Source organism: Apodemus sylvaticus, chromosome 13 (genome assembly GCF_947179515.1).
Source record: "Apodemus sylvaticus chromosome 13, mApoSyl1.1, whole genome shotgun sequence".
In the NCBI taxonomy this organism is placed as follows: domain Eukaryota; kingdom Metazoa; phylum Chordata; class Mammalia; order Rodentia; family Muridae; genus Apodemus; species Apodemus sylvaticus.
The window spans coordinates 78,406,202-78,478,290 of record NC_067484.1 but is presented as its reverse complement, the minus strand read 5'-3'; positions in this window follow the sequence as shown (position 1 = coordinate 78,478,290).

Sequence of the window (72,089 nt, the reverse complement as noted above, 5' to 3'; positions counted from 1 at the left end):
CCCCAACCCAGGATAACTGTGAGAGTGAAAGAGAAACCCACGCAGTTCTTGGTGAACACAGGGGCTCAACACTTGGTCTTCCAAGCCAAAGACGCTGTTTCCAAGAAAAGATCTTGGGTCCAAGAAGCCACTGGCATCAAACTGTATTCATGGACTACCCGAAGAACAGTGGACCTGGGGGTGGGATGGGTAGCCCATTCATTTAGGGTCACCCCAAACTGTTCCTACTCTCTGTTGGAGTAAGACATACTCTCCAAAATGGGGAGGGGGCAGATATGCCTTTGTCCTGCCTGGAGACCAGCAAAGGGAGAGAATCCCCACAGCCATATTCGCTGCTGGCCTGGGCAGAAGAGCTCCACTAGGTACTGTATCACCCCAAGCTTTAGATCTCTGGGGGTGCAAATCACCAGGGGTCTGCCTGCACCCAAGATCAGAGCACATAGGCAGTTTGTCTGCCAGTGTGCCAAGCTTGGGCCTGTGTCCTGCCTGGAGACCAGCAGAGGGAGAGAATCCCTGCGGCCATATTCGCTGCCTGCCAGAGCAGAAGAGCATCACTAGGTACTGTATCACCCTGAGCTTTAGATCTCTGGGGGTGCAAACTTCCAGAGGTCTGCCTGCACCCAGGACCTGAGCACACAGGTGGTTCATCTCCCAGCTGGTAGGTTGTGGGGCCTGTATTCTTTGCAGAGAACAGCAGAGGGAGCAACTCCCGTGACCATCTTTGTGGCCTGCCAGGGCAGAAAAACATCACTAGGTACTGTATTATCCTGAGCTTAAAATGTCCGGGGATGTAAATCTCCAGGGGTCTGCCTGCGCTCAGGACCAGAGAACATAGGCGGTTTATCTGCAAGCAGGTCAGTCATGGGGCCTGTATCCTACGTGAGAATCAACAGAGGGAGTGACTCTCTACTCACCATCTTTGCTCCATAACAGAACAGTCAGAGAACACCTGGTTCACCTTGACAACCCAAGTATAACATTTCTTGAGGCAAGACTGAGCAGGGCTCCAAAGGCACAAAAGAGGAAGGCAGCATATCAGTAATCTGTGCCAGAGGAAACCCAGTCATCCAGTGTCCGAGAAATAGTCCTAAAGGTCCACAGTAGGTTGTAGCACCAGCCAGTGACAATAAGACCATCTAACACTAATGAGAACTAGTTGGCTAAAGGCAAGCGTAGGAACGTTACTAACAGAAACCAAGGCATTATGGCAGCATCTGAACCCAATTCTCCAACAATAGCAAGTCCTGGATACCCAACACACCAGAAAAACAAGAGTTGGATTTAAAAGCACTGGTAAGAATGCTGTTAGAGGAACACATGAAGGACATAAATAAGTCTCATGAAGAAAATCATGAGAAAAATGATCAAAAGCTAGAAGCACTTACAAGGGAAACACAAAAATCACTTAAAGAAATTCAGGACAATATGGGTCAGAAGTTTGTAGCCAATAAGGAGGAAATGCAAAAATCACTTAAAAAAATACAGGAGACGTTTGATCAACAGGCAGAAGTCATGAAAGAGGAAACACAAAAATCACTCAAAGAATTAGAGGAAAACACACACAAGCAAATGATGGAACAGAGCAAAAACTTCCAGGATCTGAAAACAGAAGTAGAAACAACTAAGAAAGAGAATTTCAGGCCAATTTCCCTTATGAATATTGATGCAAAAATACTCAATAAAATTCTTGCCCACCGAATCCCAGAACACATAAAAACGATCATCTACCAGGATCAAGTAGGCTTCATCCCAGGGATGCAGGGATGGTTCAATATAAGGAAATCCATCAATGCAATCCACTACATAAACCAACTCAAAGAAAAAAAAACACATAATCATTTCATTAGATGCTGAAAAGGCATTTGGCAAAATTCAGCATCATTTCATGCTAAAAGTCTTGGAAAGGACAGGAATTCAAGGCCTATATCTAAACATAGTAAAAGCAATATACAGCAAACCGGTACCCAACATAAAACTAAATGGACAGAAACTTGAAGCAATCCCACTAAAATCAGGGACTAGACAAGGCTGCTCCCTCTCTCTATATCTTTTCAATATAGTTCTTGAAGTCCTATCTAGAGCAATTAGAAAACATAAGGAGGTCAAAGGGATACAAATTGCAAAGGAAGAAGTCAAACTATCACTATTTGCAGATCATATGATAGTATACTTAAGTGGCCCAAAAAACTCTACTAGAGAACTCCTACAGCTGATAAACAACTTCAGCAAAGTGGCTGGCTACAAAATCAACTCAAGCAAATCAGTAGCCTTCATATACTCAAAGGACAAGCAGACTAAGAAAGAAATTAGGGAAATGGCACCCTTCACAATAGCCACAAACAGCATAAAGTATCTTGGGGTGACTCTAACCAAACAAGTGAAAGACCTATATGACAAGAACTTCAGATCTCTGAAGAAGAAAATCGAAGAAGATCTCAGAAAATGGAAAAATCTTCCATGCTCATGGATTGGCAGGATTAATACAGTTAAAATGGCCATATTGCCAAAGGCAATCTACAGATTCAATGAAATCCCCATCAAAATCCCAACCCAGTTCTTCATAGAGCTAGAAAGAGCAATGCTCAAATTCATCTGGAATAACAAAAAAACCCAGGATAGCTAAAACTATTCCCAACATTAAAAGAACTTCAGGGGGATTCAGTGTCCCAGACCTCAAATTTTTCTACAGAGCAATAGTGATAAATACTGCATGGTATTGGTACAATGTCAGGTAAGTGGATCAATGGAATAGGATTGAAGACCCAGAAATGAACCCACACACCTATGGGTGGGTCACTTGAATTTCGACAAAGGAGCTGAAAGCATCCAGTGGAAAAAAGTCTTTTCAACAAATGGTGCTTGTTCAATTGGAGGTCAGCATGCAGAAGAATGTGACTCGATCCATTATTATCTCCTTGTAGTAAGCTCAACTCTGAATGGATCAAGGACTTCCACATAAAACCTGACACACTGAAACTAATAGAAGAGAAATTAGGGAAGACCCTTGAGGACATGGGAACAGGGGAAATGTTCCTGAATAGAACACTAATCGCTTATGTTTTAAGATCAAGAATTGACAAATGGGACCTCATAAAACTACAAAGTTTCTGTAAGGCAAAGGACACTGTCAAAAAGACAAAATGTCAACCAACAGATTGGGAAAGGATCTTCACCAACCCTAAATCTGACAGAGGGCTAATATCTACTATATACGGAACTCAAGAAGGTAGAACCTAGAGAACCAAATAACCCCATTAAAAACTAGGGAATGGAGCTAAACAAAGAATTTTCACATGAAGAACTTCAGAGAGCAGAGAAACACTTTAAGAAATGTTCAACATCATTAATCATTAGGGAAATGCAAATCAAAACAACCCTGAGATTTCACCTCACACCAGTCAGAATGGCTAAGGTCAAAAACTCGGGAGACAGCAGGTGCTGGCGAGGATGTGGAGAATGAGGAACACTCCTCCACTACTGTTGGGGCTGTAAGAGGGTATAACCACTTTGGAAATCAGTCTGGAGGTTCCTCAGAAAAGTGCACATGGCACTTCTGGAGGACCCTACTATACCACTCCTGGGCATATACCCAGAGGATTCCCCAGCATGTAATAAGGACACATGCCCCACTATGTTCATAGCAGCCCTATTTGTAGTAGCCAGAAGCTGGAAAAAACCTAGGTGTCCCTCAATGGAGGAATGGATACAAAAACGTGGTATATTTACACAATGGAGTACTATTCAGCCATTAGAAACAATGAATTAATGAAATTCTTAGACAAATGGATGGAGCTGGAGAACATCATACTAAGTGAGGTAACCCAGTCTCAAAAGAACACTCATGGTATGCAGTCACTGATAAGTGGATATTAACCTAGAAACTTGGAATACCCAAGTAATAATCCACATATTAAATGATGTCCAAAAAGAAAGGAGGAGTGGCCCCTGGTTCTGGAAAGACTCAGTGCAACAGTATAGGGAATACCATTACAGGGAAGTGGGAATGAGTAGATGGAGGAACAGGGGGAGGTAAGAGCGCTTATGAGACTTGGGAAGAGTGGGTCCCAGAAAAGTGGAAATCATTTGATATGCAAATAAATAATACATCGAATAGAAAAAAAGAATATAGAAAAAAGGAAAAAAAATAAAAAAATAAACAGCCACACTTAAAAAAGGACTGAGATTGCTGGCCACCCTACCAACTATTACCAAGAGAAGGTGCACACAAGAAGGGAGAACAATACTTCCCAGAAAGTAAGCCAAAGACTCACTAGGACAAATGCACATATGGACTCATTTAAGGGATTAAAAACCTTGTCCTGGCAGTTAAGGGACCAAACATATGTATTTATGACTCAGGTTTTAGGCTAGAGAGATAATAGAACAGTGTAAGATATGCCAGAAAGTAAATGCTTATGCAGTAAAGAGTAAACAGGGCAAAAGGCCTAGAAGAGAACAGCCTAGAGTATATTAAGAGATTTTATAAAAGCTAAGGCAGGAGAATATGGTTATAAAATATCTTCTAGCATTCATAGATACTTTTCTCTAGATGGGTCGAAGCAGGAAACAGCTGCCAAGGTCAGAAGAAATTTTCCCGAGTTTCAGAGTGCCCAAGGTAATTAGATCAGACAATGGTTCTGTTTTTGTTTCTAAGGTAAGTCAGAAATTGACAGAGATATTGGGGACTAATTGGAAACATTATTGGACGTACTGTCCCCAGGGCTCAAGGCAGGTAGAGAAAATAAACAAAACCCTATGAGAGACCTTAACTAAATTGACCTTGGAGACTGGCTCACACTGGGTGGTGCCTCTCCACTTGTTTCTGAACAGCCCCTACCATTTTAACGTGACCCCCTAGAGCTCCTCTTTGATACCCCAATTCCTTTGGTGTCCACTGGGCCCTCCCAGGAGGTGTCCCACAATATGTGATTTGCCTTAAATGCTCCAGGCATGCCACAAACTCCTCACTGCTTCCAGATTGGTGACTGGATCTGTATAAAAAGGCTTCAGGAATTGTTGCTGAAACCCTGATGAAAGAAACTCTCACCAAATTGACCACAGAGACTGGTGCTAATGATTACAAAGCTCTCCTACCCTTTGTGCTCTTCAGGATTTTGTTCTCTAGGCAAAAGGAACTCGAGTGGGTGAGGCAGTGATCATGGAAGCAGCTCCTGGCGGCATACTCAGGAAAAAGAGACTTGCAAGTCCCACTTCACTTCCAAGTTGGAGATTCGGTCTACATTAGACATCACTGCGCAGAAAACCTTGAGACTGGGTGGACTCTTGACCACCCCGCTTTCTGCTTTGCTGAGACCCTTTGTAATTTTACTCCTTTTGCTTACAATTGGAACCTGTGTGATTAACCACTTAATAGTTTTTATTAGGGAATGTTAGAGCTGTGCAGATTCATACACTACTGTATAAGTGCTGTGCAGATTCATATACTACGCCAACAATATCAGAAATTAGGGCAGGACAATCCAGAATATATAGAGTCAGAGATTTAGTTCTATAGTTCTAAGATTAAAATTATTAACAAGAGGAGTGGGGAATGAGAGACTCCTAAACAACTAGCCCAGCACAGAGTAACTTGTTTTTCTGCTTTCAGCTTGAGAAAGATAGCCCACCAGTTCTAGTTCCAATGTTTAGCTAAATAATGCCCCAAGGATGTTTGTTCCAGATAATCTCTAACCTTCCTTAAGGCATAAACTATTGCTTGACTTCCTCATTCTGTGCTTCCCCATTCCATGCATAATTTGTCCTCTACCCTTGCCTTGTGAATTGTGTCCTCCACCCCTTGTCTTGTGATTTTTCCACTTTAAATACCCCTGACTTCAGTTGCATGGGGTCCCACAGTCCTCTACCCATGTGTGGACCCCAGATCTCTGAAATAAAAGAAATCCTCATGTTATTGTATCAAGACCATTTCTCGTGAGTGATATGGATTTTGCCTTCCAAGGCATGGGGCGTTGGGGCACCCTTGGTTTTTGAGAATCTTACAATAATCTTGTTGGCAATTGGATATTGCTGTATAGATTATTTCTTAGTGTTCTCATCTTCATTTGACTCATACTCAAAATAGAATGACAATTAATGACACGTTTTAATAACACATTTTCAGAGATATATAAGATTATTAGAAAAAGGAAGTAGAGTCCCTTAATGCATAGAAGATGTGTACATATGTTTTTAATCCACACAATTCATCTTGCTCCTTGTTTTGTTTTCTAAAAGAGTCAGCATACTTAGCCTGGTAGTACTTCCAAATGTCAGTGACAGGGAATATTTAACACTTTCAAGCACAGAGGTTATGTTTTATGACAAGAAAATTACACACCTGTAAGTAGCACAAAACACTAGCTACATTCCTTTCTTCTCTGTCTCCCTTCTTTTCCTCCCTGCCTCAATTCCTTCCCTCCTAATTTTTCTTCCTCTCCTATTTTTTCTTCCTCATATACCTATTTCTCTTCCTTTCCTCTTTCATAGCATAGGAACTGATTAGATCAAAATTTTCTCCAATTCTCCTTTTTCTCTAAGTTCTCTAAAGCAGTAATAGATAGTTAGGTTCAAAATACACAGTTTCAGTTATTTTCCTAGTCTTGCTCTTGGTAGTAAGCAAGCAATACGCAATTTTCAAATCATGGTCACACTGGCCCCAGCAGATCAGGAACGTCATATGTTACTATGATTCCTGCTTCACATATTTCAAATGAGGCTATCCTGACAATATGAATCAAGTTTTTACTGAAAAGTGCACATACACATATGGAAGTATGTCTAGCTAAGAATACGGCTAACATATCAGAATAAATTGCACAGATGAAGGAAGAAGAGGAGAACAGAAAAGAGAGCTAAGTGAATTTTCCAGAGGGCCCAGAACAGTACATATGCTGAAGTTAGGCACATCACTAGATCATTACATTTCTCTGCAGAAAGGTAGTCAAAGTTTCCTGTAAATAACCAGACAGTAATTTCTAGGGTTTTGATGGGCAAACAGCCTGTTTTATTTATTATCATAATCAATATTATGATATTGTTTGACATGGAATTCTTTCAGGTGAGTTTTAGGGGGGCTGATGAATTCCAATGTGAGATGGAATTCACTATTATAAAGACTTAATTGATACTATGGGAAGGAGTGGGTGTGTCTTCATTACAGTAAAGCTTTATTTGCAAAAGTAGCATATATGTCTTTATATCACAGCTTTTTTTTCTAATCCATTTTATTATACAAGAAGGTGTCTTACATACTTCCAACTATTCTTTTCCTTTTCCTCCAAGATTTATGAAATGCACTGCCAGTCAAATAGGCTTAGGATAGACAAGAGTCTCTTAGCAGATTCGTATGGAATCTGTGTACTCCAAGGGCACATTTATCAAGATTTTAATTTGCATTTTCAGCTATGCTTCCTATTTTTCTTACATAATTCATTCTTTCCACATGTGGTTATGGAAGAGGGCACTGTCCACTTAAAATGGCCATGTGCCCACTTTGAGGATAAAGCAGACTTGTTCTGCTGTTTTTTTCCCTTGCTTGGGGATAGAGGGAACTTTTCCTGACTTAATATACAAGGTTCAATCTTCTTTTCCTTAGAGAAGTGATTAGCAGGATGGAGATATCCTTCATGCACCTAGTTCAGTTGTCTTTAGACTTTAATGGCAACACCTCTCAGAAAGCAGAAAAAAATCCTTTCAGGTGAGTTTTAGGGGGGCTGATGAATTCCAATGCTTTCCTGCCTTCTCTACTTGAAAGCATCTCGGGAAATGTAGAATGTCTGCACCTTGAAGATGCTGGCCTGGTTGTTCTTTTGGGCTGGACCTTGTACAAGATAATGAAACAAACAAACTGCATATCTTCGGGGCATTTTTGTTTCTCTATAAAGTTGTACAAAGAAAAGAGTGATGAAAAGGCACACTCCAGCAGTAATTAAGCCTTGCAAGAAGTCTCTGGGTTTGCAAAACTTGCTGCAAACATATTAGAGAGGGTGTGAAGCAGAGACAAGTACCAGGCCCTGTAACTTGGGAGCATATGCATTATCTCAGCCTGGGAAATGAAAATAAAAGCAGCAGTATTAATCACAGCTCTAATCAGTGAGCTACACAATAAGGTTGATCTCACCTTATTCAGTTAGAAAAGCTCACATGGAGGCAATATCCAAGCAGTCACCATATTCGTACTGATTATATCAGGAAAAATGAGGGTAATGATTCAGACTTGGCAGCTGTGGTGTTCTCTTGTAAGAGAAACTAATAAAGGGACAGTAAATCTTGATATACTTATCACATTTGGGCTGTCAGGAGTATATAATCTTCTCCAGAGTTTCTTGGAATGTTCAGTACAGCATATTTCATTGTGAAGAGCCCCCTTTCCCCCTTTCTTAGCGAACTGCTTAATGGAACAAACCTTCAGATTTACAAAAGAGCAAGAGATCATTGCTGCAGAAGCACTATATTCATTACTGGGTTTCTAAAAGCACCCACAGGATCACACATCCAGGCCTGCATACACTAATACTCAAACTTAATTGATCTGGAGACAAACAATCATCAGATTTGTGAAAACATGTGCAATACATTTTATAATGTGTACACATGTTTTTTTTAAACTCAAAGTCTGCTACCTACCAACCTTGCAAATTAGACTGAGAGAGTAAGTAGTAAAGGAGTTAAAATTATTCACATTCAAAACCAAGTTCAGAAAAAAGATATGTTTTATATTGTGTGATATGTGTACATGTGTTTTCAGAAAGTTCATACTGAAGGCTGGCATTGTTACAGGTATATAGTTTATCATTTCCCAAAGTCAGAGTTTGGTGAGGAAGCACATATATAATTGTTTCTACCAATAACTTGTGAGTATTTAGTTACTAATTATCTGCTTTCTTAAGGACATCAGTATAATAGAAGCACCAACTATGCTTTTATGTGCATCACTTAATAGTTTCTGGATATCTAAATGCAGACATTAAGCCGTATAGAGCATGAGTTGTTTCTGCACTATTGGAGGTCACCCATAGGGAATTTCCCTGTAGAAACATCTTTTTTTATTTTTTCTGTCTCTGAAGTGCCTACCCAAACCTTCAAGCTTTATCACTGGGGCCCTTTGTGTTATAGTTTCTAAAGTGAGAAGTAAACTATTCAAATATATCTTTCTAGGTAATATATAATAGTATCTTAAGGTGTATGCTGTTCTTATGCTCTTAATTTGTATTGTTTGACATATCTTCTACTTTGAAGAATAAATTAGGCAATATATGTCCTATGTCTGTGGGTTAGCATGTCACAAAAGGAAAGAATTGAAGATGTGGACTAGTAGAACTATCAGGAGTCCTATGAGTATTAGTATAATCTACTGAACAAGAGACATGCAAGGTCTTAGACCAAAAAGTAAAATAAATCTCTGACATAATCAAGTTCACTAATCCTTTAAAAAATAAAGTCAGAAATCAATCTTCTTATGGACAAGTTATTAAAAATAGATGGTGAGGCTGTGTGATACAATTGACTACTTGAAACGTGAAACTAAATGATGAGATGGAATTTCTTCCATGCAATAGGTCATAGAAGTTTGTACTGAGGCTGTAAGCTGGTCTTACTTACCTGTATCCCTGACCCTGTTCCTATTTCAGATGTCCCACTGGGACCACAAAAGTAGTGAGAAGAGTGTCTTTCATTTCTGATACAATATATTCTTACAAATATCTTATTACTTCCTCTCATGTCTATAAAAGGTCTTTCCTGACCACTCTGCCTATTCTGAAGTCCTTTCTCTCTCCTCTTATTCCTTCCACTACTTTTTTAATCTTGACTTTATGCCTAACAATTGACATCTCCTAATTTGTTTTACATTCACCCATTTCTTGTGTTTCTATATCCAGACTTGGATATTTTTAAAAAGGCTGTTTGTCTTTTTTCTACTGTATAATACCCATTCTAGAATATTACATTTTATTTCAAGATATTGAATAAATATTTGTCTCTTGAACTAAATATTTAATGATTCATTTAGACTAGAGTCAGAGTAACTTTTAATGAATATCTAAAATTTAATGTTTGGTGTCCATAGGAAGATAATGAATTATGTATTCAATAGAATTGACAGGCACTGTTTGACTGAATATGTCTCTTTTGCATATACGTAAACTTGGCTTAAAAGCAGAGGTTTGAACCCACTCCTTTAGGAGTCATACATACTGATATATCTGCCATATAGATATTACATTGGTAGAAAGATATTTGTTTTCTCAAGAAATTCAGAAAAATACAGACACATATATTCTATGTGTTAAAAAATCTATGCAAGTTTGTAAAACTATGGACATTTTTTAAAGAAAATATTCAAATACTAATACGGATGATAAGATATTGTTGTCTTAAGGGATGTAAATTTTTCTTATAACTTCTTATTCATGCACATTTCTATTGTTGCCTATACCACTACAGGCATTTCATCAGTTCTAAGAAAGGAGCATACATCGTCCCACTGAAAAGTAAATGGAATCTTGGGAAGTATTTCTGATGTCATCATTAGTGTCGAGTCTCTAATTTTTAGCAAATTATGCTACAATCTTTATGTTCTCCATCAAAGTAAAAGTTAATGATGTTCACTCATTTCAAGAAAATAGAGAAGGTTTCCAGGACATACAGATTGGCAGGTGCTAGGACTGTGTGCATTTCAATACCTTCTGTGTATTTATATTGATTCTGTCAACTATGATGAAAATATTTTCTAGGGTTTATTTAAAAATGGAACCTCCAAATGAAATAAATCTAGTGTTTTGCTAGGTAGATAAAGTCAAGAGTCATGCTTACAATTCTAGGAAGGCAAGTGGCTACATAAGCATGTGTCTATAACTTTTGAGGAATTAACCAAAGATTGGTACAATGCAAGCTTATTGTTTCATTCAAAGCTTCAGATATATATATATACTAGGAAAAAGAGAGCATTACTTTACTTCAAACCATAGATGGCCAAAATGTTAACAAGTATACATGAAGTGTCTCTAAACACATAGTATTTAATATCTATAATCACAGTATATATCTCTAAAAGCAGAGTCCTTTATATGTATAGGATGAAGAATACAAAATCCAATCATAAAATTTACAAGTGAAGTTAGAAACTGGCCACATTTGTGCTGATTCCCTTTCTATACCATTTTAACTTTCTTAATTTCATTCTTTCTCGTGTCATGTTACCACAATACACTTTTTTTTTTTTGCTGAATATAAAGCTATCTTCATTTGATAGTTAAAGCAACATCACTGAGAGATGGGAAAAATATACTAAAACTTGGCAAAAATCAATTCAAATAATAATTATACATTTTCCTACATTTTAAAACCACATTTTTGAGAGTTATAATTCAACTAATTTTGCCAGTATTCTAAGCTAGCCTGCCCAAATTTACAGCATATATTTGAGAAGCCTGTTTCTTTCTTTTATTTTTTCAATCACAGTTTTGTTTTGTTTGATACTTATGTGTTTAATCATCACTGCTGCTGGCTATTGTTGCTTTTCATGTATTTTAATACTTTAATCAATGGGAATTTTATTGGTACGTGTACCCTGAGGCTATTGAAAGTGGAGGGTGCAATTTCATAAATATACAATTGAAATAAAGAAAGCTAAAACAGATGTTCATCAAGACTGCATGGGCCGCAAAGGAAGGGATTCCTTCAAGGTCTGGGCAAAGATGGATACTTCACAGATAAGTGTCTGTAGCATAGTACTGGGTTGAAGTCCATTCAGACTTTGTTCTTTATTCTTTTTCACCTGAATTTTCTCACTTCTGTCTTCAAAAATATCATCTTATAATCCTCCAGAGGTGTTAGTCTAAATAATCATATCCTCTTGTACATCTCTTCACATGTTGCTTTTGCATGCCTATTTTCTAGGTGTTTGCATAATTATATTTAATATAGGACCTCACTTTCTATTGGGTCATATGTTGCTGTGTTCATGACAATAGACAAACTTTGTAGCTTTCGTAGGTTTAAATTTTTAATCTCAAATACCTCAGAAACCCAAGAGCAGATAAAATATCAGCTTATTTTTGATACATCCTTTAAAAGCACATAGCTTTGTTCCTATAACTATATGTAAAAGTCCTTGTGGGATTACCTGAATGCCAAGGAGTCAATGTTTCTAAAGAGTTTAAATTATATTTACTTACCACTGAAATCCCTTTCTTACTCTTTAGCTAATCATGTAAAGTCTGGTATCTCATATTCTTGCTTCAGTAATGCAAACTCCAAGTTCACAACTGGCTACTATCTATGCAAGTTCAGATAATAAGCTCAGGAATATCTGAGAATTAAATAAAAACTTTTCTATATTTGAACAACGTTTGTTCAGTACTTTAATCTTCTTACCTATATTATCCTATATAATATATATGATATATCATCATCATATATATATTTATATATACAGAGATAGGCAGAAAGGGGGACTACAAATTTCCAGGATTTGCACATTTTTACCCCAGCTTCTAGAGAAAAAAAAAGATGTAATGGTATCTCAGGATTTTTTAACAATAGGATTTGAATCACTTTTAATGATCAGGAGTAAGGGTGTGGACTTTTGAACCACTTAACAGAGATGAACTGATGAGGATGGAAGTTTCCATACTCTTCCATTGTGCTGAAACTTGCATTTCTCTTAATGATTCCACTTAAAGCAGCAGGAAGCAAAGTGTTCAGCAGCAGCAGGTACTTAGACTTGAGTATGGGTTGGGTGCCCACGGATCTGTTAAAGTACGGCAATCTCAACAGAGCTTCCTGGAGCTTAAGAGCCCATTGCTGCAGACGCCAGGACCCATCTGCAAATGCAGCAAACCTCCCAGCCCTTGAAAAAGAAGCAACACCAAGAAAACCTACTTAAATAGATGAAAAGACCCCCTAGTATCTAATGAACAATTACTTAAATTCATTCTTTGGAGTTTTAAGCATCTGATAAATGGAGAAACTAAAAAAAAAAAAAAAAACCCACACCAAACAAATAACTGAAATGAATTACATCCACCTTATGGTAAGTGATATTTGGGTTTTATCTTTTCTCAATAGTACTCAGTTTTAACGCAGTAAGAAATAAAAACAAAAACTAAAAAAAACAAAAAAACAAAAAGAGAATGTTAAACAAAAGCAAAACAGCGTATCAACAAAAAACAAAAACACAAAACAAAAAAAAAACCTAATTGTCACATAATATTTGCTATTTTGTCCCTTATTTTCAAGATTTTTAAAGTGTATAAATATTATTAAATGTCATCTTGTTGTTATATACTACATCAATTTGATGCAATTTATTACAATCATGGAATGTGCTCTAAACAGTGTTCAACTAAGTTTAATGATAGTCTGCAATTCCATATCTAGATTGTATCACAAGAAGTCCAGTTCAACACATGAGGAAACTTCACTATACTAACATAAATTTCTAGGGAAAATTCAGGTTTGACAAATTTTGAGATTATTGTTTTGCCTATCATATAGTTCAATATAAGTGTCTAGAAAAGAGAGATATATTGTTACAAATTTATTGCTGTAAATTATTGTGTTTTGTGTTTAAATTATCAATAATTAATTATAATTTTAGGTCATATTTGATAGGTTGTTTCAAATGTCTATGAAAAAATAATAGTCTTACAGATTCTGTCAAGGAATCAATAGCAATTTTAGAGAGAAAATTCAAAAATATCAAGACAAATTCATGAGGGGCATGAGTCACAAGTTCTTTCCACACCAAAAAAATACTGGTCATGAGCTGCCCCAAAGTGTAGAGCAGAGAAACAGAGAAAGTAGTTCAAGTAGTCTCCTACCAAGTCAGGCAGGAGGACTCCATACCTCCATACATCCAGGTATGATAGACTGTGGAATGCAAACCCATTGCTTAAAGGATTTGATTTTTTGAGGGAATAGGACAAGTTGAACATATTAAAAAAAAAAAAAAACCTTGTGTGGGTAACACAAGTAGAGTTGAATTCTCTATTTTGAGCATTATTACTAATAAGATCAAATACAGGGTACTTTCAGAAGCATCACAATAAAAACCCTAAGGACACATTTATTCCCCATCTTCCTCAATATCCGGATCAAGAAATCAGGATCATTCTCTGTCAGAACAATACAGGCAATTAAGAAACAGAAGAACAGACTTATCCCAAAAAAGAAATGGTTGAAATTCCCATGATTTTAACTACGAAACTTCAAGAAGAAAATTCACAAATGTTATAACAGTATGCATTATTTAAAGATCTTAGATTTAAACACTAAAATATCAATTTGTCTCACTGTCAGTCTATTTTCTCAGTGTAAGAATCATTATAAGGAAACCAGATTTGCGCCTAAGATTGTCAGAAGCCACTACTAATATAAAATTGCTCTATTAATCCCTCTTCTCAGTGCCTTCCCAGAGGTTGGTATTGATGGCAGAGCTCCCAATACCCGATATGGGAATGAGCCCTGGAGGACAGTGCCTGTCATTGCGAAGTCACCATCTGTCTTTTTTTGATATCTGCTGTGCCGAAGTCAGCCTCAGCAATTCCCTATCATTTCAATGACAGCTCATGGTAAGATAAACTCACCATGATAAGATAAATGGCAACTTTTTAATGAAAACCACTATGTGTGAACTGCTTGGTTGGCCTACAGTTCTTCAAAGTGCATCTCATACCTTATTCCCTAATATCAAAACCAATGACCTATTCTTCAAAGGATTTTCTTTTCGGTTCTATAGCATACATGATTTAGAAAGCCCTCCCTCTTCATCCTTTAATATCCTTTCAGATGGGAGCTTGACTGACCCAACAACCTCAATAATATAGAACAAATTTGAGGACATTTAAATTACAAGGCCGTTTAATTTACAATTTGTTTAAATTACAAGGCTGTATTTTTTGCACTATCTGAAAAAATATATATTTGAATTTGTTGGCAAAATAAGTGAATAAATAATTTTATTTCCCTGAATTATTTTTCTCCTTGAAGATTAATAAGTCCTCAAAAGCAGTAAACTACTAAGAAGTGAGCATAGTTTCATTGTTTCTAATGAAACAAACATCTCACCAAGTCTCTGTCCCCATCAGTGAAATATGGTATGCAGTCTCTAAGAGATATGTGTTATCAACATTGTGATACTGCAGAGTTGACATAAAGATATCCTATTGAAGTCTATCCTAATTGCTGCTGAAGAGTCTGGATATTTGCATTTGGGAGGTTAAAAATGACCTTGGAGCTAGCCAAAGTAATTGGAGAACACTTACTAATTTGTAAGCATTATATCCTGAGACATTAACAAACATAATTCTGGTAAGTTCCCATTAGAAAATGTTTTTACTTCTAGCCATCAGAAGTTCTCCTTTCTAAATTCCTAATGATCTTTGCTGACTTCAGAAATATCAAGATCATTCAAGATCAAATGTTTTCAGGAATTTCCTAAGGCCTTGGGGTCTTGATTGTGGGCATAGATTTCTGTATTCACAGAAGTGAAGATGGATAAGGTAGATTAAATGACTTGATATTAGCCAAATTTAGCCATGGACTTAATATTTTCAATATTTTACAAGTTTGGGAGTGGATATGAGGAAAAGGAGAAAGTAGTGTGGGCCATGGAGGATGGGGAACCCATGATTAGGATGTATTATATGAAAGAAACATCTATTTTCTTTCTTTATATTTTTTCTTTTTTTCTTTATATTTTATTATATTATATTTATTTTATTTTATTTTATTAATTTACTTTACATCCCATTATCATCCCTTTCTCTCCACCCTATACTCCTCAATGAACTTTCTTCTCCCATTCCATCTTTCCCTTCTCTTTTGAGAAGTTCTCCTTTCTAAATTCCTAATGGGGAATTTAGAATCCCTACACATTACATTGTTGCTGGACAAGGAGCATGTTCTTTTACTGAAGCCAGACACAGCAGTCCACTTAGGGTGTGGGATCCACAGCAAGGCAGGCACCAAGCTCAGGGTCAACCTGTTCTACAGTTGTTGGGTACATGAAGACCAATCTCCTCATCTGCTACATATGTGCAGAGAGCCAAGGTCAAGCCCATGCTAGCTCTCACATTGGTGATTCAGTCTCTGGGAGTCCCCAAGGATCCAGGTTAGTTGCCTCTGTCAGTCTTCATGTGGAGACCTTGTCCTCTTGGAATCCATCAATCCTTATCCCAAGTCTTTCTTAAGACTCACCTATCTGCATATAAGTTTGGATATGAGTTGTTTCATCTCTTTCCATTGGTGCGGCATGGAACATTTTAGGGGAAGTTATGCTAGATTCTTGTCTGCAAGCATAACAGAGTATCATTGATAGTGTCAGGGATTAGTTTTTACCCATGGGATATGTCTCAAATGGAGCCAGTCATTGGTTCTCCATTCCCTCAGACTCTGTTCTATCTTTGGGACTATATATCTTGTAGGCAGGGCACATTTTAGGCTGAAGGTTTTGTGGGTGAATTACACTTATCCCTCTACTGGAAGCCATGCCTACCTATGGGAAGTGACCACTTAAGGATCCATACAAGCCACTGCTAGGAATCTCAGCTGGAATTGTCTCCATAGGACTTTCCCCTTCCCCATTCCAGGTCTCTGGAACATTCTAGAAAATGCCCTCAGGGCTGATCTCCCTTTGCTCTATATAATCTTCCCATTCCCTGCCCCATTTTCCTCCCTATCCTGTCTTTTACTACCAAGTTCGCTTCTTGCATTGACATCTGATATCAATTTGTTTCCCATTCTGAGAAAGATTCAGCCATTCTCCCTTTGGCCTTCCTTGTTATTTGTCATCTTTAGGTCTCTTGGTTGTAGCATGTATCTATTTTCAATAAAAAAATAAAACAAAGAAATTTGTTGTAGAGGTATATGTTGGTTGGTATTATTGATTTTTCTTAAAATCTGGATATTTAAAGATACATAGGGCTATATTTCAACGGACTCCAGATTTGTTTAAGATATGTTTTGACATGGTTAGCTCATTGAGAGGATTCCTTCTATGTTGAGGATATAAACAATAAGAATAATCTCTATAGAACAGTTTGATGAGCATCTATCCAATGTAAGTGGTAATTTGAGTAGGAGAAATTCCAGCATATATATTTTTATGCTGACAACATCTGTCATCAGTATTTGTTGCATTTGTTTCAACAGGGAATGGCAAGAACCTAGGGTTTTCCATTTGATTGTGTTTTAATGTAGCTGATAAACTAAATTGCTAAAGGAATCTTACTGTGAAGATTATCAATGCCTGTGCTTATTATGTTACTTGCTTCAAAATAAAGAGTCTTCAAGCTCTTAAAACTGAAATAGTTGTCTTTCAGGAGTGTAACCCCACTGGAATGGCCAAATAAATCTTTGCCATTAATAGTGTAGTTAATAGAAGACAAACAAAATAAAATATAGCCTCACAAATGGTGAAGGAAACATGGAAAAGCAAAACTCTTTATCTTTCTCTTGAAATAGTATATACCATGTGTTCTTATAATAACAAACACAACAACAATAAAAATTACAAAAGAAGTGGGTAACCCGGGTCTACTGTTACTATTTTTTGATGGTCAGGGCTCTCCTACTATACGTGCATTATCATAGTCATCAAATTTTATATTCTTTGTAGTTGTCCGCTTTTATCAAGTATGCTTCATTGAATCTATTTGGCAAGCAATATTCAAAATTCTCATATCATTGTACTAGAAATATTGAAATGTATTGAAATCGAAAATGTTGCAGGCTAGCCACAATTTTTCACAGATTTTTATTCACTTCTATGCTTACTTTGTTGGTGCTCCTTGAGCAAAAGTCAGTTGCACTTTGCTACTCTTTTTAGTTAGTCATCCCCCCTTTCCAAGACCATAGTAGGAAGTTGAGTTTGACAAAATGAACTTCAAAACCTTTGTGTGGTACTTCCCATGGTGGTCATGTGCCTGTGGTATTATGATCCATGAGAGATGCTCAAGGTAGGAGGCTACACAAACATAGTATCTCAAATCATTCTATGTGGTTTCTAACAAATGCAGATATATGGATTTCTTAGTCTGGAAGACAGACTCATCTAACTTAGTGATTCTAGGAGTAGCATCAGGACATCAGGATTTTATATATTTACAGTATTGTGTTTAATTTGTAACACTTTCATGTGTGTGTGTGTGTGTGTGTGTGTGTGTGTGCGTGTGCATGTGTGTGTGTGTGTGTGTGTGTGTGTGTATGTGTGTGTGTGTTTGTGCACATGCCTGTGCCCAGTTATATGTACATACATATTTGCAAGAACAAGTGCCCACAAAATCAAGAAGAGTATGTTACATTCTTGGAGCAGGAGAGACAGATTGGGTACTACGAATTGAAGGACGTTTACTGAAGAATACCAATATTTCTTCACCTCTGAGCCACCCCTACATCTACCAGGAATATTCATTTTTAACAGTCAATTCAGTGACCTGTTTATCCAAATATGCATGATGTGGGGTCTGCATATTAATATACACTGCTTCACAGGAAAAAAGATATTCAAATTTTGTGAGGGGAAAATAATGAATTTAGCTGTGCTTTAAATAACAATTTTCCATAACTTAGCAATGGATCATACACTAGTAGAGACAACTATTTTATGGGTGCATCTACCAATTTTACAGACAAACACATAAATCAACATGCTTATTAATACATAAATGATAGCACATATTACTTCAATACCCAAATTATGTTTACAATATGCCATCATCTTATTCAATAGTATACATTATAAACCGTCTCAACTCTTGTATATTGAGCAGCAGTAGGCAAAACTCAAAGTAGACCTTTAAAATGGCATTGATAGGACTGGAATGATATTATCAGTAGTTAAGAAAACATACTATTCATTTGAATCATCCAAATTTTCTGTCTAGTACCTAGATGAGGTATGTCACAAACCAGTATAATGCTAGCTCTGGGATATCCAATACCTTTGGCCTACAAGGGACCCTACATGTTATATACATGAACCATTTGCATACAAATAATTAAATGAAATAAATATAAATGTTTAAAAAATAAAATACAAACATTAAAACATGTCCTTTCTTTGTAGGTGACAAATATGTATTGACTACTGTTTTACATGAGTACAGTAAATTATACAAAATAGGTATTTTTAGTGTATTATTTAATTTTATAAGTTGTGTTGAACCACTTACAAATAAAATGGCTCTTAAATATTACCACTATAAGAAGGAGAGCTTTCATGGCATAAATAATTGCAAAGGTGGACTGTGCCATGTTATAGAAGACGATGTCAGCCACAAAAGATTTGAGCTTTTCAATAATGGGATACAGGCAATTCTGCTTCTGATGTTTCTCTTTAGTTGATTTTTTTTTATCTTTCCTTGTTTTTCTTTCCTTCCCTGGCCATTTAATTCCTTTCATTTTAAGGAAATGTCGTTATGCTTACATAGGCTGATCTTTTAACAAAAGTAGCAAGGTGGTTGCAGAATATACTTCACCTGTGACTCTGCTTCCACTCCCAAGCTGTGGTTACCTACAGACTCTCCTGAGATCTAATTCTGTTCTTTTGCCATATAGCTGATTCAGGTTAACCTACCAGACTTAAATGTGGGGATGTTCATGAGAATAAACAAATGCCGACAGCTGTTTCCATAGGGAAATGTGCATAATCCTAAATTACCAACCATGCTCTAGCAGGTACATAGGAATTTCTAGATAGGAAACATGCATTGTTATGACTTCAAAGGATGTGGAAAGAAGCAAAAAAAGGGATGGTCTCGGGAAGATGATGAGAATCAACTTCACAACACTAATTATTAAGACCCAAGATTGCTTTCATAAACCTTAAGATCAGTAAGCACTTGTGCTCACAAGATGGAAGAACAGACTCACAACTTACATTGATTTATGGATCCTGTTGTGCCTTTTCTTGGTCAAGTGTGACTTTGTTCATTTTCCTGAAATAATACAATTGCTGTTTCTGTGTGCATTTGGTAGTTATTCCTGAAGCATGGCAGGATTAGTTTCAATCAATAGAGAGGTCATTCCCCACACCGGCCATCATGTATGCTGTTCCGACCTTTAAGACATTGCTATCTAAAAGTAGTTCTTAGGAGGTCCCTGTTTCACCTTTGTTTAATTAAGCATGATTCAGTCTCAGAATCAAAAGTCAAAGTACTGGATACTGGTATGTGAAATCAGAATGTTAACGCTGAGCTTGTATCTGCTCTTAGAATTTGCTGTGAGATATAAATTTTCTATACTGCCAATATAATCATAGTACATCATAAGAGTTTAATATATGATAATTAATTGTTTAAATTATGCATGAACCTAAAACAAAAGCCAAAGGGAAAGTTAGTTTCTAACCGTAATGTATTTAAATTACCCTAACAACAACAACAAAAAAAACAAAAACAAAAACAAAAAACACGGTAAGTCACATTTAAAACAATGTTTGTGACTGACTTCCATGCCTGTTCCATACAGTAATGGCAACTCTGTCACAGAGTTTGACAAGCATATGGACTCTCTTACCTAGAAAGGCATTGGGCTCCCTTGTTACTCCCTACATTGAGGCAGGGAGACAGTGAAGTCAGAACAGTGAGCTCTAGAAGGAACAATTTCAGTATATCCCAAATATAGGGCTAGCATGGTTTGTAAGACCTGATAATGATTGGATAAATGACTGGGCAGATGGCTCCTTGGGAGAACTGGATATTATTAATTCATCAGAAATTCTCAAGATTGAGACTACTTTTCCTTTGAGGAGAATTTTGGAAGTATATCCAACCCCAACAAATAGTTTTGAAAATGCATGTAACATGCAAAATAAACTAGAAAAGAGGTCATGGGAGACAAAATTATATTTTGTAATTAAAGAGACACTGTTAACTACAGCACCTGTTGAAAAATGATGATAATGATAATAATTAATAATAATAATAAAATATAATAAATAGTCTATAAGACATTTTTCAGGAAAGATTCATAGAGAAAATTAAATATAATGAAGTCATATATATATATATATATATGCATACACACCTATATGCATGCTTAATTTACATACCACACAAAAAGCAAACAGACATTTCTCTGAACTAGCACACAAAGTTTCTCATTTCTTTCAGTCAAAGTTAAAAGTATGGCTGTCCTTCTGTTACAAAATAGCACAGCTTCATTTCAGAGAGAACTGATAATAAAATTAGCCAGTGACACATTGGAGCCTTTATTAGAGCCTCCAGTTGTATATTTCCAGATCACAGTTGAGAAGGAAAACAACCTGTGAACCAATGAGAAGAACACCAAAAGTGCGAGGACAGCACATTTTTTTTCTAGCATCATCTCTTCTGGGAAGCATTACCCTCCTGTGCTCTTCCAGACCATTGATTCCATTCTGAACCCATAAAAAAGAGATTATAAATCAAGGGAAGGAGGTACTGCTAAAATATGGGTGGTTTATAAGTTATTTTGTGAACAAAATTGAGACTATTAGAACTCCTGAACAGCTTTCAACCTCTAATCATTTTCTCCATAACTAAATTTCTGTCTGCTCTAGAGAGTAGAGTGAATTTTATAGCAGCATCATGCACCAGAATTCTAAAACATCATATAGACCTTGCTTGCTTATTGATACCTTGCCATGTTCCTAAGAAACATGTCACTGACTTCCCTCCTTCTGACATTTCCCTAGGGCATGCACTACTGCTGATATCTATAGCAAAGTGGTGCAATATAATAAAAAGTTGCATGAGAATAAAGTTAGTAGTCCTGGATTCCAATCTTACTTAGATATCAATTTATTTTTGTGGCCTAAGGGGGAAATGGCTTAATAGAAATGAGTCTTAGTTTCACTCTAATATCATGGCAAAGGAGAGGCACAGGAGTCTTATAGGATGCTGCAGAGAAACAATAAGATTTTATACATGAAAAACCTTAAGGCTTAAAACTATTTACTTGTGAATGGAAAATCAAAATCTCAGGCTTATCCCCATTTGCTCTTATTATTTTCATATTCATATCATCCAGTTAGGTACTAAATCCCCACTGTCTAATTGTAAATAATATTATATATATATATTTACATATACATACACATACACATATACATATATATACACATATATACATGCATATACATATATGCCATATATAAGTGTGTATATATGATATATAAACATATTTGCACAGATACACAAACACACACACATACTATGTGTTTTCCTATTTATTGTCTGTTTCAAGCATCAGTAGTTTCTACAGCCTAGTAGCCATGCTGTTTTCTGCGAAATAAGTCTTCATTTTCTGTCTGTAACTGTGTCTTTCCATGTCCTTGTCAGTTCTTAAGTCCCTAGAGGTCCTTCCTATCTATATCCATGTGCAGGCCACATTAATGAAATATAAGCTGCTCACTTGCGCAAGTGTTTTTTAAGTTTACAGACTGATTCAGAGTTTGACATATGGTAAAACTTCATCTGACAGTGCTGAGGCTCTGTCTCTGCTTTTTGTCCTGGAAATAAGGGTACCACTTAGAGCTCCTGGGTTCTGTTCTGACTAAGCTCACCATGTGTCTGGTAATAATAAAAAAAATGTAAGTTTTGCCTTCCTGAGATATGAAAATTAGAATTTGATTTTGCAGAGCTGGCATCCAACTTCTACGTTTGGTGTGACATTGTACATTGAGCATGGACATCCCCTTTATAAAATCCAGGGCATTCTGTTTTCCTTTCCCAAATTAGTTTTGAATATGCTCCTTATAATTTAAAAATCTAAATGTAAAAAACTCACGGAACCTACTCATATAACCCATCTCAGCTATGGTTTTACTGCAGTGAGAGAACACTGGCAAAAACAAATTGGTAAAGGAAGGTTTTATTTCATCTTAGAGTGTAGAGCCATTCTTATAGGGAAATCAGAGCAGGAACTCTGGATAGAAACTGAAGCTTAGGACATATTTGGAGCTATGTTCAGTGGATTGCCTCTAGTGGCTTGCTTGGTTTGCTTTGTTATAGTGAGGGGGACATTCTTACCAGTGGTGGCACTACCCACAGTGGACAGGTCTCCTCTATTCACATTAATTAAGAATATATTAAACAAACTAATCTGCAGGCTCATTCACAGGCCAATCTGGTGGGTGCGTATGTTCAACTGAGGTTTCTTCTTCCTACCAACTCTAGGCTGCATCAAAATGCCTGTACATAATGCTTCCAGTTCGATTTTTTTCCCCAATGATTTAAAATGTAGGGTTTGTAGTTGTTCAAAGACAGAACAGTATTGAAGAAAGGACTGTGTCAACCAACCCAAATGCTTAATAATATTTTTTGTGTAATAATGGAATATTTCTTGTGTAATAAGGCCCAATTTCTAAAGCCCATGCAGGTTAAAGGCACAAGAAGAAAACAGAACAAATGTATTTCTGGTATTTCCTTGTATATGTTACAGCAGCTCTGCCCTTGGAATGAAAGCTTCAAAAACAGACCATGGAACGGAGACTAGGCTTACATGCAAAATGAAATTTACACAGTGATCAAAATCTAGAGAACAGAACACTTAGAGATGGCACTGTGTATAACTTATCCTGAAACAACTGAATTTCAAGGTTAGTACTCCCACTAAACTACTTGGCTACTTTCCTAAAACAGCTAGAAGTATTATGCTTATTACAAGGAATACTGTCATACAGTACACAGAGGAATGGATAAAGTTTCATGAACTACTGGTAGTTCTTCACTCCGGCAAGTGGTTGAAACTTGCAAATCAAATGACATATTTGCATTTGTATCTAATGGAACATTATTTCCTATAGATCTGGATTTGCAGGACTTTAAAAATCACCGGAAACTCCAGGTTATTGCATTAAAGCCACTTTCAGAAAAGTTTGGGCACTTATTTTATGGAGAGGACAGAATTGGCAATCATAGCTCAGCTCTCGCGATGCAGTAATAAATGTGTAGCTTAGTTCGCCAGGGTTCACTTCTTTGTTCCCAGGTGACTACATATCATCATTCAAAGGAATAGCTTAAGATAACATTGATGTATGAATTATTTTCCTGGGCCAAAAGAAACTCTTTCCAGTCACTTGGCACTCGGTCTTGAGTGTCTGACTGCCTTGTCATTAAACTATTACAAAATGACATTGAAAGTGGGAAAGGATTTTTTTCTTTATAAATCTTCTGAAGTAACTTTAGTACCTAGATAAAAACATATAGTGACTTCATAAATTTGTAATGGATGCTTAAAAGAAATATTCATTAACCATTTAGAAGAATTTGCAATGTCAAACCTTAACTGCAATCTTCACTACAAAGGGAAGCTCATGATCCTGTTGTGTCGGTTTGGTTTGTCACATTTTATTATAGACCTTCTTGGCTGCTGATTTAGGTAGTGAAGCTTGTGGTATCTACATCTCTTTAATTCAAGACAAGTATACAAAGGAGCCATTGTTACTGTAAAGTTTTTATTTAAAAATCTATGACAAAGTAAGGCAACTGTGCTCTTTGAGGCTCAGTGTGTCGGAATGTTAGAAGAATTCTTTCACTAAGTCTCACTTAGACAAAATAATTATTTCTATGATGAGGAGGCAGTGGATCTAGATGAAGTCTTCAAGAGATAGCTTCCTTCATTCCCAGAAATCAGGGTACCAGTGAGCTCCAGTCATGTTGGCATTAAGGGTGGAAAAGTGCCTAAAGAATCAAATACAACATCATGCCTTGCTGTTGCATATTCATGGAAGAGTCAGTCAGTTGTTAACTGAAAACTTCATCTACATTTTTATTCTGAGACAGGGCTCATGAAGGTTTGCCCCAAATTCCCTATCAACCAAGACTGCCTTGAAATCCAGTCTTTTGTCTCTACCTCCCCAGGGTTGAGAGTACAGGTTTCTCCTAAATTTTGAAGGACAATCTTGGTCGTTATAGAGCTCCAGATTGATTGTATTTGTAGTTACTTTTTTCTTTTTAAAATCCTTTTTTTTATAAATATACTCTAAACATGTACTTTGATTATCTGCTAGTTTATATCACCTGCAATATAAAACTTTTCATAATTCTACTCCTTGGTCATTTTTACACAGTATTTTTCCTCTAGATTCACAGATTTCTTTGTGTGATTTAGCAGATTGGCTTTGATATAACAAAGGCTGATTCCTTAAACTTCAGCCTGCTTCTTGCAGCTTGCTGGTCTCAGAACTCTGTCTATAACTGATTTTAAGAAATCCTTGAATTTTTCAACATTTCCTCCATCTTGCCTTCTCACTAGCGCTAGCCACATCTGTGTTTGGACTTGCATGGTATTGCCCCATAGATGCTGTATTGTCTATTTTCTTTCTTTTCTCATTTGTTTTGATATGAGAAATATAATCCCTCATCTACAAATTCACTGTTTCCTCAAATTACGTCTGCCCCTAATAGGTTCACAGAAGAAACTCTTAATCATTATCATGTTTCTGAATGCATATATTTCACATTGTTTATTACAGTTTTCCATCTCTGCTGTCTTCTCATAATTACTTCTATGATTCTATGTGTTGTGTTCTCGAAGATTTCTATATAAGAATACTGAATCCTTTTTCACATAGCTCTAATAAGTTAGGTTCCTTGAATCAGTGTTGGCATCCTTAGGGCCTTTTGTTTTGTTTTGGTTTCCCTGGCGAATTTTCTATGCCCCCTGAGGTTTGAAAGTAACTCCAGCAATTTTTCAATTGGTTATTTGGTTATTTGGTCATTATTTTGATTGGACAGTCTTCAAAGATTCATCTTTCATGAGTCAATACCTGTGCAGGCATGAGACATGTGATGAGACAGCTTCCACTGAGTCATACGTTCTCCTTTCTTTGAAAAGGTTTTATTCTTTCTCTGTGAATTTCACATCATCTATCCCATCCTCACTCACCTCCACGACCCTTCCTGTCCTCTGCAACATCCCCCTCAAAACAAAACAAGAAGAAAAGCAATAACAACATCTTGTCTTGTCTTGGAAGCTATCCACTGTGCTGTGTCACCCACTAAACCCTTTTACCCAAAACACCTTTACTTGGTAATGTTCATTCCAATGAGTCCTTGCTCTGGTTGGAAGCCTTTGACTTCTGCTACATTGTCAATACTGGATCCTCAGCAGGACTTCTCTTAGATAGAGATAGACTATTTTAGCTCTGTGTCATGAAGATCCTGCATCTTTGTATCTGCAGGATGGGCTGCTTTCATGTACTCTAGCAGTTCTTAGATGGTGTGGATGTTAGGATGGGCCAACTTAGAACTATGGATCTACTTCTGGGTAGAAGATGAATTGGTCAGCCCACCAGCTCTTCTACCCTTCCACTGAGGTGAGGAACAGAGCCAGCTCTCCTGCTCTCCTCTCATTGGGACAGACTCTCCCATGCCTATGGCTCTAGGGCCAGATTTGCTGTGCTGCCCAGATGAGGTACTCAGCTGCTCTTCCAAGTGCTGCAGCTAGTGATGAGTAGGGGCAGCTCTTCCGCTCTTAAGCCCTAGGCACCAACTCACTATCCTATCTATCACCCTATGGAGACTATTAGTTAACTAACATGTCTTAAAACATGTGCTTTAATCTGGGTTGGAATCCCTCTAGGTTAAGTAAAGAATATTTTACATATCCGGATCTCTTATGTAACACTATGCTTTTTTTCTTTGAATCTCTCCCACTAAAATAAACAGATTTCTTAGGTACTTTTCACAAAGACCAGATGCTTTTTTAGGTCACTGGTTGTTACTTTAAATGAATGTTGTCCTGAGTACTTCAGGCTCCTCCTTTCACCTAGTGTTTTATCCTAACTTATAGTTTCAAAACACTCTCCTGTCTTCCAGTGGCTGAATCCTCATCCTGAGAAGAGTTTACTTACTTAACTGTTATTTTCTAAATCTTTATACTCCATATGCATTCATCACAAAATATGGACTCCATTGGATGAACAAAGATCTTTCTTGGACACGATCTTTGCTGCTGCATGTTTTCCAACACTTTCAGCCACTTTCTCCACAAACATCAAATAATGATACATAACAGAAACTACAGGTTCCAAGCTCACAAACAAATAGTCAAAGAAACCTCTACTGAACTTCAAATGACATTTTCTGGAGTGTGGTTTCTCCTCTGGAAATAGAATTTGAAACTCTTATATCTGTTGAAAAGTATTTTTCTATCTACCTGAATCCAAGTAACAGCTAAGCTATGTCTTGATCCAAATCAACTCTGTTCTATCTAGGAATTATACCACATTGCAATCTGACTAAAAGGAAGATACTTAAGGATGGAGCTCTTGCAGTACTCACGTTTGGCTTATGGTTCTAGACACAGACCACTTCCATTTTTTTTCCTGGAAACTAAATAGTTATTCTTCCCAGGAGACTTGGGAAAATTGATATGTGTATTTTAATATGTAAAAGTATCGAATGTCCTTCTGTAGGATTTCAAGGTTGTAGTAAGAAGAAGGCAGAGGTAGCCAGTAGCACTTCATATATTCCATGTCCCCAGCAATGTGGGGCAGTGTAGCTGCCAGTTCTGTTTATGTTCTTATGCGTATGTGGTTCAGACTTTGTGCAGCTTCATGTGTCAATGTTAATCATTTTGCCATTAAATAAAATGAAACACAAATCATGTTTATTCTCATGATATGTCATATTTTTAATGTAATTGTAATTTTAGTTGACTCTTTGGGAATTTCACATCATGTGTCCAATCCCACTTATTTTCTAGTCCTTTACTCTGCCTTCCATCCTTATAACTTCCCCCACTGAAACAGAAAATAAAAATAAATAAATAAATAAACAAAAAATAAATAAAAAATAAATAAAAATTAGAAAAAAAATGAAAAGAAACAAAAAATCAAAACCACCACCTTAACCTCTCTAGACAGCAAAAGGCTTCTCTAAGACCAGCAGTCACATGGGACAATCCTCTCTTCTGTGTTTCTTTACATCTCCGTGCTTCACTGTGCCTTTGGATGTTGTGGCATGTCAGACAGTATACTTTGCCCAAATCGAGCTATTTGAGGATGTTCATTTCAATGAGTCATTAGTTTAGTTCAAGGCCTCTGGCCTCTACTGTACCATCCATACTAGACCCTCATTGACACCTTCAGATAGCCTCTTGTTGTCCCCTGCCATGGAGTTTCTATGGCTATGGATCTAAGATAGGCCCCTTCAAACATTCCGTCAGCTCAAGGATGAGGAAGATATTTGGGTGATCCAGTCCTGGAACTGGGCCTGAGTGGTTGCTGACTTGGTCTGCCTGACAGCTCTCCTGTGTCTGTGCTACGGAAGCTACATCTTTTGCTGGACATGTGAGGGGCAGAGCCAGCTCTCCTGCTATCCCAAATCTTAGGTGATTTCTTCCTCCCTTGGAGAGTGAGTGTCAGAGCCAGCTCAGTATGGCCTGGGATAGCAACATGGTTTTAAACTACAGTACAGTCCATGGGCATCCTCATAGCCTTCAGTGGTAACAGGGCCACAGATATTAGCACAGAGTCTGTCTAGGTTAGAACCATCGACCCAGACATGGCCCTCAGCCATAGCTCCACTGGGACATCTCCACGCCCTCAGACTGGTCCTCATGACAATCAGGTCTCCTGTTTTACCTCTCTTCATGATGCACACGCTGAGATTGGAACCTCAGAGCTTCAGCCATGTCTGCCTGGTCAGGTCAGTTGTCAATATGTCTGATTTCTTTAAAGTGTGGAATTTCCATGATTTTCTATCTTGTGCTTACCAAAAATAAGTCAAAGTGAGATGTTAAGTAATCATTCACATTTCTCTCTTGTTAGTAAGAAAAGGGGTTGCCACAGAATTCCTGCTTCCCCCTGCCCCCACATTAGTAATTAATCCTAAAAGTATACATCTAGCTCCATTCTGACTTACATTTGTCAGATCAACACTAGTAATGTCCTCTAAGATGTAAGTCTATGTAACAAGTATGCTATTGCTAATAATAAATTTTCTTCTATGGTCAGCCCTTAATTTGTTTGAAATTATAACAATAAACTCTGGTGATACTTCTAGCATGCTTGATATGTTTGTTTTTTTTCTTAAGAATTTGGTACAACTTTATTTTTGAATAATCATTACAAAAAGCTGAGTGTCTGTTCATTACTCTAACAATTGTTTTTCTAGAATCAAGCCCATTCTTTGCCTTGAAAACCTTGAGGAATTAGGAAATGTTTATTGTCCTGTGGTTTCACATGACTTTTGTGAGATACCAACAAAGAAACTCAGAGTGTCTTTATATTCAAATTTTTAGTATAAATTATTACTTATGCTATGTTTCTTCTGGGATGTTTGACTTTAGCCGAAAAGTAATTCACACTGATACAAAGCAACACAGAAAAAAAAAAAAGTTTAATTGTCTCTGTTGAATCTATCATAAGATTATTTTGGGCTTAGAATTCTCATTATAAAAGTGTGCCCTTTCTCTCTTTACATGTCTTACCTTTTGGAAAACATAACTAACTATGTATGTATTCATATGTATTTTTTAAAAGTAAGAGGTTCTTACCAGTAAAAACCAAAGAGAAAACACATTCGACTATATTTAATCACTAAAAACACCACCCTAGGGCTACTGTGGTACAAATCTTCAGTTTCATTAGCATCTGGGAGATATGTTTCAGGCCCATCTGAGCTGTGTTTGGCATGCAGTCATTCACAGAGCATGGGTGTGTAAATAATGTAATCACATGTTCAATTTTACATTATATATGAAAATTACTTCTTAAGTAGAAAGTCTATTAGAAAGGAGGTTGGATGTATTTTTAATGCTTCTATTTATTCTCCTGAATCATTCAGCACCTCAAAAACCAACAAGAGCATTCAAAAGAGGCAAATATCTTCCATACCTGCTACATTTTCTGGGAAGTATACAAAAGCCTAGGAATGGAAATCATTATGGACATGTGGGCCAGTGGAGGACTAAGCAGGAGATGCTTCCACTGCAGGAAATAGAGTTGATGAAAGATAGAGAGACACTAAGCTAGAGTACATACAAGCTCGTAATGTCTCCAAATGTTGAATACTTGCCTTAGATTACTACAATTGTGCTGCATAGAGCATTACTACTGAAATTCCCCTAGACCCCCAGAAATGAATCTTAGAGCTGAGAGAAGGAAATGCTTTGTCCCATAAAACAGAATACAGAAGGAGCATTGTGCCCTTATCGGGCTGTATTTTAAGTTCATGTAGAACTCAGAAGATAAACACTTATGTGAAGCAGAGCAAATGTAATTTCAAGAAATTATGAACCCTGCATTTACATATAGAGACATCCATAAAGAAATGCACTGTGACCATTTTCTCCTCTTCATCCTTTTTGTATTTGTATTTGGTAGTTCCAAAGTGAGAGAGGATCAATTTAATTTAAATATGACATTAAAAATGAATAAACACAACAATCTGAAGCTACATTATGGAAAGAAAGATGGGAGAGATTATCAGAAAATGTAGCCATTAAGGACATATATGTATAAAAATAAAATTACCACCATTAATTTTGTATATGAATTTTTTAATTACATGAAGCAACCACAACTATGGAAGAAAAGCAAACACGGAGTCAAAAAATAGCAAGTATGGTGCAAAGAGCCAAGGCTCTGGTCAGGCAGAAAGAAATGTTGTGAAGACAAATCTATAGCACAAGAAAAGAAAATAGAAAGATAAACCAAAGAAAATGCAGGACGAAGTTGCAGAAATGAAGGACCAATGAAAATGATCACTAAGGAAGGAAAATCTATGGGGAAAAGTGAGAAGGAAAAACACAGTAAAGTAGAAGTAGAGAAAACACTGAGGAAAACAGCTGGTTAGAGACAGAAAATGGCCACCACTGAATGCCTGAGGGAAATTAAATAGATCGCTTTTGATCATATTTATAACTATTGTCTTCTGCCCTATACTGTTGTTTGAACTGATAAGGATGGCACATTCAATGCCTTCTTGTAAGGTTATCTGCCTTGGATAGTTAGTATCTTTCCTAATTCCTGTGAATATATTGTTATATTTATTCAAGGAACCTACATTGTTCAAAATGGATAGTGTCAATGTGCAATGAGCCTGTTCTAGAATAAGGACTAAGAAGATTACATAAGATGGGGTAGCAATGTCAATTTAATAGTGCAGTTTTGTTGTTCATTTTGATGAATAAAGAGTTTGCCTCCAATACAAACAATGAGCTATGCATGTTATAGCGGGTAACTCTCAAGCCCTACATGAGAAAAATACCTTTCTAAAACCTATAAATGTTCAAAAATAAAAACAATAATAATAAGACACATCCCATAATGAAATACATAAGCATGCTAAAAACAATACCTATAAAGTCCTTATAGTTACAGTCAAATTAAAAATGAATGTGTCATGTGAGTTATTTATTTCTTTATACAAATGAAAACCCCAACTTTTAGGAAAAATGTGTACATTGAATGAAATTATTAAGAAAATTCAGGTTATAATAAAGATTTTGAAAGCATGGACATAAAAATATTTCGCCAAGTAAATGCAAAGGAAAAGTTGAATTTTTCTTAGCTCAGGTTGAAACATGTAAGAAAATCAGGGAGAACACAACTTCAAATTCCAAACTTATTAAGTTCAGGAACAATATAGCAAAGCAGAGATATTTGAAAAAGAAGGAACAAACAAAAGAAATGAAAACAAAGAAAAATTGTTGCTCTAACTCAAAATATAGACAGTGAAAATTTTAATTAAGAATATAGAAGTATAAAATTCCAAGAGAGTTTATAATTGATTTGGTTAATGTGCCCTTTAAATATAAATCATCACACTAGAGAACTCACATTTTCTTAAAATCCTACTTTAATTTGGGTTATGATATGTATTTAGAAATATATATGTGTATACATATATGTTTGTAACAGAAATTATTGAACAAGAAGACATGAATTTGAAAGGGAATTCAGAGGGGTTCATACGAATGCTTTGGGGAATTGAGGTAGAAATTATGTAATTTGGCTATAATCTCAATATGTAATAAATAATTAAAAATAAAAGTTTCATAGAAAATGATAAAATGGTCATATGAACTATAATAAATGGAATTTAGACAAGAAGGATATATAATGAGAAAAATGCATATACAAGTGTTACTGTGTTTTATAATTAAAAATAACTCACTTGTTACATAAAATTGTCAGTAACTTTTTTAGATGAAGTATCTACATGTATATTATTGCAAAATGAGTAGGGTAAGTTTGTTAGTAATCTATCTACTACCTGATTCTTAATGCTAGATGCTTTGATTAATAAAAATCTATATCATAAAATACTCCATTTCAAGCAGGTATTTTTTAACTGTAGGAGATCAATTCCCAAGGGTTGAGAGGTTAGATGAGCACCTTATTACTTACCTCAGGACAAATAATAAACTCTTGTTATCTGCAATGTATATACATTTCTTTTTGACTTAGGATCTCACTATGTAGTCTAAGCTTCCTTTGAAATCATGAACATAGTGCCTCTACTGCATAAAAACTGAGATTATATGTCCATGTCGCCATTCAACCCAAGCACATCTTACTTAAAAAGGGAAAATGTCTTTTCAAGTCACTATTGTATATATTATTCATAACTATGTAAATAGGTATAAGCTAAAAGGAAAAGACTGAAAAATATATATATAATTTTATAAATATATATAATTTTATTAAGATTTTAAATTTGTTAATAACTGTCATAAATTAATCACAATGACCCATAAAATAGTCCATAAAATATGCATGACAGTATATATATATATATATACTTATTTGTATATATATTTGTTATTATTTATACATGATAGTATATATGTTTAAATATAATATATGTGACAGTATATGTATATGAATTTAAGAAGATTCAAATGTTGAGCTGAAGTTACATATTGCTCATTAAAAGATGATAATATATACTTAAATATTTAGAAGATTATTATATAAAGAAATGTAAATGGCACAGACTTTTCATAGATTATAATCCTAATGTTATTCCAGGAATGAAAGTATATACTAGCAAATATCAGTACAGGTAATTGAATGAGCACTTACTCTTCTCACTTTTCATTTCCTTTTTTAAATTTTTCAATATATATTTCAAGAGTGCTTCCACATCTAGTCTTCATATAGGGTATCTTGGATACTTCTTATTGACATGACTGACTTCCACTTTGCACCATCACCACACATTTCTAAGGATAAATGGAAGCTGCAAAATAAACTTGCATTAATGCATCCTTGCATTTGAGCTGAGCTCTTCCATGTGAGCAGAAAATTGTCACATGGGAAATAGACTGAAAGGAAGGGAGTTCCAATGGATAGAATTAAACACAATGATGACAAGCATATGAATTATGCTTCTGGTGTAGCAACTTACTTTCTGTTCAACTTTGAAAAAGTAATTTAACTTATATGTTTCAGGTCCCATTAAATTGATGGTAATAATCTTTCTTTGTTAACAAAGTGCTTTGAAATCACCTTGTGACAAGCAATATATTACCAGAAAGTATTCCTATTTCACACTGCATTGTAACCTCTCAAGAAAGAGGTCTATGCATCATTGTGAGTATTTCAATGTGCAACACTGGCCCAAAAAATGATTGAGAATGGCATGGAAATGCTATAATGTGTCTCTAAGTCAGTGTTATGAACTCACCTTGAGTGTTGAATTGACTAATCATACATTTGCATCAATAGAATGATGAATGTAAGAAAGTTTCAGAAAAAAATAATAGAGCTCCTGTTTTTTAAAGAGACAGGGAAATATAGACCACAGTCCACCATTGTAGTCTCATTCAAAACAACAGAATTACAGGAGATCCTTGTAAGGATACAGAAAGGACTACTTCTCTTAGTTTTGATATGCATTTAATTTGTGTGGATGTTGAACATATGTGCATTGGCTCCTGTGTGCGGAGGTCACGTGTCACATGTCACATGTAAGAGCAACATGTCCTTCTGTAAATGTTGCTTTTATTACCACAGATGAAGTGGTATGATGAGACCCATACCCAATTTGTATGAATACATATATGGCTTGAGGTGAGAACATTTCATTTCTCTTCTAACTATTGCTAGGCCTAGTTATGGAATTTTCTATGATCCATACAATCTAATTTTCTAAGATGATTGATTCAATCTGGCTGTTCTTGGCTTCCAACTGAATTGTTCTGCCTGGCCTCATATTAACTTTGGCAATATATTCTATTGATCTGGCTTTTTCTCATTCTCTAGCTATTTTTTTTTCTGTCTTTATTTGTGTCTAACTAGTTCTCTTGGTAACCTATCTCTGTAAAACTGTCCCAGTAAAACTTTCACACACAGAGACAACACATCATACCCCTTTCTCTTATTGCTCTTAAGTAGCCTCTCCTTTTTATCCTCTTCTCCTGAGAGTTGGGCATAACCTATCTCTGATTCATTCTGTCAAATGTTTAGGTGATTCATCTTTTTTTTTCTGCCCCTCAATTAGATGTCAGTTTCAAGCATTGCTACTTTCTTCTCCAAATCAACCTTATCTTTATTGTTATGGGTTAAAGGTGTGTGTGGCAAGGGATGCATGTATTGCAGCCAGATAATACTGTAGTCCAGTGTGTGTGCGTGTGCGTGTGCGTGTGCGTGTGCGTGTGTGTGTGCGCGCGCGCGCGCGCGCGCGCGCGCGCGCGCATGCACGCGTGCGCATTACAGCTAGAATACATAGTCCTAGAAGGGCTTTGGATGTGTTGCATACTGAGGAAAGCCATGTTGCTAGAGTAAAACTCCTCTCCAGCTACCATATGTGTCACAGAGATTAAACCTGTCACCAAGCTTGAAAACAAGAACTTTTACCTCCTGAGCCATCTTAACAGTTCAAGATGAAATCTTAGGGTTGTTTTGATTTGCATTTCCCTAATGACTAATGAAGTTGAGCATTTTTTAAGATGCTTCTCTGCCATCCGAAGTTCTTCAGGTGAGAATTCTTTGTTTAACTCTGTACCCCATATTTAATAGGGTTGTTCGGTTTTCTGGAGTCTAACTTCTTGAGTTCTTTTTATATATTGGATATTAGCCCTCTATCTGATGTAGGATTGGTGAAGATCTTTTCCCAATTTGTTGGTTGCCGATCTGTCCTCTTGATGGTGTCCTTTGCCTTACAGAAACTCTGTAACCTTATGAGGTCCCATTTGTCAATTCTTGCTCTTAGAGCATACGCTATTGGTGTTCTGTTCAGAAACTTTCTCCCTGTACCGATGTCCTCAAGGGTCTCCCCCAGTTTCTTTTCTATTAGCTTCAGAGTGTCTGGCTTTATGTGGAGGTCCTTGATCCATTTGGATTTGAGCTTAGTACAAGGAGACAAGGGTGGATCAATTTGCATTCTTCTGCATGCTGACCTCCAGTTGAACCAACACCATTTGTTGAAAAGGCTATCTTTTTTCCATTGGATGTTTTCAGCCTCTTTGTCGAGGATCAAGTGGCCATAGGTGTGTGGGTTCATTTCTGGATCTTCAATCTTGTTCTATTGATCCTCCTGCCTGTCACTGTACCAATACCATGCAGTTTTTAACACTATTGCTCTGTAGTATTGCTTGAGGTCAGGGATACTGATTCCCCCATATTTTCTTTTGTTGCTGAGAATAGTTTTAGCTATCCTGGGTTTTTTGTTGTTCCAGATGAATTTGATAATTGCTCTTTCTAACTCTGTGAAGAATTGAGTTGGGATTTTGATGGGTATTGCATTGAATCTGTATAGTGCTTTAGGCAAAATGGCCATTTTAACTATATTGATTCTACCGATCCATGAGCATGGGAGGTTTTCCCATATTTTGAGGTCTTCTTCCATTTCCTTCTTCAGAGTCTTGAAGTTCTTGTCATACAGATCTTTCACATGTTTGGTAAGAGTCACCCCAAGATACTTTATACTGTTTGTGGCTATTGTGAAGGGGGTCATTTCCCTAATTTCTTTCTCAGCCTGCTTATCCTTTGAGTATAGGAAGGCCATCTTACACCAGTCAGAATGGCTAAGATTAAAAATTCAGAAGACAGCAGGTGTTGGAGAGGGTGTGGAGAAAGAGGAACACTCCTCCACTGCTGGTGGGGTTGCAAATTGGTACAACCACTCTGGAAATCAGTCTGGCGGTTCCTCCGAAAACTGGGCACCTCACTTCCAGAAGATCCTGCTATACCACTCCTGGGCATATACCCAGAGGATTCCCCACCATGTAATAAGGATACATGCTCTGCTATGTTCATAGCAGCCCTAGTTATAATTGCCAGATGCTGGAAAGAACCCAGGTATCCCTCAACAGAAAAGTGGATGCAAAAAATGTGGTATATCTACACAATGGAGTACTATTCAGCCATTAGAAACAATGAATTCATGAAATTCTTAGGCAAATGATGGAGCTAGAGAACATCATACTAAGTGAGGTAACCCAGACTCAAAAGGTGAATCATGGTATGCACTCACTAATAAGTGGTTATTAACCTAGAAATCTGGAATACCCAAAACATAATCCACACATCAAATGAGATACAAGAAGAAAGGAGGAGTGGCCCCTGGTTCTGGAAAGGCTCAGTGAAACAGTATTCAGCAAAACCAGAACGGGGAAGTGGGAAGGGGTGGGTGGGAGGACAGGGGAAGAGAAGGGGGCTTACAGGACTTTCGGGGAGTGGGGGGCTAGAAAAGGGGAAATCATTTGAAATGTAAATAAATTATATCGAATAAAAAAAAAATTAAAAAAAAAACAGTTCAAGTAGATCTATTCCTATCCCACGAGTAGATATAGTTTGCTTGAGAAATATTAAATGTAAGCAGGTTGTTGCAAAATTTTAATCAAAATAGAACAGTAACTGTAACAATAGTTGGAGTAATTGTCCAAGGGATAACTGAAAGAATGTGCATAAATTATTTAGTGAAATATTAAAACATAGGAGGTCTTACCATTTGCATGCATGTATACTTGAGTTTAGAAACTAGTAAACTGGTAAACGGGACTCATTTTGAACAAGAATGGGCAAGTCATGTACTTGAGCTGTTATCTCAAGGTGGTTGTTCTGAGGCCTATTTAGTAAAAAATGCCTGTCTCTACTCCATAAAACCATGAAACTAGACACAAGTCCCCAAAATGTCACATATTCTTGGTGTTTCAATTTAAAGGGGGAGCAAATTTAAGAACAAAGTGAAAGTATTTTCATTCATAGTGGCATAGGGTTGCCAAGACAAGATGGTTAACTGATAGAGGTTTGTAAACTCATGTGACTCTTAGTCTCAAATCATTGCTCCTGATAATCGAAGCATCATATGCTTATTTCAGCTCCTATAAAAAAAATGTTGAACCCATAATCATGAATATGTAGCACAGGCTTGTCTTGAGCCTGAAGATGTGGAAACTAGAATTTCTTTCTTCTTTGTTTGTGGGTGTACAATTGTATGGAGAAGGTGGCCTTACAGTGGTCTTACAGTGCAGAATGAATAGATTTGTAGGTGTTGTACAGTTTAAAAGGCATATGCTTGTTTCTATACTGTGGAAGGCAGGAGGTTTACAATTAGAAGCTATAGGTATATGGATTTCTTAAGGTTGTGAAAGGCATGAATTTGTAGTTGTCCTATAATGGATAGGGCATGAGCTTGTCAGTGTCCTCCAGTATGACAGACAGGTTGTGAGTGTCTTTCCATGCTGAAAACATAGGTCTTAGGTGTCCTACAGTACAGACTACATAGGTTTCTGTGTATACTATGGTATGGAAGGCATGGTTGTAGATATAGTATGGACTGCATAGGGTTCTGTGAATATTATGGTATGGAAGGCATAATTTGTTGGTGTCCTACAGTATGGAAGGCACAGGAGAATGAATTCAAGCGAATTTGGTCATGTATTTAGCTTGTCTCTTACTAGGGATGAATTACAGATTATGTTTATGTAGAGCATGATGTAGAGAATAAATGGTAGCACATTACTTTGTATATGAGAGTTGTAAATGTGGCAATCTGGACTTCAAGGTCATCTCAGCCATTTGAGTCCAGCTTGAGCTACTAGAATTCCTATCTTAAAATCATTAAGAACCATGTAAATAAGAAATGGATCTAGAAGTCAGATGAGAAAGGTAAAAGGAAGTAGCCTATGGAAAGGCTAATGACAACAGAGAGGGAAGTTCAGGCAATAAGTTGCTTCTCCTTTATCAAAGAAGAGACTTTGAATTATCTTTGTCATAATTTGAGTACTAGTTAGTAAATGGTAGGAGTCTGTTAAATTGGCTGTATGTGTCACTGTAGTGACCACAGGCACTTCGTTCTTTTGTTGAGAAAACTACTGCAGATATCTCAAAGAAATCCTTTGTCTCCACCTTCTTCCCACCACATTTCTCACTAGATAAACTGTTAAAATGCAATAACACTGTTTTGACCATTTAGAGGTGGATTTAGTGACCAAATACTTAAATGCTCAATCTTCACTGGTTATTGTAATGATTTAAATAATAAGACTTAGCAATTTTACACAAGTGAATCATATGAGCCATTTAATGCTAACCTACTCTTTAGTTACCAACTTCTAAGTAGTAAGTTGCATTAAACTCACTGTCAATATGCCATTTTATTCTACACTTTACATTTCAATGATAAAAATTTAAATAACATGGTGATAATATTAAGTAGAACCATCAAATTTTTTTCTTAGAACTATGTACAAAGACAACTATTAGGTTGTCTACTACACATGGACTTAATTTTCAAACTGTCTAGAATATATTTGAAATATCATTGAAGAATTTTTTTTCTTGTACATCATTAATTGGTAATAATATATGCTGAATTTTTATGTCCTGAAATGTTTCCTGCCTCATCTGATTTATAACTATAGGTTCAATTGTTAGAGAATATAAATTGCATTTTAAAATATAGAAACAGGGCCAATGGAGATGGCTCTTTGGATAAAGTACCTCCTATGTAATTATTAGGATTGTTGTTACTAGCCCTGAAACATGTATAATATCCAATCAGGTGTGGAGTCCGACTTTCTTCATGGTGCTTGGAAGGCAAAGCTGGATGACTGACCCAAATTGACTTAGCTGAAATTTCCAAGATCAGTGTTCAGTGAGAGACCTAACTGAATCAAGATTGCGGAAAGTGACTAAGGAAGATGCCCAACTTCGTCTTGACTCAGTACAAAGGTGCACAAGTAAACAGGGGCACACAACTGCAAACACACAGGTACACAGAAATGTACACATCATAAGCAAGAACAAAACAAAATAAAGCTAAAGTAATAAAATATAACGTGAAGAAATATATCGATTCTAACCTCTGCTTACTTAAAATGACACACAAGAAATGTCCATGCAAGAAGAAAGGACAGATGAATACTTTAGTTTAAATAGAACCATCATAATTATAAGAACATATCCTATCTTTAGAAGATGCAGAGGCAAGGATACATGTTCCACTATGTTCATAGCAGCCCTATTTATAATTGCCAGAAGCTGGAAAGAACCCAGATATCCCTCAACAGAAGAGTAGATGCAAAAAATGTGGTGTATCTACACAATGGAGTACTATTCAGCCATTAGAAACAATGAATTCATGAAATTCTTAGGTAAATGGATGGAACTGGAGAACCTCATACTAAGTGAGGTAACCCAGACTCCAAAGGTGAATCATGGTATGCACTCACTAATAAGTGGATATTAACCTAGAAACCTGGAATACCAAAAACATAATCCACACATCAAATGAGGTACAAGAAGAACGGAGGAGTGGCCCCTTGTTCTGGAAAGACTCAGTGAAGCAGTATAGGGCAAAACCAGAACAGGGAAGTGGGAAGGGTTGGGTGGGAAAACAGGGGGAGGGAAGGGGAGTAATGGGACTTTCGGGGAGTGGGGGGCTAGAAAAGGGGAAATATTTGAAATGTAAATAAAAAATATATCAAATAAAAAATGAAAAAAAAACATAAGCACATTTAAAAAAAAAGAAGATGCAGAGGGTAGTTTTTTCTTTAATCCAACAAATAGTGTACCATTTATACAAAATAGATTTCAATGAATCAAAATTATATTGATGTGAACTGTAGTCTATGAATGCTTCCTGTGGCTACTTACAGCACTTCCTTTTGAACTGTAAGCTCTTCTCTATTGATCAGAAGGAAAAGCAGCACAAAGGAAATAAGATTGTTTATGAAATGAGTGAAAGACAGCAAAGGAGACTTACTTTAGTATTCTCAAAAATGTTTTCTAAGATCAAAGTATTTGCAAATAAAAATTAGAATTGGTAATTACCAATAGAGTTGGTTTTCACTGACAATAAACATTTTCCCAATAAAAGAACATTACTAAAAATTTCCATTGAGTTTTATGGTGCATACATATGATTTTGGCTGCTTGAGAGGCTGAGGCAAGACAATATTTATTTCCATGTGGATAATACCAAGGGTTTCATAGGAAATACGCAAATCAAGGTTTCAGCTGCACAAGGGTACACCTTATTTTCAGCCTGAACAATGCATTATTGGTTATCCAAATTACACACTTTTGCCACATGGAAGCAAACCAAGTCTTTGCATTTCCCTTTTATTCTGCTTAGTTTTCTATGATAATTTGCAGAAATATTAGAATTACTGGATTATGACACAGGTGATTAAGAAGGACTCAAGATTTTAATGAAGAGGAACACATGGTGAAATCTGGAGGCCCTCAATATGTGATCCGGTCCTGCCTCATTGGGGTGCATCACCCCAGCACCTGTACACCTTCCTCAACCCTGCTGTCCTTCAACCCCCAAATGACCTGTAGTTTTGTCATACCACTTCCATTCTTTACATACAACTCAACAAATCATCAGCCACTTGAGAGAAAGCTCAGCCCTGAACTCTCTTCTGCTGATGAGGATTGGGACTGAATCCACATTTGTTCTTCTTAGGTTTCTATTGCTGCAAAAAATAACCATGCCCCCCCAAAAAACGTAGAGGTGTATTTAATCTTGGAGTTTATAGTTCATTATGAAAGGAAGTAATAGGAACCTGGAGAAATGTTGCTAACTGGCTTTCTCTCTACACTTTACTCAACTTACTCTCTTAAACAACACAGAGCCACCTTTCCAAGAGTAGCACTACCCACAATGTGCTAGGACTTCCCAGACTGATAATTCATTAAGAAAATATCCCACAGCACTACCTTCTTCTCAGTTGAGGTCACTTCTTCACAGATGACTTTAGCTTGTGTCAAGCTGACAAGAATTAGCTAGTACAAACGTCAAATACAAGATGGATTCCTCCTCTACAGATTCTTCTTTGCTAAGAGACAAATTCTTAACAATTTAATAGGGGTAAAAACAGAATAAGATTGTGGTATTGTTGCTTAGGAACTTACCAATTCTTAGGTGTTCTGTCAGAATCCAGGAGCAATGCAAATACTGAACATTGAACACTCCTACCTCTCAGTAGCTTGCAAAGGTCTCAAAATATCCATAATGAATCAGGAATCCACAATGATGAACACATAAAAATTTGTCATTTGTTACACAACAGTCATTGTGTGGGTTGCTGAACCACAAGGGATCCATGGCCTGTGACTTCAGCTTTTATTGACAATGGTCTGAAGTAAGCTCTGAGTAATGACATCTCCTTGCCTCTTTATACAAAGTAAACAACTACACTCACAGCTAAAAATACATAAAGAATAAGCAGAAAGAAATATATTTTAAATTAATATTCAAATGATTTTGAAACATTCAAGTTGAGCTTCTGCAAGCATCAGTAATTACACCCAAAAATGAGTAAATGTTATAATTATAACTGCCGTAGAAATTATCCAGCACTTTCAGAAAGGAGTGCTATACAGAATACTGATCAGCAGGAAGGGAGTTTCTCTTCAGGGTGTCAGAAACATGGCAAAGTCTTCAGTTCAGCATATTTCCATTGTGTGCATTCTAGTACTTGGACAGCATCAATAATTATACAATAAGCAATTCAGGGGATACTGACCCTGCTGTTTATCCCATATATAATACTTTCATATGAATGAATTTTCCAGATTATGCCATAGAAATTAAAACTGGTCCCCATAGCCCACAATACGTCTCGGTTCAAAATACTCAGCTTTGGAAGTTTGCTGAGGCTACTACTCTCATTTATAATCCCCAACACAATGCTAAAATCATGTTAATCACATACATACTATGGCTAGGATAGTATAAGTGCCTTTCAAATAACTCTAGTTGTAAGAGCTACCAGTTGTCTGGCTTCTTGTCTCTGTGTTCTACTTTCCTCAGATGTTTCTTTATTGAAACCTGGATACGCCTATACTGGCTGGTTTTGTGTGTCAACTTGGCACAGGCTGGAGTTATCACAGAGAAAGGAGCTTCAGTTGGGGAAGTGCCTCCATGATATCCAGCTGTGGGGCATTTTCTCAATTAGTGATCAAGTGGGGAGGGCTCCTTGTGGGTGATACCACCTTTAGGCTGATGTTCTTGGGTTCTATAAGAGAGAAGGCTGAGCAAGCCAGGGGAAGCAAGCCAGTGAGAAACATCCCTCCATGGCCTCTGCATCAGCTCCTGCTTCCTGACCTGCTTGAGGTCCAGTCCTGACTTCCTTTTGTGATGAAAGCAATGCAGAAATGCAAGCTGAATAACCCTTTCCTCCCCAACTTGCTTCTTGGTCATGATGTTTGTGCAGGAATAGAAACCCTGACTAAGACAATGACTGAATTTTCTGAGCCCAGATTATGTCTGACGTAGTGAATCTGGCTGCTGTTTTGTCTCTGTTCCTTGGTTTATGTGAAAGTTCCCACTAGTGTATTCTAGGTTCTCCTAAATTAGAGCCAAGAAAACTATAATGATTTTCCTACCAATGCCCTCTCTCTAATATCATTAGTAATCAGCAATGTATTGCTTATGTATCCTCTGTTCCTCTAATCAGTATAATTAGCAGATACTATACTCTTCAGTTCCACAAATATATTTCTGACTCTAGCCTGACAATGTATTTGACCAAGCTATAATCCTATGAAAACCTGATGTATATGTAAGTAAACTTTTTTCTTGTGATAGGTTAAATCCGCCTTGTCAACCCAACTTGGACTTCAGGTTCATTAGGAAAAGCATGTTTCATAAGTGTTCCTGAGTCTCTAGATTATTAGTATGAGTGAAGTTGAGTCCATATTTATTGAGTGATTGAATAGGGAAATGAGTATTGCAGTCACTATCTTGCTGGACAGCAGAATCCAAGAGATTTCTGGAAATTTAAATATCAAATAGCAAATATTGTTGGATAAATAATCTGCTTTTTTATATTTCACAGTTGATTTGCTGATTTAATGCACCATATCTGTAACATTTACTTATTTTCTTTGGAATTTTAATGGTGCCTATGATAAGTAAGGAAGGGTAAGGAAGGAGAAAATATACAAGTAAATACTGAAATAAACAAGATTTCATGAAGAAGTTGGTGTGCTCCAATGAATCCAGCGGGCCCCAGCAGGAGCCTTCAGGTGCCTTCTTTGGGATCTGAACAGCCTGGGCCACAGCACTCAGTCTCCAGGAAGGGCGGGAGACCCAGTGTGCACCCAGAGGCAGTCTGGGAGCTCACAGCACAGCTTGCTCCTGTGGCACGGAGCTTAGCTTCCAGTCCTGAGGCCTCTGGCAGGAGCCCTCAGATCTCTCCGCTTCCGGATCCAGATCAGCCTGGGCGGCAACACCATATCTCCAGGTCCGGCAAGAGGCAAGAGGGGCTGCCAGGCAGCCAGCAGGGAGAAGTCGGTGTGCTCCAGAGGCCCCAGCGGGAGCCTTCAGGTGTCTGCTTCGGGATTTGAACAACCTGGGCAATATCACCCTGTCTCCAGGCAATGCAGGAGGTAAGCTGTGCACCAGAGGCCACCTGGGAAGGGGCAGCTTGCACTGGTGAGTCCAGCACTGACAAGACAAACTAACACCAGTGAGAACTAGATGGCAAAAGGCAAAGGCAGGAACATCACTAACAGAAATCAAGGCAATATAGCAATATCTGAACCCAATTCTCCTTTACCAGCATGTCCTGGATACCCCATCACACCAGTAAAACAAGATTTGGATTTAAAATCACTGGTCATGATGCTGGTACAGGAACACATGAAGGACATACTTAAAGAAATTCAGGAGAAAATGGATCAACAGTTAGAAGCCCTTGCAAGGGAAACACAAAAATCATTGAAAGAAATCCAGGAGAATACAAAAGCCAATAATGAGCAAACGCAAAAAACACTTAAAGAAATACAGGAGAACTTTGGTCAACAGGCTGAGGTCATGAAAGAGGAAACACAAAAATCTCTTAAAGAATTACAGGAAAGCACAAACAATCAAGTGACGGAGCTAAGCAAAACCATCCAGGATCTAAAATCAGAAGTAGAAACACCTAAGAAAACTCAAAGGGAGACAACTTTAGAGATAGAAAGCCTTGGGAAGAAATCAGGGGACAGAGATGCAAATATCAACAACAGAATACAAGAGATAGAAGAAAGAATCTCAGATGCTGAAGATTCCATAGAAACCATGGACTCAACAGTTAAAGAAAATGCAAAATGCAAAAAGCTTGTAACCCAAAATATCCAGGAAATCCAGGACACAATGAGAAGACCAAACCTAAGGATTATAGGCATAGATGAGAGTGAAGATTTACAACGTAAAGGGCCAGCAAATATCTTCAATAAAATTATGGAAGAAAACTTCCCTAACCTAAAGAGAGAGATGCCCATGAAAAAACAAGAAGCTTACAGAACTCCAAACAGACTGGACCAGAACAGAAATACTTCCTGTCACATAATAATCAAAACGCCAAATGTTCTAAACAAAGAAAGAATATTAAAGGCAGTAAGAGAAAAAGGCCAAGTAACATATAAAGGAAGACCCATCAGAATCACAGCAGACTTTTCACCTGAGACTATGAAGGCTAGAAGATCCTGGGCAGATCTCATGCAGACTCTAAGAGAACACAAATGACAGCCAAACTACTATATCCAGTAAAACTCTCAATCACCGTAGATGGAGAAACTAAGATATTCCATGACAAAACCAAGTTTACCCAATATCTATCCACAAACCCAGCCCTACAAAGGATAATAGGAGGAAACCACCAATACAAGGAGGGAAACTTCACCCTGGAAAAAGCAAGATAGTAACCTTTCATCAAAACCAAAAGAAGTTAACCAATCAAATTTAAAAAATAAAGTCAAAAATGACAGGAAGTAACAATCACTATTCCTTAATATCTCTTAGCATTAATCGACTCAATGCCCCAATAAAAAGACATGGACTGACTGGATACGTGAACAGGACCCTACATTTTGCTGCTTACAGGAAACACACCTCAGGGTCAAAGACAAACACTACCTTAGAGTTAAAGGCTGGAAGACAATTTTACAAGCAAATGGTCTCAGGAAACAAGCTGGAGGAGCCATTTTAATATCAGATAAAATTGACTTTCAACCCAAAGTCATCAAAAGAAACTCTGAGGGACACTTCTTGCTGGTCAAAGGAAAAATACAACAAGAAGAACTCTCAATCCTGAACATCTATGCTCCAAATGCAAGGGCACCCTCTTTCGTAAAAGAAACTTTATTAAAGCTCAAAGCACACATTGCACCTAACACAATAATTGTGGGTGACTTCAAAACTGAACTTTCCTCAATGGACCGATCAGGAAAACAGAAACTAAACAGGGACAAAATGAAACTAATTGAAGCTTTGGACCAATTAGATTTAACAGTTATATATAGAACATTCTATCCTAAAACAAAAGAATATACCTTTTTCTCAGCACCTCATGGTACCTTCTCCAAAATCGACCATATAATAGGTTACAGGACAGACCTCAACAAATATAAGAAGTTCGAACTAATCCCATGCCTACTATCAGATCACTATGGAGTAAAAGTGGTCTCCAATAGCAACAAAAACAACAGAAAACCCACATACACATGGAAACTGAACAATATTATACTCAATGATACCTTGGTCAAGGAAGAAATAAAGAAAGAAATTAAAGACCTTTTAGAACACAATGAAAATGAAGACACAACATACCCAAAACTATGGGACACAATGAAAGCAGTGCTAAGAGGAAAACTCATAGCCCTGAGTGCCTCCAAAAAGAAAATGGAGAGAAAATACATTACCAGCTTAATGACACACCTGAAAGCCCTGGAACAAAAAGAAACTATTTCACCCAGGAAGAGTAGAAGTCAGGAAATCATCAAACTCAGGGCTGAAATCAATCAAGTAGAAACAAAGAGAACCAGACAAAGAATCAACAAAACCAGGAGCTGGTTCTTTGAGAAAATCAACAAGATAGATATACCCTTAGCCAGACTGACCAAAGGGCACAGAGAAAGTATCCAAATTAACAAACTTAGAAATGAAAAGGGAGATATAACAATGGAAACTGAGGAAATCCGAAAAATCATCAGATCCTACTACAAGAGCCTGTACTCAACACAACTGGAGAATCTGGAGGAAATGGACAATTTCCTTGACAGATACCAAATACCAAAATTAAATCAGGACCAAATAGATCATCTAAACAGTCCCATAACGCCTAAAGAAATAGAGGAGTCATAGAAAGCCTTCCAACCAAAAAAAAAGCACAGGACCAGATGGTTTCAGTGCAGAATTCTATCAGACCTTCAAAGAAGAGTTGATACCAATACTCTTCAAACTATTCCACAAAATAGAAACAGAAGGAACACTACCCAATTCCTTCTACAAAGCCACAATTACTATGATACCAAAACCACACAAAGATCCAACAAAGAAAGAGAACTTCAGACCAATTTCCCTTATGAACATCGATGCAAAAATACTCAATAAATTCTTGCCAACCGAATCCAAGAACACATCAAAATGATCACCCACCATGAACAAGTAGGCTTTGTCCCGGGAATGCAGGGTTGGTTCAATATACGGAAATCCATCAATGCAATCCACTACATAAACAAACTCAAAGAAAAAAACCACATGGTCATTTCATTGGGTGTTGAAAAAGCATTTAACAAAATTCAACATCCTTTCATGCTTAAAGTCTTGGAAAGAACAGGAATTCAAGGCCCATACCTAAACATAGTAAAAGCAATGTACAGCAAACCTGTAGCCAGCATCAAACTAAATGGAGAGAAACTTGAAGCAATCCCACTAAAATCAGGGACTAGACAGGGCTGCCCACTTTCTCCTTATCTTTTCAACATTGTACTTGAGGTACTAGCTTGGGCAATTCGGCAACATAAGGAGGTCAAAGGGATACAAATTGGAAAGGAAGAAGTCAAACTATCATTATTTGCAGATGACATGATAGTCTACCTAAGTGACCCAAAAAAACTCCACTAGAGAGCTCCTACAGCTGATAAACAACTTCAGCAAAGTGGCAGGTTATAAAATCAACTCAAGCAAATCAGTGGCCTTCCTATACTCAAAGGATAAGCAGGCAGAGAAAGAAATTAGGGAAATGACCCCCTTCACAATAGCCACAAATAGTATAAAGTATCTTGGGGTGACTCTTACCAAACATGTGAAAGATCTGTATGACAAGAACTTCAAGACTCTGAAGAAGGAAATGGAAGAAGACCTCAAAAAATGGGAAAACCTCCCATGCTCATGGATCGGTAGAATCAATATAGTTAAAATGGCCATTTTGTCAAAAGCAATATACAGATTCAATGCAATAACCATCAAAATCCCAACTCAATTCTTCATAGAGTTAGAAAGAGCAATTCTCAAATTCATCTGGAATAACAAAAAACCGAGGATAGCTAAAACTATTCTCAGCAACAAAAGAAAGTCTGGGGGAATCAGTATCCCTGACCTCAAGCAATACTACAGAGCAATAGTGTTAAAAACTGCATGGTATTGGTACAGTGACAGGCAGGAGGATCAATGGAACAGGATTGAAGATCCAGAAATGAACCCACACACCTATGGCCACTTGATCCTCAACAAAGAGGCTGAAAACATCCAATGGAAAAAAGATAGCCTTTTCAACAAATGGTGTTGGTTCAACTGGAGGTCAGCATGCAGAAGAATGCGAATTGACCCATCCTTGTTTCCTTGTACTAAGCTTAAATCCAAATGGATCAAGGACCTCCACATAAAGCCAAACACTCTGAAGCTAATAGAACAGAAACTGGGGAAGACCCTTGAGGACATCGGTACAGGGAGAATGTTTCTGAGCAGAACACCAATAGTGTATGCTCTAAGATCAAGAATTGACAAATGGGACCTCATAAAATACAAAGTTTCTGTAAGGCAAAGGCACCATCAAGCGGACAAATCGGCAACCAACAAATTGGGAAAAGATCTTCACTAATCCTACATCAGATAGAGGGCTAATACCCAATATATATAAAGAATTCAAGAAGTTAGACTCCAGAAAACCAAACAACCCTATTAAAAAATGGGGTACAGAGTTAAACAAAGAATTCTCACCTGAAGAACTTCGGATGGCGGGGAAGCATCTTAAAAAATGTTCAACTTCATTAGTCATTAGGGAAATGCAAATCAAAACAACCCTGAGATTTCACCTTACAACAGTCAGAATGGCTAAGATTAAAAATTCAGGAGGCAGCAGGTGTTGGAGAGGGTGTGGAGAAAGAGGAACACTCCTCCACTGCTGGTGGGGTTGCAAATTGGTACAACCACTCTGGAAATCAGTCTGGTGGTTCCTCTGAAAACTGGGCACCTCACTTCTAGAAGATCCTGCTATACCACTCCTGGGCATATACCCAGAGGATTCCCCACCATGTAATAAGGATACATGCTCTACTATGCTCATAGCATCCCTATTTATAATTGCCAGATGCTGGAAAGAACCCAGGTATTCCTCAACAGAAGAGTGGATGCAAAAAATGTGTTATATCTACACAAAGGAGTACTATTCAGCCATTAGAAACAATGAATTCATGAAATTCTTAGGCAAATGGACGGAGCTAGAGAACATCATACTAAGTGAGGTAACCCAGACTCCAAAGGTGAATCATGGTATGCACTCACTAATAAGTGGATATTAACCTAGAAAACTGGAACACCCAAAACATAATCCACACATCAAATGAGGTACAAGAAGAACGGAGGAGTGGCCCCTTGTTCTGGAAAGACTCAGTGAAGCAGTATTTGGCAAAACCAGAACGGGAAGTGGGAAGGGGTGGGTGGGAGGACAGGGGGAGAGAAAAGGGCTTATGGGACTTTCGGGGAGTGGGGGGCTAGAAAAGGTGAAATCATTTGAAATGTAAATAAAAAATATATCGAATAAAAAAAAGAAAAAAAAACAAGATTTCATGTATTTGTCAGATACATGTTATACATGTTATATATCACTAGTTTATTGATAATTATAAATTATGAAGTAGGATGGAAAAGAAATATATATTGCTGGTTTCAACACCATTTTGCTAAATCTACTTTTTCTGAGCCTTTAATGAAATATTGCACAGAAAACATGTTTCCAGCTGACCCATGTACTAAAACCTCAAACCTGCTTAAAACTTTAATCTTAAATGGTATTTATATCCTTTCACTTTCATCTACCCAGTTTAATTGCAGGCAGGAACTCTGGTGGAAGCAGGGAGAGTAAAGATGTTATATCTTGACTTTGAAAAAGTTCAGCCCATTCTCCTAAGGCTACTTCAACCATGTACAAGTTCTTTAAGTCAGTTATGGACCAATACTGGGTGCCTTTCCATCAAATTACCCCACCTTAAAATGCCTATTCCTTATGCAATGAAAAAACCAATTCAACCCTACCGTTTCTTTCTGATTCCTAATTCTATTCACATTGGCACAGGGCAATGATGCCTACAAAGACTTCTATGTTTTGTAAATGAATAAAAAAGCAAATATTCACCACTTTCCCTTTGACTTTGGCATTCTCTCTTCTAAGAAGACCTTAGTGAGAATCTCTCAACCAAAACAGCACTCTCTTACAGTCTCATCTAGTTTTTGCACACTGGGAGAGCCAGAATTTTGTTCCGGAAGAATTCATTCATGTCTTTCCTTTTGTGTTTTATAGTGTCTATGGACTGGGGTCACTTTGCTCTGCCTGGGGACACTTTCTCTGGTGCCTGAGACTACAGTGGCCATACCTAAAATCCAATGATTCAACAAATGTAGTGCTTTCCCGTCTCTCTGGGCTCCCAGGACAGAGCATAGTTTATGTTATTTCCCATGAGACAGGAACTATGAGAGAACTTTTTCTTATAAAAATTGACTGCTATCCTGGCTTCCAGATTTTCCTCAAGATGAAAACATTTTGTTTGTCACTCACATGGAGTCCCTTTCTGTCAAGCATACATTTTTGCTAATAAAATAAGGTACCCCAAACCCCTAAGTATAGCAGGATGATTGGAGAACCCAGTATGTCATTAGAGTGCTTCTGAAACTTCTTCACATAGCTATCCTGGCCCCCTTCCCAACATCTCCATGGAATTGGAGGAGCTAATCATTGAGTTAATTCCAAGTACATAGAATTTAATAAATATTCCTTTGTAAGGGGTTCTTTAAAAGAGCAAACAAAACAAATCTTCTAAATTGATTTGGGGATCTTCTGGTTTGATACAAAGTAATGCTATCTAGAGAAAGGTAGTGCTGGAGAGGGTGTGGCAACTTCCTACTCTCCTCTGCATTCCATGTTTTGTATAGCCTTTTTTATTCTTTACAATAATCCAATAACTAGTAAGTAGCTTGGTTTTTTTTTTTTTTGAGTCCTCCAAGATATCCTAGCAAATTATTTAGTCATAAGAAGAGGATCATGAGAAGTCATGTTTCATTTAGATGAGAATTACGGAAAGTCTAGATTACAATTGTCAAAATTATGGGACAAATCATGAGAATCTGGAGCTTTTCCTTGGGAAATTGATGCTATTCCCAATGAGTAATTTGTCAGAAGTGACTTCAGTTGAATTGAATGGAATTAAATTAAATTTCAGAACACTCAGTTTGTGTTTGGAGTGGTGACATAGGCTTAATACCAAAAAAAAAAAAAAAAAAAAGAAAAAAAATGAAAAGAAAAAAAAAAGAAAACTGCCATCTTTTTAAAAAATATTTTAATTTTAATTAAATTGTAACTATATTACTATTACCTTCTCTTCCTCTGTCCAAGCCTTCACTTGTCCTTTTCTGTCAACTTTGATGTTCTGCTTATCACTTCTCTATTTACACCCATGTCTAGTGTGGTTTGAAGAAGAGTAGCAATCTTGGTGTTTAGCGGAGGAATTTGGAAATCTTTGGGACTTTTAGACTAGAAAAATAGTTGAATGCTTTAAGCAAGGATAATAGGTCATCTTCGTAGGTCTATGCAAGACATTGCTGAGGGGAAGATGAACTGTGAGGGAGTAGCCTAAAGCACTTCAAAAAGGAAGAATATTAGTTAGTGGTTTAGAGATCCTTCGTATGATACTTTGGCCAGAGGTATGGCTACTGTTTGCGCTTGTCCTAGAAAATCTGTATTTTCCACAATGTGGAAACATTGTGGATAATGGCATTGGCAGAAAAGATTTTAAGACAGCCTAGTATTGACTCTGAAGGGTGGTTATTAGTAATCAATCTTACACCAATCTATAATGAAAATTAGCAAGAGAGACAAAGAAAAATCCAAAATGTACAATCTGACTGAAAATGAGCAGCAGAAAGTGTAGTAGAGCTAAGTAAAGTGTTTAAGGAGATTAAAAGTTTAAAGAAAAGCATGAGCTGGACAGTGGTGGCACATGATTTTAATCCCAGCACTTGGGAAGCAGAGGTTGGAAGAAGCCTGAGTTCAAGGCCAGCCTGGTCTACAGAGTGAGTTCCAGGACAGCCAGGGCTACACAGAGAAACCCTATCTCAGAAAAAAAAAAAGGAAAAACAAAGAAAAACAAAACAAAAAACCAAAAAAATGATAAGAAAGAAAAGCATGATGCTAAAATAGGCTAAAGAAAATGATCACATGAGTGCAAGATGCCAAGCAGATAAATGTTACAACTTGTGAAAAGGAGTTAAAGATATCTTAAGCAGCAAAGCAAACCATCAACTACTGAATGCTGATGCAAGCACAAGTGAACTAAGGAGCATGCATGTTCTAGGCCCAGCAAGTAGAATTTGGCAGCTTCATCCACATGGTTCTGGCTTAAGAAGCAAGGATATACAAAATGAGATGGGGAGTGTGCTGAAGGTAAGGAAGACTGCTCAGGCTAGGAATGTGTTAAGGGTGTCCTTGTATGGGGCATCAGAGAAGCCATTTTGTGAACATGTAAATGTGAAACCTGGATTGTGCTATGGACCTCAAGATATTGGAGATGCAGGAGTTGTGGAATACTTGCAGAGTCAAGCTGCAAATTGAGTATGAAACCAGCCCAAGAAAGAGAAGTGTATAGCAGTCAGCAAAGCTGAAGGGACTTGGAATTCTGAAGCACATGTTGACATTGGGCATACAAATGAAGAATGTGGAGTATCCCTTGTTTTCTGTCTTGCTTTTGGTCTAGTACAGCCAGTTGCCAGGGCATGGACACTTTGATAGCCTTAGAAAGATTAAGAGGTGTGACCTTTTTGGAGGAAGTGTTTCACTGGGTGTGAGGTTTCAAAAGCTCATGCCAAATCTAGTCTTTCTCTGTCTCTGGATAAGGATGTAGCTCTGAAATATTTTTTTTAGCACATGTGGGTTCTGCATGTTCCTTTCCTTGATGTTAGTGGACTAAACCTCTAAAACTGGAAGCAAGTCCCCAATTAAGTGTTTCTTTTATAAAAATATCCTGAGCCATGATGTCTCCTCAGAGCACCAGAAGAGTGACTAAGAGAATGGACCTTACAATACTGTCTATCTCCATCAATTTGGTATTTAGTATTGTTTTTAGTATTTAGTTTTTAGTGTTGTTATTTGCAAGGTTTTCATTATGGAGATCTAATGCAAGACAAAGGATGGCAGTAGGTGCCAACAAAGTAGAATGGTGACTCAAATCATACTTCCATGATGAACACACAAATTTATCAGACATGGTTCAGATATAGCCTATATACATGAAGAAATCATTCTCCAAATAGACCATTGTAAGGTACTAGAATCCTTGGATAAACTTTTTCTTTTCTTGCATTCTTTTTGGAAACACTTGCAGGCAAGCAACCTTATCAAGACCAAACCCTCTTAAAGCAGAGTTATCACAAAGCAGCTGCACTTATTGCAGTTCTAACCAAGTCAAATATTCCTGCTTTTACAACAAACCCCTGCCTCCAGGCTGCCAGAGTAGTCTAAGTATACTGGGCACTATACTTAGATTTGCAATTGTTTCAGCAAAACTACATTGTTACTGGCACATGAGTGAAAACAATGAGATTTTTATAGTGGCCACAGTCCATGTAAAATACCATTTTCAGGATTCACTGAGACTGTTTCAGTCAAAGAAGAGATAGATTTTGTTCTATTTTGTTTGTTAGAAGTAAGGGCTAAGCGAGAGAACAAGCTTGTTGGTGTTTGGGGTTTTGTTTGTTTGTTTTGTTATTGTTATTGTTTTACTCATAGGGTTCCTATTTTCTCCCTCAGCCTTGCTTTCCCAAGACAATTTCTGAGAAAAATAACATTATATCCACCAAGAGTGGGAGTAAATTGCAATATTAGTTACAGGTATGGTAGGTATAGACTGGAATCATCCAAGGAATAGAGTCGTTTCTTCCAAACAATATGTGAAACTAAAGTAAAATAAAATGTGTATGCCAAACATCCATGACAAATACAAACTTCCAAACTAACACTGAGTACTTACCATATTAGGATACTACAAAAGTAAATGAGACAGCTGAAGTCTACAGATACAAAATAACAACAGTAAGAAGGTGCCATCACCAGAAATATTGATTTTTCTTTTCCACATAAAAATATCTTTGAGGGTGAAACAAATCAAAGGAATAATTGCCAAAGAGGTATATATGTTAGCAAAATGGAGTATTTTAAAATATTTTATTAATTCTTTGAGATTTCATGTTATCAACATTTCAAAGAATAATAAGTTATTATTTTTTGAGATTTCCTAAATTTATTTTCAATGTATTCACCCCAAACTCCTCTCAGTCATTCCTCATGTTCCATCCCTCTTCTACATACCCAAATTCCATGGTTTTCCATTTTTTGTTGGTGTTTCTATCCTATCACCTCCATTATGTTCATTGATATTGTCAGGGGTATGGTATGGCACCATCCATACTGTAGCCAAAATCATTTTTTAAATCAATGCATTTCAAAGTATAGCTGTCATTCTCCTAATTTGCCATCTTAGTATGAATGCAAGGAAGAAGTATTAACTAATTTATTGTTCATACTAAGTATGAAAATTACACACTATAATTATATGAGCCTGGAAAACAAGGTAGTGTGTTATTGGAAAAATAATTTTTTGAGTGAGGAGCATAGAACTTTAGTACCCACAGCCCAGTTTATAATGGCAGGAGTCACTGCCTCTAGCCAGCTGCAAGAAGGCCATTTTCTTGTCATAGTCTAATCCTGCTCTCTTCAAGAATGTACGCCGAGCTTGTGAGTTCAGCCCCATATAGTATGCAGTTTAACCTCTAGTCAATGTGATCCTGGACATTGGAGGAGGGGAACACCATTGTTTGCTATTAATTCAAAGGATTTGGTAGTGATAAAGAACAAAACACAAACAGAGGAAGCATTCACAATTATGATTAGCATATGGAGAGTTTGATATTAGACACAGCAGAAGAGTGCCTGTCACAAAAGAAGCAATATGTTATAGATATCCATAGAATAAGAGTGAGCATAGAGGGATATGCTCTTTTATTTTAATGCTAGAAAAATAGATTCTACATTGTAAATACTCAAATAATTTTACTGTGTAAATATAGATTGGGTTCTATCTTGACTATAGATCAGTGATTCCAAGCATGTCCTGTGCTGGGAAGAAGTAAAACCAAATTACCTTATTTTCCTGAAACAAAAGCTACTGGAAAATAGCCAGGACACGTTAGTAAATATCACATTGAACCAGAAAATGTGATTTCTCCAACTTAAGATTTCAGGAACTGCAAAGAAGCCACGAATGCACCATGAAAAGCACCACGTTCTACATATGCACAATTAATATGTAGACGGAGTACCTAAAGAAGTCACTCAAATTTCTACCTGAAAATGATCAATTTATTATGTCTTGATTTTATTGTTTTAATTATCTTTAATCATTTTTTTTCTTTTTACAGTCCAGGCAGTACAGTACAGTATAGTCCCCTCCTGTTCCTATCTCCAATAGTTCCTCATCCCATTCTTCTTCCCCCATCTCTAAGAGGATGTGTCCATACTCCCACACTCTGCCATCCCTTCCCATTCCCTGGGGCCTCAAGTCTCTCAAGGGTTGGGTGCATCTTATCTCACTCCTGCCAGACCAAGCAGTCCTCTGCTATGCATGTGTCATGAGCTGGGCTGTGGGACATATAGTGTATGCTGCCTGGTTGGAGGCTCAGTGTCTGAGGTTTTTTGAGACTCCTGTTTTTTTTTTTTTTTTTCTGTATTCTTTGCTCACATTCCAAATGATTTTCCCTTTTATGTCTTTAAAATCACAAATCAGTTACAAAAGGTAACTAGATACAGGCTTGTTATGTTTTTTAAATTATTTCCATTTTCATCATCCTGTTTATAAACACAATTTTCAGATGAAATATTTTCTAAAAATATATCACATGTATAGTCCCAACACTTGAATATTCATAGAAAATCAAATTTCGAGCAGCAGCAGCAGCTGGTCCAGCGGAAGTACCATCAGCAGTGGAACCAAGGTGACAGGGTCCAGGCAGGCCTTGTGCCTGGCACCACTGACTTTCACTGGCCAGCCGGGCTGCAAGCGGTGGCAGATTTACATTGCCTTTCACCCCACAGAAGCTACATCAGAACTCTGCCTCCCACCAGTCAGTTATGAGAGAGTCTCTCCACCATTCTCTGCCATCTTGGATCTTGGGCGCCAGAGAAATCAGACAGAGTGAGGTACACAAATATAACCCAAGGCCAACATCACAGGGTTCTAAGCAGGCCCTGGGCTGTTCTGGGTGGTGGGGTGGGGGAGGAGGGCATTGGTGTGCAAACCCTGCCAGGAGGTTATTTGCCCAGCCAGCGCATGCACCGACTACGAGACACCAGAGAGTTCTAGCAGGCAAAATCAGCTAAGAGTCATGGGGGGGGGGGGGAGGTCTATGATGGACAGGCCTTGGACTGACCGCAGGCCCTGGGCTGCTCGGTGGGCCACCTGTGTGCCAACTCAGCCAGGAGGTTGTTAGTCTAGCAGACTCTCCCAGCACTTTCAGGGAGCACTTGCACACCACCATCCTGGCCACCTGACAGAACCAATTAACAGTCAGCCCGAGGGAAACACTGCTCAGGCTTTAGCCTGCCAGGCTTTTGCCTAGACTCAGGGCCTCAGCAGCTAGGCTATCCTTGTGTGCACCAACCCAGTTGGGAGATCAGCTGCCCAGCAGAGTGACCAGCACTCGGGAAAGGTCCGACAGCATACACCATCAGCACTCCCTGAAGGAGCAAACAGGCACAGCCTGGTTCACACAGACAATCTGGGGCAAGGCACACTAGGGCTGCAAGGGCACCCAAGAGGAGGACTGCACATCAGCAATCTGTAACAGGGGAAACCCAGCCATCCAGTATTGCAGAAATAGCCCTACAGCCTCACAGGAGGCACAAACACCAGCCAGAGACAAGACCAACCAACAGCAGAAATAACAAGATGGCAAAGGGCAAACACAGGAATGCTACTAACAGAAATCTAGGCAATATGGCAGCATCTGAACCAAACTCTCCAACATCAGCAAGTCCTGGTTACACAAACACACCAGAAAAACAAGATTTGGATTTAAAATCACTGTTCATAAATCAGCAACCAACAAATTGGGAAAAGATCTTCACCAATCCTACATCACATAGAGGGCTAATATCCAATATATATAAAGAACTCAAGAAGTTAGACTCCAGAAAAGCAAACAACCCTATTAAAAAATGGGGTATAGAGTTAAACAAAGAATTCTCACCTGAAGAACTTCGGATGGCGGAGAAGCATCTTTAAAAATGCTCAACTTCATTAGTCATTAGGGAAATGCAAGTCAAAACAACCCTGAGATTTCATCTTACACCAGTCAGAATGGTTAAGATTAAAAATTCAGGAGACAGCAGGTGTTGGAGAGGGTGTGGAGAAAGAGGAACACTCCTCCACTGCTGGTGGGGTTGCAAATTGGTACAACTACTCTGGAAATCAGTCTGGCAGTTCCTTCAAAAACTGGGCACCTCACTTCTTCTCTTACCAAACATGTGAAAGATCTGTATGACAAGAACTTCAAGACTCTGAAGAAGGAAATGGAAGAATACCTCAAAAAATGGGAAAACCTCCCATGCACATGGATTGGTAGAATCAATATAGTTAAAATGGCCATTTTGCAAAAAGCAATATACAGATTCAATGCAATACCCATCAAAATCCCAACTCAATTCTTCACAGAGTTAGAAAGAGCAATTCTCAAATTCATCTGGAATAAGAAAAATGCCAGGATAGCTAAAACTATTCTCAACAACAAAAGAAATTCTGGGGGAATCAGTAACCCTGACCCCAAGCAATACTACAGAGCAATAGTGTTAAAAACTCCATGGTATTGGTACAGTGACAGGCAGGTGGATCAATGGAACAGGATTGAAGATCTAGAAATGAACCCACACACCTATGGCCACTTGATCCTCGACAAGGGCTTAAAACATCCAATGGAAAAAAGATAGCCTTTTCAACAAATGGTGCTGGTTCAACTGGAGGTCAGCATGCAGAAGAATGCAAATTGATCCATCTTTGTTTCCTCGTACTAAGCTCAACTCCAAATGGATCAAGGACCTACACATAAATCCAGACACTCTGAAGCTAATAGAAAAGAAACTGGGGAAGACCCTTGAGGACATCAGTACAGGGGAAAAGTTCCTGAACATAACACCAATAGCTTATGCTCTAAGATCAAGAATTGACAAATGGGGCCTCATAAAATTACAAAGTTTCTGTAAGGCGAAGGATACCATCAAAAGGACAAATCGGCAACCAACAAATTGGGAAAAGATCTTCACCAACCCTATATCAGATAGAGTGCTAATATCCAATATATACAAAGAACTCAAGAAGTTAGACCCCAGAAAACCAAATAACCCTATTAAAAAATGGTGGGAAGGGGTAGGTGGGAGGACAGGGGGAGAAAAGGGAGCTTATGGAACTTTCGGGGAGTGGGGGGCTAGAAAAGGGGAAATCATTTGAAATGTAAATAAAAAATATATCAAATAAAAAAAAAGACAAAAAAAATGGTGTACAGAGATAAACAAAGAATTTTCACCTGAAGAACTTCAGATGACAGAGAAACATCTCAAAAAATGCTCAACTTCATTAGTCACCAGGGAAATGAAAATCAAAACAACCCTGAGATTTCACCTTACACCAGTCAGAATGGCTAAGATTAAAAACTCAGGAGACAGCAGGTTTTGGCGAGGATGTGGAGAAAGAGGAACACTCCTCCACTGCTGGTGGGGTTGCAAATTGGTACAACCACTCTGGAAATCAGTCTGGCGGTTCCTCAGAAAACTGGGCACGTCACTTCAGAAAGATCCTGCTATACCACTCCTGGGCATATACCCAGAGGATCCCAGTATGTAATAAGGATATATGTTCCACTATGTTCATAGCAGTCCTATTTATAATAGCCAGAAGCTGGAAACAACCCAGGTATCCCTCAACAGAAGAATGGATGCAAAAAATGTGATATATATACACAATGGAGTACTATTCAGCCATTAGAAACAATGAATTCATGAAATTCTTAGGCAAATGGATGGAGCTGGAGAACATCATACTAAGTGAGGTAACCCAGTCTCAAAAGATCAGTCATGGCATGCACTCACTAATAAGTGGATATTAGCCTGGAAAACTGGAATACCCAAAACATAATCCACACATCAAATGAGGTACAAGAAGAACGGAGGAGTGGCCCCTGGTTCTGGAAAGAGTCAGTGTAGCAGTATAAGGCAAAATCAGAACAGGGAAGTGGGAAGGGGTGGGTGGGAGAACAGGGGGATGGAAGAGGGCTTATGTGACTTTTGGGGAGTGGGGGGCTAGAAAAGGAGAAATAATTTGAAATGTAAATAAAAGTATATCAGAAGCTCGATCCGGCGGCTGCAGCAGTGGCTGCTCCAGCTGAAGGGCCATCAGCAGTGGAACCAAGGCGTCACAGGGACCAGTTAGGCCCTGCGCCCACGACCACTGACCTTCGCTGACCAGCCGGGCAGCAAGCAGCTGCAGTTGTGCGGTGCCTTTCCTGCACGGAGGCCACTTCAGAACTCGGCCTCCCACCAGTCAGGAGAGGCGCATCCATCTTGGTTCCGTACTCCACCGATCGGACTGAGGTACACAAACATAATCCGAGGCCAACACCACGGTGGTCTGAGCCCGACGGGCGTTGGCCTGCACCCAGGCCCTGGGCGGGTCGGGGGGCCATCGGGGTGCCAACCCAGGCAGGAGGTTTTTTTGCACAGGCCTGTGAGCGCACCGCCGACATTTTGCCTGCAGGACGACAGAGAGCTCAGGCGGGCAGACCTGTAACAGGCATAGCCTAAGGCTAACAAAGCAGGGGTCCAGGCCCCAAAAGGCACAGGACTGACCGCAAGAACTGGGCGGCTTGGTGGGCCATCTGTGAGTCAACCCGCCCAGGTGATTGTTAGCAAAGCAGACTCTCCCGGCGCTTTCAGGGAGCGCGGGCGCGCACGCCCACCATCCTAGTCACCTGGCAGACCCAATTAACAGTCATAGCCCTAGGGGAACTTTGCTCGGACCTTGGCCTCCCAGGCTTTTGCCTGGACTCAGGGACTGGGCGGCCAGGCTAACCTTGTGTGCGACAGCCCGGTTGGCGGATCGGGCTGCCCAACGGAGTGAGTGGAACACAGGGGAGGTCACAGTAGCATACACCGTCTGCACTCCCTGGGAGTGCACAAGGGCTCCATCTGCTCCACAGTCACAATCTGGGGCAAGGCCTCAGGCAGAAGCCCTTAGCTCTACTCTCTCTGCTTCCGGATCCAGATCAGTCTGGGCGGCAGCATTACATCTCCAAGTCCTGCAAGTGGCTAGCTGGGCTTCCGGGTGGCCAGCTGGGAGAAGTCAGTGTGCTCCAGTGAATCCAGCAGGCCCCAGCGGGAGCCTTCGGGTGCCTGCTTTGGGATCAGAACAGCCTGGGCAGCAGCACACTGTCTACAAGCAGTGCAGGAGGTAAGCTGTGCACCAGAGGCCAACTGGGAAGGGGCAGTTTGCACTGGTGAGTCCAGCACTGACAAGATAAACTAACACCAGTGATAACTAGATGGCAAAAGGCAAACGCAGGAACGTCACTAACAGAAATCAAGGCAATATGGCAACATCTGAACCCAATTCTCCTCTACCAACATGTCCTGGATACCCCAGCACACCAGTAAAACAAGATTTGGATTTAAAATTACTGGTCATGATGCTGGTACAGGAACACATGAAGGTCATACATAAAGAAATTCAGGAGAAAATGGATCAAAAGTTAGAAGCCCTTGCAAGGGAAACACAAAAATCATTGAAAGAAATCCAGGAGAATACAAAAGCCAACAAGGAGGAAATGCAAAAAACACTTAAAGAAATACAGGAGAACTTTGCTCAACAGGCTGAGGTCATGAAAGACGAAACACAAAAATCTCTTAAAGAAATACAGGAGAACTTTGGTCAACAGGCTGAGGTCATGAAAGAGGAAACACAAAAATCTCTTAAAGAATTACAGGAAAACACAAACATGCAAGTGAAGGAGCTAAGCAAAACCATCCAGGATCTAAAATCAGAAGTAGAAACAACTAAGAAAACTCAAAGGGAGACAACTTTGGAGATAGAAAGCCTTGGGAAGAAATCAGGGGACAGAGATGCAAATATCAACAACAGAATACAAGAGATAGAAGAAAGAATCTCAGATGCTGAAGATTCCATAGAAACCATGGATTCAACAGTTAAAGAAAATGCAAAATGCAAAAAGCTTGTAACCCAAAATATCCAGGAAATCCAGGACACAATGAGAAGACCAAACCTAAGGATTATAGGCATAGATGAGAGTGAAGATTTACAACTTAAAGGGCCAGCAAATATCTTCAATAAAATTATGGAAGAAAACTTCCCTAACCTAAAGAGAGAGATGCCCATGAATATACAAGAAGCCTACAGAACTCCAAACAGACTGGACCAGAGCAGAAATACTTCCCGTCACATAATAATCAAAACACCAAATGTTCTAAACAAAGAAAGAATACTAAAGGCAGTAAGAGAAAAAGGCCAAGTAACATATAAAGGAAGACCTATCAGAATCACAGCAGACTTTTCACCTGAGACTATGAAGGCTAGAAGGTCCTGGGCAGATCTCATGCAGACTCTAAGAGAACACAAATGCCAACCAAAACTACTATATCCAGCAAAACTCTCAATCACCATAGATGGAGAAACTAAGATATTTCATGACAAAACCAAGTTTACCCAATATCTATCCACAAACCCGGCCCTAAAAAGGATAATAGGAGGACAACACCAATACAAGGAGGGAAACTTCACCCTGGAAAAAGCAAGATAGTAACCTTTCATCAAACCCAAAAGAAGTTAAGCATTAAAATTTAAAAAATAACGTCAAAAATGATAGGAAGTAACAATCACTATTCCTTAATATCTCTTAACATCAATGGACTTAATGCCCCAATAAAAAGACACAGACTAACTGAATGGATACATAAACAGGACCCTACATTTTGCTGCTTACAGGAAACACACCTCAGGGTCAAAGACAAACACTACCTTAGAGTAAAAGGCTGGAAGGCAATTCTACAAGCAAATGGTCTCAGGAAACAAGCTGGAGTAGCCATTTTAATATCAGATAAAATTGACTTTCAACCCAAAGTCATCAAAAGAGACCCTGAGGGACACTTCTTGTTGGTCAAAGGAAAAATACAAAAAGAAGAACTGTCAATCCTGAACATCTATGCACCAAATGCAAGGGCACCCTCTTTCGTAAAAGAAACTTTATTAAAACTAAAAGCACACATTGCACCTAACACAATAATTGTGGGTGACTTCAACACTGCACTTTCCTCAATGGACCGATCAGGAAAACAGAAACTAAACAGGGACACAATGAAACTAATTGAAGCTTTGGACCAATTAGATTTAACAGATATATATAGAACATTCTATCCTAAAACAAAAGAATATACCTTTTTCTCAGCACCTCATGGTACCTTCTCCAAAATCGACCATATAATTGGTCACAAGACAGACCTCAACAAATATAAGAAGATCGAACTAATCCCATGCCTCCTATCTGATCACTATGGAGTAAAAGTGGTCTTCAATAGCAACAGAAACAACAGAAAGCCCACATACACGTGGAAACTGAACAATACTCTACTCAATGATACCTTGGTCAAGGAAGAAATAAAGAAAGAAATTAAAGACTTTTTAGAACACAATGAAAATGAAAACACAACATACCCAAACCTATGGGACACAATGAAAGCAGTGCTAAGAGGAAAACTCATAGCCCTGAGTGCCTCCAAAAAGAAAATGGAGAGAGCATACATTACCAGCTTAATGACACACCTGAAAGCCTTAGAACAAAAAGAAGCTATTTCGCCCAGGAGGAGTAGAAGGCAGGAAATCATCAAACTCAGGGCCGAAATCAATCAAGTAGAAACAAAGAGAACCATACAAAAAATCAACAATACCAGGAGCTGGATCTTTGAGAAAATCAACAAGATAGATAAACCCTTAGCCAGAATGACCAAAGGGCACAGAGAAAGTATCCAAATTAACAAACTTAGAAATGAAAAGGGAGATATAACAACGGAAACTGAGGAAATCCAAAAAATCATCAGATCCTACTACAAGAGCCTATACTCAACACAACTGGAGAATCTGGAGGAAATGGACAATTTCCTTGACAGATACCAAATACCAAAATTAAATCAGGACCATCTAAAGAGTCCCATAATGCCTAAAGAAATAGAAGGAGTCATAGAAAGTCTTCCAACCAAAAAAAGCACAGGACCAGATGGCTTCAGTGCAGAATTCTACCAGACCTTCAAAGAAGAGTTAACACCAATACTCTTCAAACTATTCCACAAAATAGAAACAGAAGGAACACTACCCAATTCCTTCTACGAAGCCACAATTACGCTGATACCAAAGCCACACAAAGATCCAACAAAGAAAGAGAACTTCAGACCAATTTCCCTTATGAACATCGATGCAAAAATACTCAATAAAATTCTTGCCAACCGAATCCAAGAACACATCAAAACGATCATCCACCATGATCAAGTAGGCTTTATCCCGGGAATGCAGGGTTGGTTCAATATATGGAAATCCATCAATACCATCCACTACATAAACAAACTCAAAGAACAAAACCACATGGTCATTTCATTGGATGCTGAAAAAGCATTTGACAAAATTCAGCATCCCTTCATGCTTAAAGTCTTGGAGAGAACAGGAATTCAAGGCCCATACCTAAACATAGTAAAAGCAATATGCAGCAAACCGGTAGCCAGCATCAAACTAAATGGAGAGAAACTTGAAGCAATCCCACTGAAATCAGGGACCAGACAAGTCTACCCCCTTTCTCCTTATCTTTTCAATATTGTACTTGAGGTACTAGCTCGGGCAATTCGACAACATAAGGAGATCAAAGGGATACAAATTGGAAAGGAAGAAGTCAAACTATCATTATTTGCAGACGACATGATCGTCTACCTAAGTGACCCAAAGAACTCCACTAGAGAGCTCCTACAGCTGATAAACAACTTCAGCAAAGTGGCAGGTTATAAAATCAACTCAAGCAAATCAGTGGCCTTCCTATACTCAAAGGATAAGCAGGCTGAGAAAGAAATTAGGGAAATGACCCCCTTCACAATAGCCACAAACAGTATAAAGTATCTTGGGGTGACTCTTACCAAACATGTGAAAGATCTGTATGACAAGAACTTCAAGACTCTGAAGAAGGAAATGGAAGAAGACCTCAAAAAATGGGAAAACCTCCCATGCTCCTGGATCGGTAGAATCAATATAGTTAAAATGGCCATTTTGCCTAAAGCACTATACAGATTCAATGCAATACCCATCAAAATCCCAACTCAATTCTTCACAGAGTTAGAAAGAGCAATTATCAAATTCATCTGGAACAACAAAAAACCCAGGATAGCTAAAACTATTCTCAGCAACAAAAGAAAATATGGGGGAATCAGTATCCCTGACCTCAAGCAATACTACAGAGCAATAGTGTTAAAAACTGCATGGTATTGGTACAGTGACAGGCAGGAGGATCAATGGAACAGGATTGAAGATCCAGAAATGAACCCACACACCTATGGCCACTTGATCCTCGACAAAGAGGCTGAAAACATCCAATGGAAAAAAGATAGCCTTTTCAACAAATGGTGCTGGTTCAACTGGAGGTCAGCATGCAGAAGAATGCGAATTGATCCATCCTTGTCTCCTTGTACTAAGCTCAAATCCAAATGGATCAAGGACCTCCACATAAAGCCAGACACTCTGAAGCTAATAGAAAAGAAATTGGGGAAGACCCTTGAGGACATCGGTACAGGGAGAAAGTTTCTGAACAGAACACCAATAGCGTATGCTCTAAGAGCAAGAATTGACAAATGGGACCTCATAAAATTACAAAGTTTCTGTAAGGCAAAGGACACCATCAAGAGGACAAATCGGCAACCAACAAATTGGGAAAAGATCTTCACCAATCCTACATCAGATAGAGGGCTAATATCCAATATATATAAAGAACTCAAGAAGTTAGACTCCAGAAAACCAAACAACCCTATTAAAAAATGGGGTACAGAGTTAAACAAAGAATTCTCACCTGAAGAACTTCGGATGGCGGAGAAACATCTTAAAAAATGCTCAACTTCATTAGTCATTAGGGAAATGCAAATCAAAACAACCCTAAGATTTCATCTTACACCAGTCAGAATGGCTAAGATTAAAAATTCAGGAGACAGCAGGTGTTGGAGAGGGTGTGGAGAAAGAGGAACACTCCTCCACTGCTGGTGGGGTTGCAAATTGGTACAACCACTCTGGAAATCAGTCTGGCGGTTCCTCCGAAAACTGGGTACCTTACTTCCAGAAGATCCTGCTATACCACTCCTGGGCATATACCCAGAAGACTCCCCACCATGTAATAAGGATACATGTTCTACTATGTTCATAGCAGCCCTATTTGTAATTGCCAGATGCTGGAAAGAACCCAGGTATCCCTCAACAGAAGAGTGGATGCAAAAAATGTGGTATATCTACACAATGGAGTACTATTCAGCCATTAGAAACAATGAATTTATGAAATTCTTAGGCAAATGGATGGAGCTAGAGAATATCATACTAAGTGAGATAACCCAGACTCAAAAGGTGAATCATGGCATGCACTCACTAATAAGTGGATATTAACCTAGAAAACTGGAATACCCAAAACATAATCCACACATCAAATGAGGTACAAGAAGAAAGGAGGAGTGGCCCCTGGTTCTGGAAAGACTCAGTGAAACAGTATTCAGCAAAACCAGAACGGGGAAGTGGGAAGGGGTGGGTGGGAGGACAGGGGAATAGAAGGGGGTTTGCGGGACTTTCGGGGAGTGGGGGGGCTAGAAAAGGGGAAATCATTTGAAATGTAAATAAATTATATCAAATAAAAAAAAGTGTTAAAAAAAAGTATATCAAATAAAAAAACAATAAAAATAATATAAATGAAAAATGAGGTGGAGATACTGTCTGAAGAAACTGAAGATTTTCATACAACATATGTATGGTAAAATTGAGGATTACATTGTGTTTTTGATAAAATTGAAGCTTTATTCAGAAAAACACTCAGATACAATTCTAGGCACGCAAATGCATTTAGAATATAATTGAAAAAGAAATGTAAAAAAAGAAAATCAAATTTCATGCATTTATAGGAGAAGAAATAAAAACTTACACCTGTAGAATCTTGCAAAGGAGATGCTGTATATTGATAGCTATGAGAATTGTAACTTGGCAGTTAGACCTCTCATAATGCTGTTGCCTTTAATGAGTCCTTTTGGTCTTGTTTCAGACAGTTGCACTCTTCTGGTTCCTTTAAGCACATACCACTATCACAGAAAGAAGGCAGGCACCATGTTTCAATCTCTGGCAAAACCTTAACTGACTCTCACTTTTATGTGTATTGCCAAAGTTGACTGATGGAAAACCCTTTCTTTTCTATAATTGGTTAATTGTACTTACACACTATTTTGACTAAAACCTTAACTTAACTAGAAAGCAGAAATTCATTCTGTCTGTACTAGAGAGAATGGGTACTGCTAGGTGATACTCAATCACCGCATTTTACTTCTTTCCTGGAAGCCAATCATAACAATATTTTATTTATTTTTCATGATTCTCGCCATCATTGTATAACATTATGGAATTCTTTGGCATTTCTTTTCTGAAGATTCAGACAAGAAACCTGACACTCCACATCCCCTGTAAAGGATGTAAAGAACATTACAATAGGAAGCTGGCTCTTATCTAAAGGGACCCCAATAGTAGTGATGTTGAGTGACCAATGCCTAATGGATGTATGGACTGATATGCTTCATTCATTTTAGGTCCTCAGGTTCTAGGGACAAGAACACTATACTCAAGTATAACCATGAGTTTTTAATTCCCTAACTCCCTTTTTAAGTGATTGGGAAAAGAGCTGAGATTAAACCCTGTCATTCTTTCCTTCTTATTTACTGTTGTTGTGTTGGGGTAGGATAATGAACAATAAATTATGACTTAAGGATGAAGTCTAAGCCATATTGGGGATTGCTGTGATAATAGAATACATATATAATATTAATTTTCCATTGCACAAATCACTGTGAGTCATGTATTATCCAGTATAGTAAAAAATGGATGTTCAAAATCTTAAATGAGAAGTTGAGGTAGAACTGCAGCAAGTTGCAGCTGAGTCAAGCTCAGCTAGAGCCATAAGACATTTAGTCTTCACTGAAAATCATGTGCATCTGACTTTAATGATGCTTGGTGCCACATTCCAGAAAGATGAAGGGCATCTGGGATTCAAGAATATGAGAAACAATTTTTTCTGCTATTGTCAGTCATTGGAAAAATAATAGGTGATAATTCCTAGGCATCAGCCTGCAGACCGCGATTTAACTTGAGTTTTGAAAAGAGCTCTGTTCACATGGACTTGTATGTAGATGCTTCTCTTGAGAATGGTGGGTAGTTAACATGGGTTTGTGAGCTGGGTGCTTCTTGAGTCTTGATACAGGTATAGATACTTGCATCTAGTTGTTGACACAGGACTATGGATACTAGACAGCATCAATTCAAACTACTGCATATGCAGCTCTAAAATGGCTGGGGGCACAAAGTCACGTTTATTCTGAATAACTCAACATATGCATCCAAATACTTGAAACTGACTTTTTAATTTCAAACAGAAAATAACATCTAAGAATACTAAGAAAAATATTCGTTTTATAAAAATTGTGCCTTTAATAAACCAAGACATATCTATACATGATTTTATAATTTTTATGGTTTTAGTATTTATAAAAGTTTATCAAGAATTTTTCAAGTTACAGTCTGCTCAGGAATTATATTATCAGGCATATCATATAAATGTAGAGAAAATGCATCTCATATTTTAATAATTAGATTAAGAAAAATGCCCAAAGAAATTAAATATGTTTCTTATTTTCTAAACATTCCATAAAATGTTCATTCAAATTTTATATTTTTACTACACTTTAAATTTTTGGTCTTCTTTTTACATAAATGTCTTTATACTGGACACATTTTCTTCTGTTTGTTTGATATTTGCTAATTTTCAATCTGTTTTATTTCTTCATTTATAACTTTAATTTCCCTGTCCCTGAAGAGTTTATTAGTATCCTTTTAGGAATGACAATGAATTACTAAATTCCCTGCATTTATTCAAACAAATTCCTAGACTAGTATTCTCAGGAATACATGAAATTGATGAACACATATAAAAACAATTTAATTTTTTAATTATGCCTTTTAAAAAATATTCACATGTGTCTGTGAGTTTCATTTTTCACAATCATTACTAACAACTCCTGGCATCTCAGGCAATCACGTAGGACACAGCCATCTATTACCATCATGTTAGTGTTGTCTTCTCCTCTTGTCCTTTACTGACTTAGTAAAGTATTTTCATTAAATATTTTAGTTTCGCTGTATATTTTTTCAATGGTATAAATCTATTGTTTCAGTTATAAAGTTTAACAGACTAATTTGCCTCACATATCAAAACAACCAGAGAGGTAGAGCTTTGACACAGATTCTAAAGACCTGCCATGGTTTCTACTGAATTATTCTCTATAACCAGTAGTTTCTGGAATACTTCTAGATTTTGTAACACAAATTCAAGTAATGCAAACTATGATGAAAAATTGGGTTCAGAAAGCATGACTTCCTTTGACTGTTAAATTGCAGTTAATTAGAAATGGCAGATGTAGGCAGCTATATACAGCACTTCTCCAATATCATTGTATTAAATAGGCTCTCAAAAATCATGGGACCACAATATTGTATGCATAGGATTCATTCTGGAATTCACTAGGTTGTTTCTCACATACATGATTCCTGCACACCCACACATTTTGTCACATCCAAAGAGAACATGAGGAATTCTAGGTGACCTAAGTCCAGTCATTTGGATGAAAGTAAAAGACCAAAAGATAATCAGACCATCACAGTAGGAAAATTCTATTTTTTATTAATGATAAAACATATTTTATGAAACATTTGCCCCTCTTTATCTACATCACACTTTTATATCACAATGATTTTGTCTTGTTTCCTATAACACAAACAAAATACTATTCAAGCCTTTACTTCTAATCATCAGTGGATTCATTTTATAGTTAGAAATGGGTTTAGCAGCATCATAATTTGGTATTAATTTTGAAACTATAATTTGGTGGAAACATTTAGAGCATACTTATCACCTTTAATACTACATTTGTCTTGGGCTGAAGAGACAAGCTGTTATGAGAAATTGTTGCTTTTACAGAGGCCTAAGTTTGGATTCTTATAATCCACAAAGTGGTTGCCAACTATTTATAACTCTAGTTCCAGATCTGGCATGCACTTTTGACCTCCACAGGCACTTCTTGCATGTGATCCACATACACACAAGCAAGAAAACACTCAAGTACACACTTTAAAAATTATTCCTTTTTATGAACACCTTTCAGAACAAGATAATGTTTAAAAATAATTCAAAATTTCCTGCTCAGAGTTAGACATTGGCTTAAATAAAAGTACTAATTAACCTGTTTGTCATTTATGTTTCTCATGGTGCATGAGTGAACATTTCTGTTTCCTTCTACCTGGAATCCTCAGACTCAGAGGCAAGATATATCAATGTCCACAGCAGCACACTGTTCACTAATGTCCCATATCTGATGTAGTGGCATTACCTGCAGCACTAGTAGCAGTTAACGGACCAACCAAACAAAATGTTTCTTTCACGCAAATCCTAACAAATATGAACACTGTGCAGTTATTTTCCTGTTTGTCTGAGAGTATTTTCAATGCTAATGATACATACTATTGCACATATGGCAAATTCTGGATAGGTAGAACGATTTTTTAAAGGATAAGTCCTAGCTTCTCTTTCTAACACAGTTTTATTTGGACAAAGTCACTGTTTTTGCTAAATAGTCTCCATCCTCCTATAAATGATGGCCTGGGATTAGGCAGTAGATATTGTAAGGTAGCACTGACTAGTAGTTAAGACATGGGAGTAAGGGCTGGAGAGATGGCTCAGCAATTAAGAGCACTGACTGTTCTTCCAGAGGTCCTGAGTTCAGTTCCCATTAATCACATGGTAGCTCAGCATCTATAATGAGAACTTATGCCCTCTTCTTGTGCATCTGAAGACAACTACAGTATACTCATATAAAAATATAGAAAGAAAAATATCTTAAAAAAATATTTCCCCAGAATAGTGGAATGAAAGTTAGGGGTTGGGTGAGCAAGAGGAGGGACAATGGGATAGGGGATTTTTGGAGGGGTAATGTGGAAAGGGGATACCATTTGAAATGTAAATAAAGCAAAGAAAAAAGAAAAAAGATAAAACACAGGAGTGAAATAGAAATGGTAATCCTATACCTTACTGAGAAAAATATCTTTGCTTAGTTTCTAATGTTTCAGAATCTATGAGCCTATAACACTAGACTGCTCTTTCCTTGCAAGGTATGTGTTCAAAATGAGTGTCTTAGTCAGAGATTCTATTCCTGCACAAACATCATGACCAAGAAGCAATTTGGGGAGGAAAGGGTTTATTGAGCTTACACGTCCACACAGCTATTCATTACCAAAGGAAGTCAGGACTGGAACTCAAGCAGGTCAGGAAGCAGGAGCTGATGCAGAGGCCATGGAGGGATGTTCCTTACTGGCTTGCTTCCCCTGGCTTGCTCAGTCTTCTCTCTTATAGAACCCAAGACTACCAGCCCAGAGATGATAACGCCTACAAGGGTCCCTTCCCCCTTGATCACTAATTGAGAAAATACCCCACAGCTAGATCTCATAAAGGCATTTCCCCAACTGAAGCTCCTTTTCCTATGATAACTCCAGCCTGTGCCAAGTTGACACACAAAACCATCCAGTACAATGAGAGAGGGTCAGGATGTCACTCACAGTTTCAGGCAGCTGCATATTCATACTGCTGCTTTGAAACTGACTCTAAACTTTCCTTTTTTTTTTTTCATTTCTTCCCATCTTTTTCAATAAAATTATAACCTAAATCCTTGATTGATTAGAAATACGAATATACCTGCTGTTTATGAGCCTTTTTGTTTAGATCAAAAATGTAAAAATAAACATACAACTCTACATGCAATCATCTGTAAATATTGCTACAGAGGAGAATGAACCTATAGCCATTAGTCTTACTTGGATTTCTTGGATTGGATTCTTGTCATTTCATAGAACTGTTGTTAACCTCATACTTTCTATTTACATCTGCCTAAATAAGTTCATGCAGATCCTGGAAAGAGACTGGTAGCTACTCAGACAGAGATGGTGATGAACAGAAAAGGGTTGCTTTGCCCATCAATGACAAAGTCATGTCTCTATAATGCTTCTCCATAATTTCCAGCTTCTCTGATTTTTGTTTCAATAATAAGCACAGACCTAGAAAGGATTCAATTAGTATAGTTAAGGCTTATCCTCCAATCAATCTATACCATTTTTATTATAAACATAAAGGAATTGGCCATATCATTTTACTCTGAGGCTCTTATTTGAAATAAGGAAATCTAATTCCACTGACCATGGTGGACAGTCTTGAAAAAGTTCTGTTAGAATACTCACAGTCCTCTGATAATGGGATATTTCTCCTCTCAGTTCACTCGTGGGATGGCCTCTCTTCTCTGAAATAACACCCAGAGATAACTACATACTTTCCTCCATTCATTTGAATAGAGAGCCAAAAGATAAGGAGTTGCTTTCCTCACTTTGCAATTGTGATTAAGAAAATACTCAATCTTTGCTCCCAGTCAGACGGGGACAGGCAACACCAGGCACCAAATTATCTCGAGCCTAGGATCTCTGGGGATGAAGGCCACTGAGCTGCGGGCTGCTGCCTGTGCCCAGGACTTGGTCAGATCAGTGGTTTGTCTATGTACCAGTCAGGCATGGGCCCTGTGCCCTGTGCGGTGCCTGCGGGATCCCTGCCCCCATCTTCGCTCCCTGACAGAGCAGATGGGCAGCACCAAGTTCAGTTCACACAGACAACCCAAGTATAACATTGCTTGGGGCAGGACACACCAGAGCTCCAACAGAACCCAAGAGGAGGGCAGCACATCAGCAATTTGTGCCAGGGGAGACCCAGTCATCCAGGGGAGCTGACATAGCCTAACAGGCTCACAGTAGGTTCAAGCATCAGTCAGTGATGACAGGATCAACTAACACCAGAGATAAGATGGCAAAAGGCAAACGTAGGAACATTACCAACAGAAATCAAGGCAATATGGTGCATCTGAACCCAATTCTCCAACAACAGCAAGTCCTGGATACACCAACACACCAGAAA